General features: G+C 41.0%; 1 protein-coding gene across 4 annotated transcripts; it reads right to left on the reverse strand.

Annotated features, from left to right (window-relative positions):
• Positions 1–7,680: 7,680 nt before the first annotated feature.
• Positions 7,681–52,899, reverse strand: rfx4 (regulatory factor X4). 4 transcript variants are annotated; one of them, XM_031898691.1, is made up of 18 exons: positions 52,531–52,899; positions 39,655–39,741; positions 39,300–39,357; positions 36,627–36,750; positions 29,555–29,616; positions 28,222–28,435; positions 28,013–28,090; positions 27,612–27,775; positions 27,136–27,236; positions 24,244–24,302; positions 23,316–23,460; positions 21,937–22,031; positions 21,420–21,537; positions 20,417–20,536; positions 19,122–19,280; positions 13,735–13,891; positions 13,315–13,453; positions 7,681–10,439 (listed from the first exon to the last, which is right to left on the reverse strand). In XM_031898691.1, exons 1-18 carry the CDS (start codon positions 52,571–52,573, stop codon positions 10,170–10,172), a joined length of 2,193 nt encoding a protein of 730 aa, XP_031754551.1. In that variant the 5' UTR covers positions 52,574–52,899; the 3' UTR covers positions 7,681–10,169. The 4 variants fall into 4 exon arrangements, with proteins under 4 accessions (XP_031754551.1, XP_031754552.1, XP_031754553.1 ...); XM_031898692.1 differs by having other exon boundaries at positions 23,316–23,418; positions 39,300–39,360; XM_031898693.1 differs by having other exon boundaries at positions 13,735–13,843; positions 39,300–39,360.
• Positions 52,900–56,123: the final 3,224 nt, after the last annotated feature.

A 56,123-nucleotide genomic window follows, 5' to 3' on the forward strand; every position in this document is an offset into this window, starting at 1 on the left:
TTACACCCCTGGGTTCTCCCAACCTCAATGTAGCATATATTCTTTTTCATTTTTTTTATTTATGCATTTATAACATATAACAACATGAAACATTGACATTGGTTCTACAAGCGTGTTTGTTCAGGACATATACGGTACATTGGTTTAGGTAGTCAGTGGTGTCCTACTCGAGGTAATGTTCAACTTCTGTTAAAGACGGGGAGGATTTGGGATTACCGGTGAGGGTTCAAGTTCCCCGGGAGGATCCTGTGGAATTATTCCATGGCTTCAACCCATGTTCCCCATACCTTGTCGTATTTTTGGGGGCATCCCCTTGCTATATAGGTGAGTTGTATCAGTGGCAGAAGAGCTTTGAGTAGATTGAGCCAGCTGGCAATTGTCGGGGGAGATTGTGCCATCCATTGAAGAAGGATACTTTTCCTAGCATAAAACAGTAATGTTCTATAGAGGATGCGGGGTGTTGATTGGGGAATAATATCATCCACAATGCCGAGTAGGCAAACCTTGGGATTGAGTATTTTAGGTAGGGATGTTGTGTTTTGGATGTGATCTAGGACCTGATTCCAAAAGTGATGTATTTGTGGGCATGACCACATTAAATGGAAGTAGTTGGACTCAGGGGCACCACATTTAGGGCAATGGGATGAGTTGCGGATTGTGTATGATTTTGAACTGGATTAACCTGTCTCTTGTAGAGATCAGATAGTCATAAGCTCTGTCTGTCGCTTCCTCCCAATCTTCCCTGTCTAGCTCCGGTATGTCTTGGTGCCAGGCTTTTTGAGCTGTGAGAAAGGGAGACTGGAGGGTAGATAGAAGCAGGGAGTATAATGTGGTGATCAGTTTTTTGGAAGAGGGGTTTCGAAGGGTAGTTTCAAGCTTCGTAAGCACAAAAGGGACTATGGTTCTCTGGAACTGGTGTCGGAAGGCTTGTTGGAGTTGTAGGTATGAGAACCAGGGTAGCAACTCTCCTGTGTCTGTATGTTTGATCTGGTCCCTAGGTAACAGGGCCCCGGCATTGGTCACATCTCCCAATGTACGTATGCCTCAGTGAGGCCACACTCGGTATGGGGCAATTTGTTGAAAGTTGGGTAAGTAGGAGTTTCCCCACAATGGCAGGCCCAGGGACAGGATTGGGGGCTTCAGTTTGTATAGGTGTAGTATCTTTTGCCATGCTTTGTATGGTGTCACAATGACTGGGTGATTGGTTTGGATATCTGATAGTTTACGGAATGGGATATATTTCAATGACTCTATTGAGCTAGCTAGGGTTGCCTGTAGTGGAACATTGGGATTGGTAAGATCAGGAGAGAACCACCACTGGACATAGTAAGCCTGTGCGGCTAGGGAGTAAAATTGCCAGTGTGGGAGGCCTAGGGCTCCCTCTGTAGTTGGTGCTCTAAGTTTGGCTCTGGAGAATCTGGGAGGTTTGTTGGCCCATAAGAAGGCAGTCTGTGTTTTATCTAGAGAGGTGAAAAATTTGAGATGAAGATAGGTGAGTTATGGAAAATGTAGAGAAATTTAGGGAGGAATATCATCTTTAGCAGGTTGAATGGTTAAGAGGTTGGAGGAGTGTTTAAACTAGACAAGGGGGGGGTGGGTGAGCTAGAATTCCATGGGAAAATTAGTGTAGACGGGGTAGGGGGACTAGCAAAGGGTTGTGGGGGAGGAGTGAGGGGGGCATATAGTTTATCAGATAAGGAGCTTCCGTTACAAGGAAAGCAGTCTCATAATTGCCTTAGCTCTAATTCTCCCTTAGCTAATGTAAACATCAGAGGGAGAAGTAATAATCTCCGCTGCATGCTGGCTAATGCGCGTAGCTTGTCGGGTAAATTAGGGGAGCTGCAAGCTATTGCATGTATTGAAAATTATGATTTAATAGGTATCACTGAGACCTGGTGGGATGATAAATGCGACTGGGCTGTGAATTTAAATGGTTATACACTTTTTAGGAGGGACAGAGAGATTAAAAAGGGTGGAGGGGTTTGTCTTTACGTAAAGTCAGACTTAAAGCCATGTAATAAAGACATTACCAATGAAAACGTCGAATCTCTTTGGGTAGAAATTTCAGTAGGGCTGAAGGTCACAAAGAAAATGATCATTGGTGTATGTTATAAACCACCCCGTATAGATGAGGGGGATGAGGCCCAGCTATTGTTGCAAATGGAGGAGGCTTCAAAACTGGGTCAAGTTGTTGTTATGGGGGACTTTAATTATCCGGACATTGACTGGAGTAATGGGGTGGCTAAGTCAGAAAAAGCTAGTAGGTTTGTAAATATGCTAAATGACAACTTTTTATTTCAGGCAGTTCAAGAACCCACTAGGAATGACGCTATTTTGGACCTGGTGATTTCTAATAATAATGAACTTATCTCTAACATTTGTGTGGGTGAGCATTTGGGGAACAGTGATCACAACATGGTCTCCTTTGAGATAATGCTGCAGAGACAGCGCTATAAGGGAGTAACTAAAACACTCAATTTTAGACGTGCAGACTTTGCCAGTATAAGGGCATCTCTGCAATGTGTCAACTGGGAAAGGCTTTTCATGGGGTTAGACACAGAAGGAAAATGGAACATCTTTAAAACATTGCTTTGTAGGTATACACAACAGTATATCCCCCTAGTAAGCAAGGAGAGGCATCGCAAAGCAAAACCTTTATGGCTGAATAAAAGTGTTATTGTCGAGGTTGGTAAGAAAAAACGTGCTTTTAGGGCATTCAAGTTAGCTGGGACAGCGGAAACTTTCATCAGGTACAAGGAAGCAAATAAAGCATGCAAAAAAGCTATCAGGCAAGCTAAAATAGAGATGGAAAGGGATATTGCAGCTAGGAGTAAAAAGAATCCAAAATTATTTTTTAATTATGTGAATAGTAAAAAAAATGAAGCAAGAAGGGGTGGGAACTTTATTATCACGGGGGGGTACGTTGGTTGATGAAAACGGGGAAAAAGCTGAAATTTTGAACTCTTATTTTTCATCTGTCTATACATCTGAGGAGCCAGATAATGAAGGCTTCCCTTGTAATATGCCCAGTTCTAGTAATTTAGCTACTGACGCATGGGTCACTCGGGAGGAAATTCAAAAGAGACTTGAACATGTAAAGGTAAACAAAGGTCCAGGGCAGGATGGGATTCATCCCAGGGTATTAAATGAGCTGAGCGCTGTGATTGCCAAACCTCTTCACTTAATTTTTCAGGATTCATTGAGGTCTGGCATGGTGCCAAGAGACTGGCGGATTGCTAATGTGGTGCCGTTATTTAAAAAGGGATCCCATTCTCAGCCTGAAAACTATAGGCCTGTTAGTCTGACATCAGTAGTAGGAAAACTTTTGGAAGGGGTAATAAGGGATAGGGTACTTGAATACATTGCAGTTCACAATACTATTAGTTTGTGCCAGCATGGGTTTATGCGTAACAGATCTTGCCAGACTAATTTAGTTGCCTTTTATGAGGAGGTGAGTAGGAACCTTGATGCTGGAATGGCAGTTGATGTCATCTACTTGGACTTTGCTAAAGCGTTTGATACAGTACCTCACAGAAGGTTAATGATCAAATTAAGGAATATTGGCCTAGAACATAATATTTGTAATTGGATAGAGAACTGGCTGAAGGATAGAGTACAAAGAGTGGTTGTAAATGGAACATTTTCTAATTGGACCAGTGTGGTTAGTGGAGTACCGCAGGGGTCAGTCCTTGGGCCTTTGCTGTTTAACTTGTTTATTAATGACCTGGAGGTGGGCATAGACAGTATTGTTTCTATTTTTGCTGATGACACTAAATTGTGCAAAACTATAAGTTCCATGCAGGATGCTGCCGCTTTGCAGAGCGATTTGACAAAATTAGATAACTGGGCAGCAAACTGGAAAATGAGGTTCAATGTTGATAAGTGCAAAGTTATGCACTTTGGTAGAAATAATATAAACACAAACTATCTACTGAATGGTAGTGTGTTGGGGGTATCCTTAATGGAGAAGGATCTAGGGGTTTTTGTTGATAACAAGTTGTCTAATGCCAGGCAGTGTCATTCTGTGGCTACTAAAGCAAATAAAGTGCTGTCTTGTATAAAAAAGGGCATTGACTCAAGGGATGAGAACATAATTTTGCCCCTTTATAGGTCCCTGGTAAGGCCTCACCTTGAGTATGCAGTGCAGTTTTGGGCTCCAGTCCTTAAGAAGGATATTAATGAGCTGGAGAAAGTGCAGAGACGTGCAACTAAACTGGTTAAGGGGATGGAAGATTTAAACTATGAGGTTAGACTGTCGAGGTTGGGGTTGTTTTCTCTGGAAAAGAGGCGCTTGCGAGGGGACATGATTACTCTGTACAAGTACATTAGAGGGGATTATAGGCAGTTGGGGGATGTTCTTTTTTCCCATAAAAACAATCAACGCACCAGAGGTCACCCCTTTAGATTAGAGGAAAGGAGTTTCCATTTGAAGCAGCGTAGGTGGTTTTTCACGGTGAGGGCAGTGAGGTTATGGAATGCCCTTCCTAGTGATGTGGTAATGGCAGATTCTGTTAATGCCTTTAAGAGGGGCCTGGATGAGTTCTTGATCAATCAGAATATCCAAGGCTATTGTGATACTAATATCTACAGTTAGTACTAGTGGTTGTATTTATAGTTTATGTATGTGAGTGTATAGATTGGTAGGTGTGGGTTAGGTGTGCTGGGTTTACTTGGATGGGTTGAACTTGATGGACACAGGTCTTTTTTCAACCCTATGTAACTATGATTCTGCCCCAGATAGATAGGGGGAGATTGGCCCATATCAACAGTTTCTCTTTCATGGTTTTAAGAATAGGTTCTAAATTATTGGGAATAAAGTCGCTCAGCTCTCTTCGTACTTGAATGCCCAGGTATTTAAATGCATCAACCCATTGTAGGGGGGTAGGAGGGAACATGCTGGAATCCATATTTGGGTCTATGGGGAATATGCTAGATTTGTCCCAATTAATTTTCAAACCAGAGAAGTACCCAAAGTGTTTCACTATGCGTAAGACTGTCTGTAGTGAAGCCCCAGGAGAGTCCAGATACAGTAAGACATCATCAGCATATAGAGATATACGTTCCTCCACAGCCCCCAATTTGAGACCTGTTATGGCTGGAGAGTGTTGGATCAGAATGGCAAGGGGCTCTATTGCTAGAGCAAATAGGAGAGGTGACAATGGGCAGCCTTGTCGTGTACCTCTGGATAGAGAAAACTCTGGGGATAGACATCTGTTTACATTAACTCTAGCTGTTGATGCTTCATACAGCATTCCCACCCATTTAATAAACTGTACGCCAAGGCCAAACCTCTCAAGAAGGAGGTAGGGCCATTCGACAGAGTTGAAGGCTTTGGCTGCGTCAAGTGAGACTATTGTGCGTGAACCTTTATTAGTATGGTTGGTATGAATATTGGTAAATAGCCTGCGAATATTTATATTATTGGATCTGTTTGGCATAAAGCCTGTTTGATCGGGCTCAATTAGTTCTTTGATTACTGATTTGAGTCTGTTAGATAGGATTTTCGCAAAGATTTTTGCATCCACATTGAGGAGGGAGATGGGTCTATAGGAGCCGCACTCCAGTGGACCTTTGCCCTCTTTAGGGATGACTACAATGAGGGCAGTGTTAAAAGAGCGAGGGAGTTTGTTCTTCTCTGTCGCATCCAGCAAAGTTTTGTGTAGCCAGGGGGAAATAAGTTCTGTAGATGCCTTATACCAGTCAGCAGGTAATCCATCTGGGCCTGGTGTTTTGTTAGGTTGGAGTGAGGTTATTGCCTCTTGTACCTCCTCTAGTGTGATGGGACTGTTGAGTTGGGCCCTAAGTAGAGGGGATAATCGGGGGATTGGAATAGTATCCAGATAGTTAGATAATTGCAGTGGGGTATAGTCAGCTTTAGTAGTGTAAAGCTGTTGATAGTATTGGGCAAAAATGTTGGTTATGTGAGCTGCTTTAGTGACTATGTCCCCATTCATGGAGGTGATCTTATTGATGGTGTTAGAGGGGGCTTGGGCCTTGGAGAGATAAGCAAGGATCTTACCATTTTTTTCCCCCTGATCAAATGTTCTCTGTGTAGCATAAAGCAGCTTTTTCTGTGTTAGTTTAATCCTAGTTTCTTCTAGTGCGGTTTGTGCCGCCCTAAAAGTACGTAGGGTGTCTGGGCCTGTATGGGTAGTGAATTATTTCTCTGCTTCCATTAATTTATTTTGTTTCTCCTCTAATTCCTCTTTTGCCTTTTTTCTGACCCCTTTAATTGCAGAGGTGAGAGCACCCCTAAGGGTGGCTTTCCCAGCCTCCCATACTACATCTGTTGGGGCAGTTCCAGGGTTTAACTCACAGAATTCTGTAAGGGCACTATCATTGGCTTCTTTAATACTTCCATGCGTTAGCCACAGGGGGCTAAGTCGCCATAGTGATTTTACTGGGTCTTGTAGGAGATTTAATTGTATCATGAGTGGAGAGTGATCTGAGATCGCCCAAGGTAAGTATTCCACTGAGGTCACCCTGGGGAGGAGGTCAGAGGAGGCTAAGGCTATGTCGATACGGGACAGGGTGTTATGTGTAGCTGAGAAACAGGAGAATACCTTTTGGTCTGGATATTTCCAGCGCCAGAGGTCGGTAAGGTTCATAGCCTGTGCCCATAACGGAAATTTGGGTGTAGGTTGGGGACCTGGAGTCAATCTGTCTAAAGCAGGGTCTAGGATAGCATTGTAGTCTCCCATGAGGAGCATGGGGGCTGGTGGGAAGGTCATCAATTTACTCATTATATTATCTAACAAGTCTTGGTTGAATGGCGGAGGCACGTATACACTGGCTAAAGTAAGGGGTTGATTAAATAGGACTGGCACTCAAAGCTGCAAAAAAGGGACAAGCCCTATAAAAATCTTTAATGCGGAGGTGCAACGTTTCGGGGCACAACAACCCCTTTATCAAGCATCATGCTTGATAAAGGGGTTGTTGTGCCCCGAAACGTTGCACCTCCGCATTAAAGATTTTTATAGGGCTTGTCCCTTTTTTGCAGCTTTGAGTGCCAGTGCTTTTTTGTGGCTATTGGAATTGGGAGGGTGCCGATCCCTCCAAGCAGTGTGCACCGAGCGAAAAATTTTTGGAGAGCTAGGGTGTGCGGGTAGGATCTTTTGTTTTTCGTTGATTAAATAGGACACATGAGATCAGTATAAATCGCCCATAGTGATCGGTTGTTAGGTCTAGTATCTCCATTGGGATACCCTTATTCTTTTTCATTTTTACAAATATTTGAACACTTATAACATCTTTACGGCACACTGTCCGGGCACATTTTTAAGAAGTCAGACGAACCGGAAAAACTGGAATGTAAGGAACTTTACTTTCTTTATACAAAATTCTTTCCTTGTATTGTTCCCTGCATTGGGAGAATTGCTGTTTCCATCAAACATATTCAGAAAACAATGCAATGGCAAGACAGTGGAAGCCCTAAGATAAACTATGTGCCAAGGATATGTATTATTTATGTCCTAGGGGGCGTGGCCTAATAACATCAAATAACCAGGCAGAGCAGATTGCAGGAAAAAAATTATATTGCTCAACTGAAAGGTGAATTCACTCCCTTTATTGTGACAGAGATCACTCACTGAGCTGGGTGTGCACCTACCTTTGTCTAAGTTTTCTTTCTTCCAGCATCTTTTGCGGCTAATCATGTTACATATGCATAAAGCCAACAAGTTTCAGCTGATTTTTTTTATTGACGCAATTCACAACTGTACAAATAATATGAATCTTCCATTTTACAAGTTTATCATAATGGATACTAGGAAAGGGAATATTTACAAAGAGAAATACTTTATTAATATCTTACCCATAGGGTAATAAGTCAGCTTTTATTTCCTCAGTGTGTCGCACAATACACAGAGTACATTCATGTTAATGGGTTGTACTAAAAATTCACAGGGCTACACATAAGGGTCAAATGCAAAATTTGCAGGGCCAGTTTTTGGGCAAGTCAGAGAGGGCATTTGGCATGGGATTCCCTATGGGGGGGGGGCACACATTGGGCCTCATTTACTAAAAGCGGGCAAAGCTATGTGCAAAAATGTTTCAAATGGTAGTCACCATTCTCAGTGTGCCTTCTGCCATGGTCACAATTAACCAGTGCTGAAAAAGTCCATTTGGTACTACAATCTTGATGTTAAATGCTATAGTGGCATTAGTGGAATGCTTTTACTATGCCATGAGTACATTTTTGTGCCCACTGTTGTGCCTTATACTTTGCACCTTGATAATAATGAGGCCCACTATGTTGTTAGAAATATTAAGTGTTTTCTCTCTGGCCCTTTTCTTTCCCACACATCTATCTCTGGCCTTGCAAATTTTTTTTACCACAACTACAGCACATTGTTATCCACAAACACACAAGTGTAGTTTTCTGAGCACAAGTATATTGTATGCGGATGGCAGCATGCATTTGTCGCTCCCCCAGAATGGTTAGCATTTGCATTCATTTTTTTTCACATTTTTAATTTTCCTTGTAGTCAAATTTTAAACAAACAATACTTCATTCAGGCATGAATATCAACTATAGGCAACCTGTGTTAGTTCAGCTTCCTTGGCCTTGGCGTTCAGTATTGAAGCCCACTTCGATTACTATGCACCCTGAGTGCATAATAAAATCAGTGGACACTTTCCCACACGCAGGTAAATAAAATGACCCTTTCAAAATCCATCTGTCCCCTGTCAGACAGACTGTTGGTACAGGTATGGGATCAGTTATTCGGAAACCCATTACCCAGAAAGTTCTGAATTACAGGATGGCCATCTCCCATAAACTCCATTTAAATCAAATAATTTAACTTTTTAAGACATTTTTATAATAGGTCCCTTACCTGTACAACTGGTGTTGTGAATGCATTGCTGTTTTTTGCTTTCCCCCATACAGTAGGGGGTCGTTTATCAACAAGGCACAAACGCATTTGGACAGTAACACATAGCAAACCAATCAGTGATTAGCTTTTTTTCAGCCAGCTGCAGGTCGAACACGTAAAGCAAATTTGGCCACTGTTCCTAAATGAGCCTCATTTGGCTATTGGATTGGATTGGCCATGGTGTTTGCATTGAGCAATCTGGAAGGCAGAACATCTATTATATTATTGTGAGGCCCTGTTTAAAATTAAAAAGTGCCACATTTTTGGCACCCCCAGTGATCAAAATCGCTACCTTTTTACCCAGGCCACTGCACATCACTGCACCATAAATGGGCCAAGGTACTTTTGCAATTTTTCATGCTAAATTGTAGCTTGGGTTGAGTTCATGCATGTTATAGCAGCCAGTGACATCCGAGAGTGCAGGTAAAATAGCTCTGCCCCACTCTCCAGCAAACTACCTCAGTCCAGGGTAAAATCTAAGCTATTTAGTCACTGGGTGTTACCTAATGCGTTGCCACCTACCTGAATTTTTTACTTTCCTTGTCTTTTAAAAGGCTGTATTACAATAGTGTATTTCATGCTGAGCTGAAGCATTTTCCATAGTACTAAACCATCAGTAGGGGTGCTGTTCAGTGGTTTTCTATGGACAAATTATAAACTTAGGTTAATAATATGGCAACTGCCACTGACATTAGTAGTTGTCATCACACACACAGTTATGTCCTCATACTTAACTATCAGATGGAAGAAATGTGGAACATAAGCCTACCTATATGCCCTATAAGGTTTTTCTTTAAGACAGTGTCGTCCTAGAGATTTTTATGGCCCCAGCCTACCAAAGGTCTCCATAGACCTCTTTGTATGGCCCTGATGGGCCACTCACAACCCAGTCTGACCCTGGGCCCACAGCACTGCTTTAGGGGCCCTCCTCTATTAGGAAGGAAGCAAGACAAACTGTTGTGTGCAAATATAATGTTAGGACTCTGCATATCAATCCATTATAATAAATACAAACCATTTAACCCAATGATCCTCCGCAGAAACTACAGTCTGTGACAACTGTTAAAATGAAATAGAATGTCCTGTCCCAAACCGGTACCAGATACAGTAATTATTAACATTAAAAAAGGCACAGCCTGGCCCATATAGTGCTCTACATAAGCAATAAAATCTCTTTTGCTACAATGGCATTGCCACATTTCTCTGTACAAAACTCCCAGTCTTTCTGCCACCTTTAACTTCTTTTTCATAGTTCAAAAATTGCAGTGCTGGCAAAGTCCAGTGGCACTGTATTTATTTTGCCCATCCTGCGCTGGCCTCTCCATTGATGTAGGCGAAGCCTGGAAAATGCTGCATGTGTTCATAATCAGAGTTTCTCCGCGGTGCCAGCGAGGTGTACATGTCGCTTGTGTTTGCATATCTGGCAGAGTGCATGGTAGGGCTTGTGAAACAGGTGTTGGTTGAGGTGACATCGGGCCACCGGGGCGCCACCTGGCTGGGATGGAGTCTTGTTGCGCCAGTCATGAGGCAGGGCTCCATTCGCGTTTGGCTGTTAAATGGGTACTGCAATAAAATACACGCAAACACAGATAAATTATTGGAGGAGAACATTTAAAAGTAGCCAAAACAATGCCTAACTGGAGTCTTGCCCATTAAATTTTGGATGGAGCCTGAGTCAAGTGTACCAAGAAGCGCTCATTCCAACTAGGAACATTTCTACATTCCACCTGTATAACACTCAGATGCAGCAAAGAATAGGAAAAACTGTGATTGGTAACAAACCAATTTCCGAACTGGAAATCTGTGGATTCTGGCAAATACCAGAGTGGCTGTTATAAGGTGCCATAGATAGTTACTATTTATTGGGCATGTGGGGGCTGTTTGGGCCTCTGTGCTTTAAAACACCAGGACTTAACATAAACCTCCTCCAATTTTTTAATCCCATGCCCAAGCAACCCCTCTGGTGACATCACAGGGTCATAATTACTGCAACAGGGTAGGTCAACAACAATGGAGTGGCTGAGACACCATCACTGTTGTGGATAGAGGAAGGCCCTCCCCCCACCACAACCCATTACAGGGGTTTCCCAAAATGGAAAGCAAGGAGCTGCAAGGGGGGCTGTGGACAATACATGAGCATTTAAATCATGTGCAAGAAAGGGAGGGCAAAACTGTGCACAGTTCAGGAGTCCTGTGCTGACTGCCTGCCTATGGCTTAAGGTTTAAAGTACTGATATGCGGGTCGGATTGAAACCCATGGGTTGACCTGAGGGTTGGGCTGGTTCAGGCTGCCACCCACACAAAATGTGTGGGTAGCAGAGGGGTTCAGGCTCTTCCTTTTGTCCTGTCTGCAACCATGCGCATCTGCTCTGCCCCAACCTGGGGCAGGTTTGAGTGGTCAACTTTCCGACTTTTTGTCTCCTGCACATCACTAGTTTTAAAGCATTCTCTACATGGTTCTTTAGGCTTATGGCCCACAGGGAGATTAGTCGCCTGTGGTTACTCTGTGCTACTGCCGGTGACTTATCTCCCCGAAATGGTAAATCGCCAGTGGAAAAGGATCGTTTTCCAAAGTCATGCAAAGTTGCCTGCGGGAGGAATCTTCTCACGACTGTGTAAAAGCCAATGGAAAGGCATTCCGTGGTAGGAGAGATTTAACCACAGGCAACTAATCTCCCCGTCGGACATCAGCCTTAGGAGTGCAATTTTGTGCCCCATAGTGCTCCAGCACTTGCACCCCTGATATTTGTGTTATCCAAAACATATTATAAATGTGTATATAAGTATATATTGACTTTATTAGATTGCACCCAGGTCATTTGTATTGCTGTTATGGTGTGCTGAAACTCTATGGACTGTATATAAATACAGTATATAAAGAGAGAGGGAGACAGACTAAAAAATGCCTGTATGTTTTCATGGAAATCACGTAATACATAATTTGCTGCACAAATGTTGACAGTGTACATTTGAGAAAATATTAACCCCCAGAAAATGTATCTAGATGATTGATGGTTAAATTATCTCAAAAATTATTTCCAAAAGCTTTCCATTTACCAGCAGGAAATGTGCTTTAAAAAAGGGGGCACACAGTTTGTTTTTTTCCTGCTCGCCGCCTGCAGCTGTGTCTTCGAAAGTTTACAGGGAGAGCAACAATCTATAAATATTACAGCACGTTAGTGTGTTCTATTGTACCGCGCATTCTATTTTGACTGAAAACATGGAAAATGTTACCATCCTAGGTCAGCTAATTGAAAATGAGTCATTATTTTGGAGCATTACAATGAAGGGACCATTGAGGGGCCAATGTTTTGAAAGGATTCGCTTGGCATATGCCGGACCTCTCTCCAGTCAGCTCTTCTATTCAGCCCTTGTTACAGTTTCCAGCCTTGGCCATCTGCACAGATGCAACTTGTTGCTCGCTTCATTCACCTCTCATACTCGGCATCCGGTTCAGTGAAGAGTACTTCAACACTTGGACTCAGACTGCCGGGTCCCTCTAATCTTTCCCGGGCATAAAGGGACTGTTTGTTGTGGGTCGCTTAACAGGAAATTACCATTTTCTGGGTCAACGAATGCCTACTTTTGTTTATTCCACATTAAACATTTTAACCACATTGCTTCAATGGTTCAGGTTTTATTTCCAAAGAGGGGACACCTAACTCTTACATGGTCACTTTAAATATGTACAGGTATGGGATCTGTTATCCAGAAACGCTTTATCCAGAAATCTCTGAATTAAGGGAGAGCCATAGACTCCATTTTAATCCAACATTTTAAAAAATATCTCTTACTCTGTACCTTGTACTTGATCCACACTAAAATATAATTAATCTCTCTTATTGGCAAAACAATCCTATTTAATATTGAAATCATTTTTTAGTAGACATAAAGTATGGAGATTCAAATTACGTAAAGATCCCTTATCCGTGAAACCCAAACATTCTGAAAAAGCAAGTCCCATACCAGTATTATATGTTTGTATATATTTTTCAGAGAGTGCTAAATATATAGTAAGGTGTAAGCTTCTCACAATGGAACATTTATGAAAATATCATGGGCACAATCCTCTATGTTTTTCCACTTTGCACTAAATTAATTACTACAGGTCTCTGGGTTCTGTTTTGGGGTTACAAAGGCCTGCAGCTGCCCCTAAAACTACAATGCTGCTTGTGTTTGTAAATGCCTTATTCATGAGGGCTGGGCACATAGGTAAGGACAGGGCTGCCCTGGGTCAGCACCTGCTGTACTCGAAATTTTCACCCAGATTTAAGATTACACAACTGCCACTGTTGCAAGTTAAGGATAAATGAGCACTATCGTTCCTCGACTTGCATCTGGGGCAGTTGTAAATAAGCACTATTTGATTCAGATATGTTATTTTTTATAACACCAGCCAATCATGAACCATGCATTTAACTGGTTGGCTGCTACCCACCTGAGAGCTGCTTCTGTGATAGGCAGTGTAATGTAGAGGTCCAGAGAGCCCAGACTCGTGCGGTAATGACGTATACTGAGATGCTATTGGGTGGTGTCCTTGGTTACTGTACGTCCCATAGTTATAGCTTCCTGTGTACCTAAAACAATAACACAGTGTCAGAATTTACATATAAATAATGTAACATGAGGGGATTGTAGGCTGCTGGATGTAAATTTTAATCAGCCTGGCCAGTTGGCATATGCCCCTAGTACATACAGAGGTATCAATCTCCAGGGAATTAAACCAGGTGATTTTTTTTTTGCTAGCCTCCATTATACCTCATTACACCCCACCATGTATTTAGCTCTAACTCTCATGGGGGTACACATACAAGGGACACTTGTAGGGTTGGCAGGTATATAAATATAAGTATCTTACCCATCTTCCCTATGTGGATATACAGGTATCCTGTGTGTGACTGATGGCGCCATGTGTGGACTCCTCATACATGGGACTTGCTGACCGTTTTCTCCGGGGCCATTAGCAGCTGTAGTGACAGTGTAAGTTAGAGACCATGTGTATGACTGCATGGTACCTAGAAAGCAGAATGTAAATACTCGGTGAATCTCTATGCTGGCGCCAGAAAGATATCTCTCTCAGACTGGCACAAACATGGTATAGTGCATTTTTTTGTCCACACTGGCAAATCATTGCACCACATGGACAGGACCACTATCTGTGAATTCTGGCAAATGTCAGAGGGGTCGTTGTAAGATGCCATATGTAGGGGGGCTGTTTATGTACTTGAAATGCCAGGGCCTAAATTGAATCCCAGTCCAGACCTAGCACAGGGGGGCCATAAAAAAGCATTTTTACAGTTCCCCAAACTTTTAGAAACATGACATGTTTTGAAAAATTATAAACATCTCAGAGAAAGTTCCTAGTGACTTATAATATCCTTAGATAATTAACCTTTAATATTGTACAGTGGTGTAACAATAGAGGAAGCAGCCCCCGTGGGGGAGGGCAGACCACGGGGTCTGCTTCCTCCATTTTACATATAAATCTCTGATCCCTTTATATGGTCACAGAACCCCTCAGTGACTTCTAATATCCTTATAATTTACAGTAGGGGGTACATTATCCCTTATAATACATGAATGATACTCAGAGTTCCCTTTATAACTCAGCCTGCAGCCTTGTCCCTTTATATGGTCACAGAACCCCTCAGTGACTTCTAATATCCTTATCATTTACAGTAGGGGGGTACATTATCCCTTATAATACATGAGTGATACTCCGAGTTCCCTGTACAACTCAACCTGCAGCCTTGTACCTTTATGTGGTCACAGATCCCCTCAGTGACTGCTAATATCCTTATCATTTACAGTAGGGGGTACATTATCCCTTATAATACATGAATGATACTCAGAGTTCCCTGTATAACTCAGCCTGCAGCCTTGTGCCTTTATATGGTCACAGAACCCCTCAGTGACTTCTAATATTCTTATAATTTAGAGTAGGGGATATAATATCCCTTATAATACATAAGAGCTATAAATATCATTTAAATTCCATTAAACAAGTTAGACTGCCAGATTGTTTTCTAGAATCACCAAAAAAATCACCAAATCACTAATAAGTTAAGAAACCTTTTGTACTTCAGATTTCGGATTTAGGACCACCCAACTAGACTACAGCATCAGTATTTGCTTATGTAGATGGCTGAAGAAGAAACATAAAAAAGCTGTCCAACAATGGGTGCAATAAGAGCAAAAATTAGCATTTCTATAGCCGCCACCTCAAAGAGCATGCAAACAGCTTCTTCAGCAACGAGCCACATCCCATCAGGCTGCACGGGTGTGCATGGCAGCTCTGCAAATTAAAGAGGGCAGAACAAATATTCCCAGCCCATCACAGCTGGGTAAGCAGAGCAGAGATGAGATAAAAGCACAGAGTTTTAGCCAATAAAAACTACTCATTGAGTGACAGTGTTGGACTTAGCTTCCTAGGGCCCACAAGAGAACCCAGAACCCTGGGTGCAGACCTCATGCTGAACACTGCAAATGACAGTGAAGAGAATCACCTGGTTGCATCCGCAAAGACGCCGGAATCTAGGAGAAGACAGTACATTGTGGGAATAAAAACATGGTGATTGCACTTTGCTAACTGCACCTCAGTAAATGCACCCTAAGCTCTTTGATATCCAACATGTTTATAGTACATTTCCTTATTGTTTATTGCTAATAAGCACTGGCCTTCATTGTCTATTTTTCCTAATAACAACACTGGCACCAGTAGAATTAAGACCCACAAGGTGTTATCTCTACCCACCCTTAAGATGCTGAAAATATGAGGCAAGTGGCTGACTCAGGCACATGTCCTTCAAGGGTAATAGCACCTGATTCAAAGCATTTTGTCAGTTGTAATTCTATGGTTGAGGGCAAAACACTTAAAACTGCACGCCTGTTTACTTCTTTGGCAATTGTTCAGCTGTTAGAAACATACTTTGGAAAGTCTGACTATATTGGCTATTGTGGCAGTGCAGTTCTGTGCTGCCCTTATCTAATCTGAGAGTAAAACTTGGGGCTCAGTACTTTGTTTAATGGCTCCTCATCAATATGAGATGTACAAGCACAATTCAACCTCTATTCAAGGCTAGGATGACATCAACACTGACTCCTATGCCGAGCCCTTGCTTGTTCAATGAACCATTTGCAAGTTTTAAGCATCGGTTCATCTAGATTCTAAAGCAAGGCTGTCCAACTGGAGGCCCGTTGACTCGATGTGGCCCTCTAGGGATTATTATGCCCCCTAGTCTGCTCTAGGTCTCTGCAGACTTCACTGTATCACATCAACATTTTAATTTAATGTGGTCCTTGAACATTGCATATGAGAAATAATCAGCCCACTACAAGTTGGACAGCACTGATCTAGAGCAGGGGTTTGCAATCATTTCTGGTCAAACCCCCCTTTGAGACCCAATATTTTGCCTTGGCCCCTTAGCTCATACAAAGGTTACAGTCATATATAGACTTTTCTGTATTAGCCATTCAGTCATAGTTTAATAAATATCTAGGATGGCAAACACCTTCTCACCCCCTGGCAGGCCCATGCGCAGACAGTGATGTAATGTTCTCACTTTTTTAATGCATGTGCACTGACCGGGTATGCTGAGGTCTGGTGCTTAAGGTAAATCTCATCCCATTGGCTTTTATAGACGTTAACTCACCCATATTTTGCATGAGTCACCCTACTCACAGTAACAGGTCTGTCACCCACTTTTAGTAATTTGTACCAAATACCTAACTTACCTAATCCATTGAAATGTATAAAATTGATATCCAAAGTCCTCGGAGCAGGGAGCAGGACAGGGGTGCAGGGACAGAGCAGGGCTAGATTTAAAGAAATTGAGGCCCCATGCTGTATGGCCTGAGCCTTTGTAGCCTGTCCACAATGCCTGGATTGGCCAGAGTAAAACAGGCAGAACAGCAGGGCAAGCACTTCCAAGATGTGTTTGGATCACTTTGAATCTGGGTTGGCATTTCTGTTAAGACCTCCTGGGGGACCAGTACTAAAGGGTATTTCTTGTTCTCAGGGCAAGAGCCCTAAGGAGTGCAAGAACACACTCCTTAAAACTCATTTGGCCAGAGGGAGGATGCCTACATGCCTCCCCTCCGCCTGCCTTTCTAGAATCAAGTGCTGCCTAACGTAGGTGGTAAAATCTGCAGGAATGCAGAGGCCTGAAGCTTTTTGTACAATGCCCCGCGCAATGAGCAAAGTGCAAAAATATGGCTAATGGCATGGTCTTTTTCTGCCCACTGCATGACGCACTGCAAATGAGGCCCCCAAAGTCTGGGAATCACGGCATTAGCACAAAGTGACAGAAGTCGCCCATATAGCCTATCCCATAATGCTATTTTGACGAGCCTGGACCTAATTAAGGAAGTATCTAGATAAACATGAAGCAGCCTTCTCCATGCAAGCAGAAAACAGAATTCCATAGTCCGATTTTTCCAAATGGAGAAAGTAAATTACCAGCCAAGACTGGGGCTCTGGTATTACAAATTTACCAGCTATGTACTTGCTGGTAAATTTGTAATAGCTACTCAAATCAGCCCCAGCTCCAATCTGCCCCCAACCCACCCATTTTCCTTCCTCTATACTCCCTAAATCCTCTTAGTACCATCCTTCACAATGCAACTCAGTCCCCTTCACTTTTAGACTCTGGCCGTGATGTCATGGCCATGCCTGCTTTGGTCATGATCCACCCCTTGTCAATCCACTCAGCCCCTTTGCCCCTCCACCTGGCCCCTTTGCTCAATTTCCTTGGTATTTCCCTCTCTCCCCAGAAATAATTCTTAAGTAAAATGTCATTTAAAAAAGTCCCTATGAGTTACCTGAACCACAAAAGTGCTGGTCAAAGTACTGCTCAGTAACTTCTAACATTCTTATACTTTACAGTATGACAAACATAACTCAAATATTAAAACCAATGTAATTTTGGTGGTGGCATCCCACAGTGAGTGAAAGTTTCCATACAGTAGGGTGCAATGGGTGAATAGCTACCCATTGTGAGAATATCAGAGGGAATGTAAGCAATAAAGTGCAGGATTCCTTGGACCCCAAGATGGAATGTGCCCAACAATGAGTGGTCATTAGTTTCCAGCCAGCCATTAACCAGAAAAGCATACATTAGCCTGGCCCATAAACTGCTAACAGGGCAATAAAGACATCACTGGAATTTCAAACAGAATCCTTTCACTCGAAGAGGAAAATCCCTTGGGGGTTTATGCTACAAACGCTCCCACATTCCAGAAGGGCCGTTTAACAACAGCTATGTACTAAAAAGCATCACGGCTAATGGGCAGGGGAAGTGGCCTAGCAGAACAACATGGCTGCCTACACGTAGGGGTAGTAAGAATCCTATTGTATGTGTATTTTAGTTTGATGTGCAATGGAAAGCTGAGCAGTGCACTGGTAGTGCTATGTGGAAGGTTAATATACCCTTTAAGTGGCAGACAGAGAGAGCTTAAGAAATCATTTAAAGAAGGGCAAACAAAACCACAGTACTTTGAAAATATCATCAATATTATAAAATCAGTATACCTTATGATCTGGTATTATTAGTTACATAGCCACAATCCTGGCACCCAGTAAATCCCATGCAGAACTTTCCATGGCATTATACACACAGTTCTCTGTTAAACCCTTTGGAGAGTATAATGTCACCTGAAACAAGGATCTCATTATAGAGGGTGTATAATTAATGATAGGCCTCGTTATAAATATCATGCCACAGTGACCCAGGCCTCTGATCCTATTACTCACCTGAGTAACAAAAGGCATTGATGTCACTGCATTGGTGAAAAAAGATAGTGTAGTAATGAGAAAAGCAAAGGGGAAGACACATGATCACACAGCTAACATGCAAAGCCCAGTGCCACAATGCATGTGGGATAATGAACTCACACTATACCCTTGCTATACATTACAAGGGGTTTCTGTAACCATATAAAGGAATTAGGCTGCAGGCTGAGTTATACAGAGAACACTGAGTATCACGCAAGTATTGTAAGGGATATTGTATCTCCTTACTGTAAATTATAAGGATTGAGGAGTTATGTATATAAAGACAAAAGGCTGCAGGCTGAGTTATACAGTATTATAAGGGATAATGTAATCCCAACTGTAAATTAGAAAGATATTAGAAGCCATTGAGGACTTCTGTGACCACAAGGCTGCAGGTTGTGTTTTCCACAAATAGTGTTTGTTTACAACAGTCTATTAAGTAAACAGACTGCTTCCTGTTCAATGTACCTTACCTGTTGTGGCTGCCACTACACCAACTTCTGGGGACTGGTTGCTGACAGGTGAGGTTGCAGATGGCATTTCAACTGAGGAAGAGGAAGCAGCCGGTGAGAAAGGAACTGGTGAAGGTGTGGAAATTGCAGGATCACCCAATATTATTTCTTCTCTGATCTCTGTTGAAAAATTTAATTATTTTACTAATACATATAATATATATATATATATGGTTCTCATATTTACAATTCCAACAGGCCTTCCGACACCAATTCCAAAGAACTATAGTCCCCTTCGTGCTCACTAGACTTGAATCTACCCTCCGAAATCCCTCCTCCAAAAAGCTGATCACCACACTATATTCCCTGCTCCTCTCCACCCTCCAGTCTCCCTTCCATACAGCCCAAAAAGCCTGGCACCAAGACATACCGGACCTAAACAGTGAAGATTGGGAGGAAGCGACAGATAGGGCCTATGACTATCTGATCTCCACAAGAGACAGATTAATCCAGTTCAAAATTATACATAAACTCCATCTGACCCCGTTACGACTATATCGAATGGGAATCCGTGACTCGTCTCAGTGCCCCAAATGTAATGCCCCAGAGGCCAATTACTTTCACTTAATGTGGTCATGCCCACAAATAAATCACTTTTGGAACCAGGTCCTAGACCACATCCAAAACACAACATCTCTACCTAAAATAATCAACCCCAAGGTTTGCCTGCTTGGCATTGTGGATGACACTATTCCCACAATAGCACCACGCATCCTCTATAGAACACTGCTGTTTTATGCCAGGAAAACCATCCTCTCTCAATGGATGGCACACTCTCCCCCAACAATTGCTCACTGGCTCAATTTACTAAAAACCCTCCTGCCGTTGATACAACTCACCTACATAGCAAGAGGATGCCCTCAAAAGTATGACAAGGTATGGGGAACATGGGCTGAAACCATGGAATGATGTCGCAGGGTCACCCTAGGGAACCTGAACCCCCACCGGCAATCCCAACCCTTCCCTCCTGTAATAGGAAATTGAACACTATTCCGAGTAGGACATCATTGATTATCTAACCTAATGTAACACTGTATCCTGGCATGTAAAGAACGCATCTGTAGAACCAATGTCAATGTTTTATGATGTTTTATGTTGTTCTATGTTATAAATGCATAAATAAACACCTTTGAAAAAAATGCAGAGTTTGGCTCATATAATAAATGTGATTATTAAGAAATGAAAAAATCCTTTCATGGTGCAGAGCTTGCCTATTACTCACAGTTAAACTCCAGGCAAAAAAAGTAAGAGCTTACCCCCATGTGCCTCTCCCTTCATTGCCCTCATGAGTTCATTGGCTCTCTCCTGGCAGTGTAATGATTCCAGCAGGTAAAGCACATAGTCATCAAACATTAAGTGAATTAAATGGAATGATCCTGAAAACAAGGAGAAAATAAATTGAAATACAAATTGTAATAAATCAGGGTTGTCTCTGGTCTATGTCACAGCTCCACTATCACAATGGGAAAATAAAAATACAGTTCCCAGTAAGGTCCATGAAGCTGCCAGCTGTCCAAGCACAAGATGGAGACATGGTTGGCATCCTGTAGTGCGGTTTCATTAAAGCAACACATAATATAACTTTTAAAGGCCTAGTCCTTCTGTTTAGAGGTATATAAAGAAATAGGAAACAACAGTACTTGACCCTATATGTCCCTGTGAGTCAAAAAAACAATATCCAAATGCACAAACCCTGTATTGTGGGTGAAAAAAGGACCAGTAACACCAAACATCAAAAATAAGAACTTAAACCAGTGGTTCTCAACCTTCCTAATGCCGCGACCCTTTAATACAGTTACTCATGTTGTGGTGACCCCCAACCATAAAGTTATTCCCAAGACCATTGGAAATATGTGTTTTATGATGGTTGAGAACCGCTGACTTAAACTGATATACCAATATTTGTGTCCTGTACATAGTAATAGAACCCCCCACCACCACCAGTATAACTTCACTGGGCCCAATTGCAAAAACATTTTAGAGCCAATCAAGCTTTGAGGAGATTACAGTCCTCTTTCACTATTACAAGTCTCATCTCCTTCCCTCTGTCTCCCTCACCACTTACACATTCACTACCTTTTACTTATTCTTTATTATTTACTCATTCTTTCTTACTCCATTTGAGGAGCTACAGTCAATGCTGTAGGGTAGATATCAATTTGTTCCTCTATGACACACTACCAGTTGACCAAACTGTGGAGCCTTACATAATACATGACATTATGTTTGTGGTCTACTGTACCATAAGGAGGACCATACCAAAGCTGGGAGCGCTGTGCAACGTCATATCCCGAATGACTCTTGTACCGAAGCAGGACCAGATTAATAGGAATTGCTGGGCTACTTTCTTCAAAGACCCTTGTTTTTTTGAGGCTACCTGCAATAATAAAGAACAGTGGGTTAAGTTTAAAAAGAACCCCCATGTTCTAATGTATCTTAGGCGCCTCCACTGCTCTTTGTGCCATGAGGCAAAAAGCCACAAGAGGATTCTATTCTACATTTTCTAGAATTAAAGTAGAAAGTAAACAATTCTAACCCCCATATGTAATAAAAACACACTAATTTGCCCAGGAGCAGTAACTAATAGCAACCAATAAGATGAATGCTTTTAAACAGGTTACCAGTAAATGCTTCCTGCTGATTGGTTGCTATGTGTTGTGTGCCTTTTATTACATGACCCCCCTCAGATATAATATAAATGACTTTGTAGTTATGTAGTTACTGTATTTAATAAGCTTGTAGATTTTAGCAAATGAGGAAATGTCTGGGAACTCACGTTTACCACGCAGCGGTCTACCATGGAATCCAGCCAGTCAATGTAAGATTCAATTGGAGATTGCTCTTCCAGCAAGTGGTCAAACTCCAGATATACTACAAAGTGGAATGTACAAATCAACTGTTTAATATATATATATATATATATATATATATATACAAGAGCAAAACGGAGCACACCCTATAGAAAATGTTTATTGAAAAAGATCCAACGTTTCGAGCACTAACGGTGCTCTTCCTCAGGGACAAACCAGTAAACCAATATATATAATTTTGAACACTATATAGTAAATAAGGGAATCTCTGAATTAGTAGAGATGTTTATACATGATGCCATTGTGTTATGAAGAATGAAAGACCATATGGGCATTAAAGTTATGGTTTTCATGATACTTATGTCCAAGGAATGACTGGAACAGATATCTTTGTACCATGGATATGAGCCATAGAGGGTTAAAAATTTCAGTGGGTTTAGCTCAAACAAACAATGATATTGATCATGTACAGCCAAAAATGGACATATTGACCAACTCACTAAAAAGTGTGCAGTTTTTAACCTATATTTTCCTGATGATGACAAATATATATAAATATATATCTGCCCCCAGATGTTTGTAAGCCTTTGCAATATACTGTATCTATGTCATTGTTTGCCTCCTGAGGCAGAAGCTTAGCTTTAAACATATAGCATGTCTGGGAAACTGAATACTGCACTGTGCAACCAGTAATCTGATAATGCCATCATGTATGCCCTCTGACGCACTTGTACGTAAGTCAAATAGCAAAAAAAGTATTTGGATTAACAGGATGCAAGAAAGAATTATATGAAAGCTAGAAATATCTAGCAAAAAAATTAGATTTATCTGGAATTAAATATGATTGTTGCTGAAGTATGGTTACCATAAAGTGCTAGCATAAATGCATAATCCAGTAACCCATATTTGCACACTTTACTGCTGATGAATGTAGCTGGTTTGTACAAGTGAGATTCCCTACTCATCCTGCTGAATGCATTTGTGCTGTTGATTTTTAGGACACTAAGTTTTTCTTTAGTTGCCCCCCTGGACACCATAATATCCATTCTAAACTGATTCCATAGTGCTTTGGATTATTTTACATGCATGTTTGTGCTTTATAAATACGTCAATAACAATTATACCTTCCCTAATTGAAAAATTTAGGCCATGCCCCTGAACTGCACCAGGCATACCCAGTTAGACCACACCCCTAAACCACTAACCCCCAGTTGGACACACCCAATTTGTTGGACAAATCTTATATGATCTGTTTAAAATTTCAAGGTATGTTACTGGTCACAAGTATTTCGTCACAGCAATAGGAGATTTAATAGTTTACAAAAATAAAATGATTCCTTCTTACATTGGATGATAAGTTTTCTGTGTTCCTCTCTAGAGTCTTCTATTGTATAGAGACTTTGCTTGGTAATGCTGTTTAGGTCAACGTTTCTCCAGTCCTCCAGCATCTGAAACGTAATATCGGCACTGTGTATTACGGTTCTGGATGCCTGCAAATTCAGGTAAGTACATACAGTGTGTTTAGTCGTAAGCAATAACATTGAATTTGTGCTATTTTGTCAATATTCAATATTTATCTTTTTTATTTAGCTTTCAGAGAGGAACTGCAGGAATCTTGTGCCCCATTCTATGCTGAACAACCTGCGACCTTCAAGTTACAACAGTTGTAGTTTAACAACCTGCAGATGGGACATTGCTGAGGTATATATAGTGTAAATATCTAACACTTGGTTAAATTATACATATGCCCTACCCTTAAATTGGCCATGCCTTTATGTTCCTTTTAAAAGACCTGAAAAGATGCGAAAGAATTATTGGTAGTATTTTGATGCTACACCTTATATTTGGAGCCAACCCAGCCCTTTTGCAGGAAAGATCTGCACCTCTGTTGATGCCCTCAGTAGATTACCATGTTCTTTTCTGCTGATTCCCAGCAGTTTATACATGGCAGAAAACAGGTAGAAATCAGTGCATTCTGCATTGGAATTCATTAATAATTAGCCATGTAGCATCAGCTTCTATAACAGACAGAACCTCACTTTCTACTCAGCATTGCTTCTCCACAACAAAACACACTGAGCATGTCCAGTGCCACTGACACACAAAAGATAGCCTAACAAGGTCCAAGATGCTGTGAGCACCTATGAAGGCCTGGATCATTACTATTAGGCCAGTAAGTTCAGTATCTAAAATGCAGCGTTTCTAGTCTTTTCTGTATAGGGGTTTAGTTCTTCTTTAAGGTACCCCATATGTAATTGCCAGTTAGTACTTACCTGACAGAGATGGTTCAGTGACGTTTGCCTTCTCAGTATTTGTGAAAACCTTTTTGATACTGGGGAGGATACAGGAAATGCATTATTATTTAGAGACAGACTAAATGCTTGGTGATAGCAAACTTTATGTGAACCCTTGCCTCATGGCAAAACATAGAAAAAGGTAAGCATAAGGATGGGGGACATAAATCACACATTTGAGCATATCAGTTTGTTTAAGAATAGTTCAACAACTATAGCTCAAGGTGAATTTACACTTTATTATTCAGGCTACAGCTGGGACCCCTTTGTTGTGGCAAGTAAATTAAATGCAATTTTCAAATCCTTTGGTTGCGGGGTATTTTGTCTTGCAAATTAAAAAACAGAAATGCATAGAATTATGTTGAAACCCACAGGTACAATGCAGCTCTGCCTCCTACTCCTGATTCATCATTAATCCTTTTCTTTTAATTAATGTGCAATAGTTTTGAGTTGCTTCTGAAAGAGAAAAAGACCGAATGCACGTAAATGAAAAGGATTTATACACAGATGATGGACCGGTGGGGGTCTGCAGGGTATCATAAAGCAGGGCTCAATCATAATGGCCGGCATGCTGAGTTCAGATATTCGATATTTACAGTGGTATAACAATACACTCATTTATGCAGATTATTTAAGTGTGGTAACCTTAGTATAAATCTATGGCACCCTAGCACTATAGGGGGGCAAACATAATACTGGAGCTTAATTAGACTGAAAAAAGAATAAAGAAGACTTTGCACAAGGGTTACAATGAGAATGTGGGGATATAATTTTCAGTTGAAAATTTGTAAAAAATAATGGGAGGCCCCTTTGTGCCCCTAGTTCTCCAGGAATTTTTTCCCCTCTGCGGCAAATTAGAGAGGCTTCAGATGGGGTTTTTGCCTTCCTCTGGATCAACTAGCAGTTAGGCAGGTTATATATAGGCATTATGGTTGAACGTGATGGACGTATGTCTTTTTTCAACCCAACTTACTATGTTACTATGTTACTATATGTATTAAAGGAATACTGTCATGTGAAAACTTATTGTTTTCAAAACACATCAGTTAATTGAGCTTCTCCAGCAGAATCATGCTTTGAAATCTGTTTTTAAAAAAACACAAACAGATTTTTTTTATATTTCATTTTGAAATTTCACATGGGGCTAGCCATATTCTTCATTTCCCAGGATGCCACAGCCATGTGACCTGTGCTCTGATAAACTTCAGTCACACTTTACTGCTGCGCTGCAAGTTGGAGTGCTATTATACCGCCTCCCAGCAGCCAATCAGCAGAACAATGGGAAGGGAGCAAGATAGCAGCTCGTAGTAGATATAAGAATAGCAACTCAATAGTAAGAAATCCAAGTCCGGCTTACATGGGAGTAAGAGAAGCAATAGGTTAGCTGAAAGCAGTTCTAATGTGTAGCACTGGCTCCTTCTGAAAGCTCAGACTCAGGCACAATGCATTGAGATGGCGCCTACACACCAATATTACAACTAAAAAAAATACATTTGTTGGTTCAAAAATTTTAAATGGTAGAGTGAATTATTTGCTATGTATACAGTGTAATTTAGAAATAAAAAGTATACCATAAAAATCATGACAATATCCCTGTAAATGTTCTCAGTTCCAACCACATGAGCAAAGAACAAGAAGCCGGATGTACAGAAAGCAGGCAGGATTCTCACTGGAGGATCTTCTTGCATACATGTAAGGATGTAGTTTACAGTAGGCTGCATTGTAAAATGCCCGTACTGTAGATTATAAATCAGTTCTGGCTGCATGCTGCTTGATTTACATCAATCAGAGCTATCTTTAGGGAATTCTAACAAGGCTCACACCTGATGGGCATGTGCAGAGCTGCTACTCTAAGTAAAAAGAATGGGAGATAGTAGGTAGATAGTAGGGCAGGATTGTGACATTAGATCAATTTGGTGACAGTTGGACAAGATGGCAAACAATTTCAGTTTTTCCCAACTTGATGCATTTTGGTTGTTGTTAAAGTCCTCCAAGCACCAACTCTGTAAACTGTATTACATATAGTACAGACAGAGTATGAAGTACAGTTTACAGAGTGGGTGCTGGAAGGACTTCAACAACAACCAAAAACTCTGGGGGACCATTATTTATAAAGTTCGATTTACAGCTTCCACATTATTAAAGTGGCTATACATATATATAGTGGCTATACAAATAATGTGGAAGCTGTATATCAAACTTTATATAAATAATGGTCCCCCAAAGTTTTTGTTGCTTTGGACCCCACCACAATTAAAAACAGCCATTCCACGAATATTGCCGTGAACAGCCAAAAGACACTACAATTTAACATAAAATTGGTCTGCTTGGGACCAACAGAGAATCCCACTCCCTTGACATAATCTTAAAGCTCTTACATGTAGATAGTTGGGATGCACCGAATCCACTATTATGGGATTTGGCCATACCCCGAATACTTTGTGAAAGATTCTGCCAAATACCAAACAGAATCCTAATTCCATATGCAAGTTATAGTAACCATGCACGCAGCAAAACATTTTTAACTTCCCTGTTTATGTGATGAAAAGTCACATGATTTTAAGGATTCTAATTCAGTTCTGCCAGGACCATGGATTCGGCTGAATCCGAATCCTGCTATAAAAGGCCAAATCTTGGCTGTATCCGGAACTTAATCCTGGATCCGGTGCATCCCTGGTAGATAGATCCAAATGGTTTTTATGTAGGGTGTATGGTGGAAATAATAATGACCTGGTGGGAATTCTCCTAGGGTGGGCCCACTGGGAGTTTCTCTGCTACTCTGGTAGGCCAGTCCAACCCTGTTACATGGTGCACTGAATGCTATATTTAATTATTCATGTTAGAACATTTAGAAATGTAATCAATACCTACGCTCGAATTTGATGTTCCGCAAGTTTTCTGGAAGATCATGAAGAGCGACTTTGAGCCATTCGTCCAGTTGTTTTGCAAATTTCCTTATTACTTGGGTCAAGCTGGAATGAGAAGGTGGTCCATCATATAGCTGATATGTTCTTACAAAGGCTTATTCCCTCACAAGACAAATCCCTTTAACTGCAAAGGGGTATATATCTTCCCATGCCTCTACTATTTGCACCAAAGAGTAGGTCCTGTCTACTAGCATTATGTCAGCCATCTTGCTGTTAAAAAACATAGTAAGATTACTGTGCAATATTGTCTCATTTATGTAATCCTGGGAGGACACACTGAATGTAACACTGATGTTTTTGAGCTACAGTAACATGCCCTTAATTTGTACAACTATTCTGAGATTTGCACCACTGGCTAGTTTATGACCCTAGATAGCGGGAATTCGCTTCTCTTTAATAGTATTTAAGAAAGGTACTTACCTGTCAGGCAGAGCTTGCAACACAGTTGGCATTAAGACTCCTGAGATTGCTTTGTAGAGGATTGAGTCACACACCCCGACAATATTTACCACAGTGGATGAGCCCAACACGGGAAGCATGTGCGGTGGCATTCCTTGCCAAAAGTGCAGTAGGAAACTCTGAACCTAAAGAGAAGGGAAAACTTGGGATAAATATCAATCAAACTCTTATTTGGAGATCAAGCTAAGTGTTGCCAAGCTTAAATGACTAATTTATAATAACCTGTAAAGTTCATTCTTATAAATGGTGCTTAATAATGTCATCAGTTATAACAGGTGCTTAATAATCCATGATGCACTGTTTTTAGGTTTTAGAATATTGTTCTTTTAAAATGAATAGTAGATTGAAAAATTTAATTGTACCTCGTCAAAGTTGGCTCGGATGACAGTGTCCAATATCCTCTGACAATGGGTTCGATACATCATAATAAAGGTAGAAATCTGCGAATCAGGAATAAAGGGGCCTGTTAGAGCTACGTATTTAGCTACATGGCTGGAAGCGTAATGTTCTTTAGGTGCTCCTTGGATACAATCAAGCAAGGAATGGTGGAACTAATTTGTATTATGGGTACCTTTTCTTCTGGAAGGCTGCTTGGCAGATTTAGATCTTTGACATTTGGAAACTCTGGCAGTAAAGTCCCGAGCTTGGACCGGGGTGAATATGCTACTGTCTGCTTGGTGACTTCTTTTTTCCCTGTTTCGTTGACCCAAGCTGCTCCTTTCTTTGAATACATTACATCGTAATATTGTGAGCTCTCCTTCACCGCTATCCCATAATAATGGTACCTAGGGCACAGAGAATATCCTTGTCAATTTACATTGAACCATAATCAGCCTCACATGGTTAAGCTCTATAAAGAAGCCTGAAGGGTTGTATACATCCTAAATCCACTTTGCAGTGCACAGCTAGAGTACAAGTACAACTGTTCTGAAGTTGCAGATGTATTTGTGCACCTATGCAACTGTTGTGCATGGCTAAATGGAATTGTACAGTGCAGCTGTATTTGTGCACCTATGCAACTGTTGTGAATGGCTAAATGGAATGTACAGTGCAGCTTCTTTGTAACTGCTTATCTCTGCAGAACGGAATGTATAGTGCCGCTCAGACTCGGACTGGGATTCAAAATAGGCCCTGGCATTCCAAGTACAGAGAGGCCCAAACAGCCCCCCACCAGCTCAAAAAATAGTGACTGTCTATGGCATCTTACAACGGCCCCTCTGGAATTTGCCAGAATCGCCAGATTGCCAGTACAAGCCTACTGCAAATGCGTTTGTGCACCTCTAGTGCTACTTTTTCAGGCCAAATGAAATATACAGTGCAACTGTGCATCTCCGTAACTGCTTAAATCTGCAGAATGGATAATACAGTCCTAGGGTTGCCACTTTTTTTTTAACAATTAGTAGTAATAGAGTGGGCAGTGTATAGGTGGGTCTGGCCTTATAAGGGGTAATCCTCAGCAGAGAGGGTCAGGGAAGGAAGGGATTTGTAGGGTATATGCAGCTGTGCACCCCATAACATTTTTTTTTCAGAATGTATAGTGCACCCGCTGCTGCCCATCTCTATAACTTCTCTATAGATAATAAATAAAAAGCAGTACAGGTATCGGATTCGTTATCCAGAAACCCATTATCCACAAAGCTCCAAAATCACAGGAAGGCTATCTCCCATAGACTCCATTAAGCAAATAATTGGAATTTTTGAAAATGATTCCTTTTTCTCTGTAATAATACAAAAAAGTAGCTTATACATGATCCCAACTAAGATATAATTAATCTTTATTGGAAGCAAAACAATCCTAAGGTATGGAGACCCAAATTATGGAAAGATCCTTTATGTGGAAAACCCCAAGTCCTGAGCATTTTGGATAACAGGTCCCATACATGTAAAATTATTATTTTGCTTACTTTGATTGGCCTCTTGTACCAAGTCTTCTTGTAGTTAACTGTGGGAACTGCTGTCTAATTATCTGTAAGGTGAAACAAAAAATCACACACAGTGCAATGAGCTGCCTCCGTTTTTTCAGAGGTCAAAATCACAATATATGGTTATTATCCTATATATATATTCCACAATATTTTGCCAATTGTTGTTCTATACACAGGTTGTACACAGGGTTGTATACTGATAGTGGAAATATCTCATCTGTAAAAAAAAAAGCAATAAAGTAAGTAACCTTTATTTTATAGTACAGTCATTTATTATGTTGCCACAAATAAAGAATTAAAGGGCCCGTTCACTTTTATATTAACTATAGTCTCTTGAACCAACGCAGCAGAAGTCCATCCTCCTCCTCAATTATGTACTGCTTCAGGTGTCAGAACCAGCAGTGTAGACAACATATACAGCCAGACAGACACTGATTTCAATAGCAATTACCTGTACCAATAACTTTAAAACCACTGACATTTAAAATCAACAGATATTAGAGTTAGCAGTTTACTGTATTAGGTTAGAACCTTTTCACATTAAGAATTTGTGCTTTGAGAGCTGTAGAAAATACTAGCTTTCTTTCCTGCATGAATAGTTTTTGCATTGCTAGAACCTGGTGACTAAATGGATTTTTGAGGAGATAGGGAATGTAAGGGAGTATCTCCTAATAGCTGGATAATGATAGCATGGCAGGTCTGCTCTACATATGAAAAGTCAAGGCTATGAGGAAGAGAAAATTAGGTTTAATTCCAGTGTCACCTGCCTGTGACCTTGGAAATGTGATTTAGAGGTCAATTTAAAGGGGTTGTTGCCCTTTAAAGTAACTTTTAGGGCTCTGGTACACGGGGAGATTAGTCGCCCGCGGCAAAACTCCCTGTTCGCGGGCGACTAATCTCCCCGAGTTGCCTTCCCCCTGCCATCCCACCGGCAAACATGTAAGTTGCCGGCGGGACGGCAGACGCGGCGGCGTGATTTCGCGCAAATCGCCGAAAAAGACTCGCGAGGCTTTTTCGGCGATTTCCCGAAATCGCCCCGCCGCGTCTGCCATCCCGCCGGCGACTTACATGTTCGCCGGTGGGATGGCAGGGGGAAGGCAACTCGGTGAGATTAGTCGGCCGCGAGCAGGGAGTTTTGCCGCGGGCGACAAATCTCCCCGTGTACCAGAGCCCTTAGGGCTCTGGCACACGGGGGAGATTAATCGCCCGCGATTAACTCCCTGTTCGCGGGCGACTAATCTCCCCGAGTTGCCTTCCCCCTGCCATCCCACCGGCGAACATGTAAGTCGCCGGCGGGATGGCAGACGCGGCGGAAATCGCCGAAAAAGACTCGCGAGTCTTTTTCGGCGATTTGCGCGAAATCGCCCCGCCGCGTCTGCCATCCCGCCGGCGACTTACATGTTCGCCGGTGGGATGGCAGGGGTAGGCAACTCGTGGAGATTAGTCGCCCGCGAACAGGGAGTTAATCGCGGGCGACTAATCTCCCCCGTGTGCCAGAGCCCTTAGGGTGAAGAACTCAGAGCTACTTAGTAGCAGCTACTTGTCACAGCTATGAAATCCCAGAAAACACCCTGCCATAGAAAATACTGAGAATTGCCTTTACTAAAACACTCATAGAGACAATTATCAGTAAATTATCAGCATTGTTTATTTCTCTAGCCAAGTAGCTGCTCCGTAGTAGCTCCGTGTGTCTTCACCCTTAGGGCTCTGGTACACGGGGAGATTAGTCGCCCGCGGCAAAACTCCCTGCTCGCGGGCGACTAATCTCCCCGAGTTGCCTTCCCTCTGCCATCCCACCGGCGAACATGTAAGTCGCCGGCGGGATGGCAGACGCGGCAGCGCGATTTCGCGCAAATCGCCGAAAAAGACTCGCGAGGCTTTTTCGCCGATTTCCCGAAATCGCCCCGCCGCGTCTGCCATCCCGCCGGCGACTTACATGTTCGCCGGTGGGATGGCAGAGGGAAGGCAACTCGGGGAGATTAGTCGCCCGCGAGCAGGGAGTTTTGCCGCGGGCGACTAATCTCCCCGTGTACCAGAGCCCTTAGGGCTCTGGTACACGGGGAGATTAGTCACCCGCGACAAATCTCCTTGTTCGCGGGCAACTAATCTCCCTGAAATGCCATCCCACCGGCGAAAATGTAAATCGCCGGTGGGATGGCATACGTGGCCCGCGAACAGGGAGATTTGTCGCGGGCGACTAATCTCCCCGTGTGCCAGAGCCCTTAGGGTTCTTTAAAAGCAATTGCAATTGCCTCTCCAGTTTGGGATTTCAGCTGCTTTCTGGTTGCTAGGTACAGCTTACCCTAGCAACCAGGCAGTGGTTTGAAAGAGAGACTGGAAGATGAATAGATGAGGGTCTGAACAGAAATATAAGGAATAAACAGTAACAATAAAATTGTAGCCTTATAGAGCAATAGCTTTTTTTGGTTACCGGGGTCAGTGACCCCATTTGAAAGCTGAAAAGAGGCAGAGAAAAGGAAAAAAAATAAAAGATAAAGACTAACTGAAAAGTTTCTAACAATAGAACATTCTATAAAATAATAAAAGATTCACCTACATTTAATGAGACAGAAAAGTATGTCCTCCAATTAATCTACTCCTATTACCCATCAGGGATAAGGGTTGGGGATTCTTCAATGTAGCCTGGGATCTTTCCCTTCTCTTTAGACCAGGGAACCCCAACCTTTCTTACTCGTGAGCCACAGTCAAAGGTAAAAAGACTTGGAGAGCAACACAAGCATCAACATGTTGCCCCCAAGCCACTGGTTTGGGATCACTGCTGAAGACACTAAATAAAAAGCATCTTCCAATCAGGATCCCACCCAAGACTCCATTCCCCCTAGAACCTTTGCATAACATAGCTCTGCTTTTAAAGGAACAGTAACACCAAAAAATGAAAGTGTTTTAAAGTAATTGAAATATAATGTACTGTTGCCATGCACTGGTAAAACTGGGGTGTTTGCTTCAGGAACACTACTATAGTTTATATAAATTAGCTCCTGTGTAGCCATGGGGGCAGCCATTCAAGCTGGAAAAAAGGAGAAAAGGCACAGGTTACATAGCAGATAACAGATAATACACCATTGTATTCTACAGGGTTTATCTGTTTGCTGCTATATAACCTGTGCCTTTTCTTCTTTTGAATGGCTGCCCCCATGGCTACACACCAGGGTTTATATTAACTCTAGTAATGTTTCTGAAGCAAACACAAAACTTTTACCAGTGCAGGGCAGCAGTACATTATAGTTTAATTTCTTTGAAATATATACATTTTTTGGTGTTACTGTTCCTGTAACAAGCAAGGATAGACACTTCCTAATCCAACCACACCCCCTTCTGGTAAACCCCACCCTTTTTGTGTTTAAGTAAAACATGACTATCTCTACATCAGCAAATCATTGAGGAGGCATGAAAATATGTTAAGGTAGAAATCCTGATTTGGCAGTAAAGCTATGGAAGCCCTGGGTTCAGTGGTAACTAGATATTACCAGTATAGGATCTACATAGTTGAAAGTTAGAATACAGGACAATTTAGGCCCAGCCCAGTTACAAACTGGTCCATTCAAACCACAACCTATTTTTCACTAAGCCACAACCCCATTTGGGGCACTGTCGTCAGAGCTGGGACAAGAGGTACTTGTGCCCTTGCCAAGAACGTCTAAATGACCTGTCTCCCTGCTCACCCCCTTTCTGCTTACCATTCCCTGCCCACGTGCTTCCAGCCCAGCAAAAGCCATGTGCCTAGGCTCCTTATACCCCCTTGCCAGTTTTGCCCTATAAACATGCCTTTACCGCTTACCCCTAGTTCCTTGCCATTGAGTGATATGAACCCACTTTTAGACAAGATCCTCCATCGGGAGCAACCCAACTGAGGTGCATTATGATAGAGCTTGTAGTAATGCCCATTTGTTAACCAATGTCTTTTCAGTGGTGTTGATTTTGTTATGACAAAGGCACTAAGGGCTCTGTGATCACATTGGGCCCCACAAAGAAAGTTAAAAGATAAAAAAAAACACAAGCAGGGATTATATTCCACTTTAAGACATTTAACAGGTTTCATTGTTACTGATGAGTTTCCAAGACTATTCAGCCTGGGCATTGGGCATTGCCTTTATTTTGATTACAGAAAGTCATTACCATTTGCCCAATTATTTTATGGGGCCACTGCACCAAGTTCTGTTATATGGGGTCCCTTGCTTATTAAGGCAGCGTGGCATTGGCGTTCTATGGAGCAGGACTCCTGAAGGGCTGCGAAAACCTCACTGCAATGTTTGATAAATGAGCACACAAGCAAGGAGCAGGGCTTTCATATTTTTGTATAGACTCAGTGAAGCCTGTCCTAAATACACCCCATGCTGATTCGGCTACTGATCTAACATTCTACTACAGTGCCACCCAAACTCCTTTTAACCCCTTCACTCCTGGAAGAACCTGCCTGGGACTACAGAGGGTTCATTTACCTTTGATGGGCCAGGTTGCAAATTGCAAAAACACAGACATAAGCTGGAATGTTTTCTGCACTTTGCACCCTGCCCCACTTATAGCACCCACCACAGCAGGTCCTTGCACTGCAGAGAACTGAGTGCAACATATATGCTCTTCCCTCATGAACACATTGCTGCCTTGTTTCTGAAGAAGAGGGAAGAGGCATTATATTCAAGAGGGGCGGCTGGGAGGAGGCATGTATCTTGCCTATCAATCAGATACACAAGTTAGGGGGCACTGGCAGGCGAGTGGGAGTAGGAGTGGATAAGCAAGCAGACGGAATGGGGTCTCATTTGGGGGGTTTGGTGATGCGAGCAGAAAGGGGTGCTGTTGTGTGCATGAGAGTAGGTGGAGGTTTGCTTTGGCAGAAGTAACTTTGATGCACTGGCCCCAAATTAAGGACCAAACCTTGGAGCATGGCCACAACTATAGGGAAATATGCAGCATTATGGATAAAAGGTACAGCGTTATGGGTACAAAGCACAGCGTTGAGTCGGAATTGCGTGAATAAATTGAAAATTGTGTCCAAATTGCTTAAATGAAACCTTAATCAAAGCTGTATAACCATTAAGAAAATCCCAATTAAAACATACAACTTTAACTAAATAATAATATAATTACTGACCCTAAAACCTTTTGGAGGCAACATAAACACTAACCACTAAAGCCCCTCACTTGGCCAAATATTCAACCCAAAACAGTAACCCTAAAACACAGCAGGAAAACTTTAAATACTTAACCACCACTAACCCTAAGCCCTTCGGGAAACTCCCTAAACACTTTGTGTAAAAGTATATACTGTAATGATAGTATGACAAAGGCTCTTGTGTCCTTAAATGCTGGATAAACTGTTTCCATATAGAAACCCGTGTGTTTTAGTGGTAGTCTCTAATTCACCTCTAAATTACAAAATTACTAGTTTTACCCTATTTTTGAGCTGGACTTCCTCAATGGGAAACTCTGCTCTTAAAGTAGGTATACACTGCAAGTTACTGTAAAACATGGGGCACAGGTTGGTTCTTATATATTGCAATAGGTCAACTGGGGCATAATTCAGAAGCAAAGTCAGACCCATTGACATCAGTGGTTATGTGCAAGTTAGTTTGTGTGAAAGAGGGTCCAGGCTCATTCCATAGGGAAGATTGTTCAGCGGACAGTGGACCCTATTACTAAGCTACTTTTGCTCTATACAAGGAGGTCCCTGAGATAATGCAGAAAGTTTAAGGCCCCAATTTAAAGGGCAAATCAGCATGAATCTGGGTTGGGAAACTTTGGCTTTTAGGGAGATTACTCTGCTGACTGAAGGTCAATGCAGGGTTTATATAAGGGCAATCTGGGCAGCTGCCTGGAGCTTGGAATTCCAAGAGGGCCCATGTCCAGGTAAAGGGTAGGCGGATTGGGGTGAGGCAAATTGTGGTTGAGGTTGAGACACAAACTGTGGCTGAAAGATTAATTCATCTTCCCTTGCTGGGGATATATTCTGCCCAAGGTTGCCTCACTGCCCATGAAAAACCATTTTAAAAATATACCATTTATTTTACCAAGCTGAACTGAAAAGTGGGGGGCCTAGTAGGAGACCCTGTGCATCAGGTCCCTCTGAAGATTTCTCTTTGGAGGGAGGGGGCTGGCACAGACTAGTTACGCCACAGTAAAATGTCAATATCTGCCCCTTTTAACAGGATTAAAAGTAAGCAAATGCTGAATCTAGTCACTTAACACAACTATTTAAAGGAGAACTAAACCCTAAAAATGAATATGGCTAGAAATGCTATATTTTATATACTAAACTGACTGCAATAGCCAAAAGTTTCAGCATCTCTATATTAGTAATGATATAGGTCTTTACAGTTGTCACAGGAGCTTCTCATCTTGGATTCTGTTAGAACTGTCCGGAACAGTGCACATGCTCAGTGGGCTCTAAGCAGCAGCGGTTGAGATGCTGAGCTTAGGGGTCATTACAAATTATCAAGCTGAAAATGAGGCTGGCCTATCATATAAACTGAAGCTACAGGGCTGATTATTAAATTCTGATGCTCATTGCACTGGTTGATGAGTGCTAAGGGACAGGCTTCCCTTCTTCTTCAGTGAAGGTAGTATTTTGGATCACACATCATTTGCAAAAACTCTGGGGAATTACAGCCCCAACCAATAACATTTTGGGATCCCTTGGTTTCCTAGGGCAAATCACATGTGCAGCATGCTGCCCAAGGGTATCTATTCCAGTTGAAACTATGAAGAATTTCTAGTAATCCAAAGCCACCAATCAGTATAATTAAACAAACACCTCTGGCCTTAGCCGTATCACTGATGTTGTACTGCAGAGACCTTATCCGCACACCCTAGTACTCCAAAATTATATGCCCGGTGCACACTGCTGGAGGGATCGGCACCCTCCAAAACCAGTACAACCACAAAAAAAGCAAATGGCACTCAGGGCTATAAACAAGGGAAAAACCCTTAAAATTTTATTGCGGAGGTGCAACGTTTCGGGGCGACGTGACCCCTTTATCAAGCATACCAATGAGAAGCACACATGCATCCAGTATGGTCACTATATTTAACCTACCTTCCCAAAGCTGGCGGCGTTCACTGGCTGCGTATCATTCTTCTCGCAGAAATCCAGGTAATGCATATAGAGGGCGCTTCTTGGAATACAGACTCCTTCTGCAATCTCATAGTTTTCCTCAAGCCTTAAAATGAACATTGATATTTATTTTTTTATAAAATAGAGGCAAATATCTCTACTTTTCTGTAATGGCACTGGGCTACAGCTCCCAGCAAGCTTTAAGCTTAGATAGGGTTGAATTGACCTGCCATTGTATCAGTGGGTCCAATTCTAATGGACCTCAACCAAAAATAACTCCTCAGGGCCCTTCTGCCCACTGCCTACATTTAACTGTTGTGAGTGGACCCTAAATATCAGGCTCTGTGGTAGGCAATGAATGTCAGGTACTCTGGTGGGCACTTATAATATGTTGGAGTATGATGCGTGTTGTCCAACAACATTTAGTAAAGCAACAAGTGCATTTTTTTACATGGCCACCAAATAATTATGTTTGCTTCAGTGGAGCTTATCCTTAGGTTAATGTTTTTGGAACATACTTTGCCAGGGCAAGCAGTATTACAGCTTTCTCCCCACTTCCAGCCCAAAAAGTAAGAGGGTGCCTAAAGCACAAGTCAAGCCCCTTGATGCCCACTTGATCATGGCATCTACCTGCAGCACCATTGCAGCACTCTTCCCCCTGGCACTAGACTATTCACCAAGAAACCCCCACTCACCTGCTCATTGATGGCTGGAACACAAAAAGGATTGAACTAGCAGTAGACAGAAAGACAAGGTATATATAAGGTATATATTCTGATCCTGACTGACAGGTTAATTTTGTGGGCTTGGTCACACCTCTAATCAACCAAAGTCATAGCCCATTATGCCAAAACCCCACAAGCATAGTCCCCTTGAATTGCACCTTTGCATCTCTTGGGGTTCCTGACTTGAACACCCCCTGGTTTCCCCTTATGGAATCCCTGCACAAATGTATACAGTAAAAAAAACCTTCATTTTCATGTTTATACATCCCCTTTCATTTGGTGTCTAATCATTTTAATTTCGTTGTGAATAAATGTAGATGCTTTCCAGGGTATCGTGACTTCAGAATTCCTTGGCTTTAATCAGAAGTCAGAAGAGGGCGAGAATGTGATCTCTGCCAATTAGGTGGCACCTCTCTCCCATCAAGGAACAAATGGAGCTGCTAATTATTCCTTCTTGTCGATAATGACTTTATCTCTTCTGCTTCTTTCTTTCAGTAGCCATCATTAGCCCGGCAGCCCACAAAACACTATTAAACCTGAAGGTCCTAATGATCAAAGGCCGCCCCCCCCCCCGCACTCCTTTCATTGCTATGTCCATTCCAAGACAATTCTGATACCAAATATAACTTGCGGGGGTCTATATGGCAGCTCTTTTGCTGTACATACACCATTTTCATTTGTCGGGGGCTACACGATTGGTCTGACTTCATTTATTCTGCAAGGAGTGGAATTTTAATTGAGTAAAACTTCCAATGGATCTTTTTTCCTGTATTTACTGGTTCTTTAGTTGCCAGGGTGCTGACGTTTCAGCAGTTTGGCTATGCAGATATAATTGGATGGAACTGAACAGTAGTAATGTCATAGATCAAAAAGAATAATAGAAAATAGGTGATGTTTTATTGGTATACAGTGCCACTTTCCTGATACAAATACATTTAAAGGGTCAATATACCTTTCGTTTTGTATTATTTCCTAATGGAAAGATTAAAATCTGCTGTAAAGTGCCACAGAATAAATATATTAAGCATAATAATAATACAAATAAATATTAATAATAATAATACATATTTGCTGTATGTATCCTGTGAAGGTATTATTGCCTCACCCTGCAATTTAAGCCTTGCCAAAAACTTGAATTTGATTAATTAGAGAAGATACAGCTCTAAAAGGTTAGTTCCAAACAAGGTATTCAACTACTCGTACATCCTCTGTAGACTAATTGTCTGGTCTTATTCAGAAGGAGCCGAGATATCAATATTATATAACAGTGAAGGCTGCTGCCATCAACACTAGGAATAGTGGAACTGTAAAACCCCACTTAAAGTTACTGATACCATAGCACTTTGGATATCCCATAGATTGCGGATGTAAAAGTCCATGCAGGGTTACAAAGGCAGAGGTGAACATGCAGTTGCAAGAGAGACGGACAGACATGCACCATTGGCTGCCAAGCCCTAGAGCCACCGTGGCCTGCCAGCTAGCAATGTCCAGTTCTGAAAAGCCCACCAAAATTGTCCCAGCCCTGGGCATCCAAATATCATAGAGGCAACAGCTAACTTCAAGCATGTGTTTACAGAATAGCCTATTAACTGAACTTCAAATTTCTGTTCATTGGGTCAAGCAAATGGAACCAGACCATAACTACTCATCAGTCAACATCTGGATCTTAACTTCAATGATAACAGCCTATACACGGAGTTCTGTGCCAGTCAATAAACAATATTTGGGGGTCATTTATCAACACAAATTTAATCTGGAAAGTAAAACCAATAGCAACCAATTAGATGCTTTCTTCAATTGTTCTACTTGCAGCAGGCCGAGAAAAGCTAATCACTGATTGGTTGCTATGTGTTACTGCCTAGGTGCAAATTTGCCCAGTGTTTAAAAATAACCCCCAATGTTACAATCCCAGTGTATAAAGAGCATTTACCATTGCAAAGTTGCCGGAGTAGAATGAGGCTTCGATGCTCGGTTTTCCTTTTCTTCATCTGCTGGAGGATATATAATAAAAGGGACAGACATTATCTCTTACTGAATGACACAATGTATTATAGTCCCTATATTTATTCAGAGACTGTAATAAACAAACACTAGGATGCTGATTAACAAACATACAACAAAGAAGCTAAATTGTACCACTGTTATTACCCATAGCAGCCAATCAGCAAATGTTCCATTGATTTCTATGGGCAACTGTGGTGATGGCAATGATCGGACACTGACCCATTTGCGCCCACTCGCATAGCTTTCTTACTAAGGGGCACCAAATAGGAACAAATACTTACTTTCATCATTAGAAATGTTTCCGAGGGACGTGTGGCTGGAGTACCGTTTGTTTTCGCTTTCACTTAGGCACCGCTCAATCCAACTTTCTGCAGAAAAATTCAAACGGCACGCTATAAGAACATTTCTACGTTCATCCCGGTTGGTTTAGTAATTCTATGAACTGTCCTGTGTCATTCAATCTGCCTCAGCCAAATATTCTCTTACCCAAACATTATGACAGATGCAAAAGTATTTTCTAATGAGAAGCCTGCCTTTCAGCACTGTGTCCGCCATCTTACTGCTATCTAAAGGTGTCCATACACTGTAAGATCCGCTCGTTTGGCAAGGGTGCCAAGCGAGCAGATCTTCTCCTAATATGCCCACCTACAGTTGGGCAGTATCGGGCTAATTCAATCGTTTGGCCCTAGCAGATAAGCTGCCGACTCGGTCTAAAGGACCGATATCAGCAGGTGAAATCGGCCTGTGTATGGCCACCTTAACAAAAGGAGATTGCTGTGCAATCAGTAAGACAGTATCCATCCCATGTTGCTTGACTACAGCACCAGACATGCTGTAATCCAAAATTCTTTTGTTGAAGGTGGAAATTGTATTCCAACAAAATGAGGGCAAGCCCAGGTTAAGCAGTACCAATAAGTTGACCCCCGCTGTCCAAAGTGACCCACCTCCAATCCAGTATGAATAATACTTTACAACTTACATCCCCTCACTGCTCAGTATGTGTTGCCCACTTTGCTTGTCCATTTAGTGTCCGTCTTTCATACATTCAATGAAAAATAATTGTGTCAACCTGCTTACACCGCCACATCTAATCTCTAAAACCTTCCCAAACACAGGTGGGTGAGAAAATACTGTGCCCAAGGCTAGGAAGCCAGCTTGTCTGCCCTTCTACCACCATGCTCACCACTGAACCACTACATATCGTAGCCAGTCACAAAACCCCACTACTAAACTCCTTCCATTGGTGCTCACTCAGCCGCTCCTGCCCTGGGTTGTACAGTGCTGCTTCTGTCTGGGCACACACAGGGCCACAGTTAGAGAAGACAGCAGCTGCATGTGCCAAGACCCTAGCTTCCTGCTAGTTGTGCCCTAGGCACCTACCTGCTACCTACCACTAGTTCCAGCCCTGTCCCAAAGTGAACAGCACCTACTATATCACTATAGAAAGGAGTCATTTAGAGAGATCCCAGATGCAAGTTCAAGAGTACTAAGAACACAACTGAGTGCTTATTCTAAAAGCAATTGTGTCTGAGGTCTGGCTCTCTCTACACTGGCGGTGGTGCAGAGCACAAAGTACAGGGCTCTGTCACAGCCTGCATCTGCTGGTGCACCCTAACTTGCACACAGTTTAGACACACAAGTTTGGCACTGTTAAGGGGGCAGGAATGCTTATGTGCCGCTCTGCACCCTGCCTCTCATGCATACAGTGCAGGTGCTGCTGTATTCATAAGGAGAACAGGACAATGTGTTCTGTCTTAAAGGCAGGGGTGCTGCTGCCATGAGGCGAGTGAATAGCTCTCTTTCCACTAGCGATCTGACCTGTGTCACAGCTCCTCTTGGCGGCCCACCTTAGGGTGGCCAGGGGCACAGAATTACCGCTGTTTAGAGTGCAGGGTCCTGCAGCGGTTTTTCAAGGCGTGGGGAGCAAGTGCAAAAAACATAACGGATAGTGGCCATTCTTTGCACCCTGCCCTGCACTTTATTTCACTTTTATTTTTGCTGTGTTCTTCGCATGGAAAAATTTAGATGTTGTTGGTTTTGTTTGTGACTTTCAATTTAGAAAAAATGGCTGGAACTGGCAAGGAAAATGGGCTTTATTTACTGCATAATACTCCAGCCAAATGTCATATAAATGGGCACTTAAGCAAGGGACATTGTTTCAGATACTCTGTTCTGCTCCTTTTTGTTTTATGATTTATTGCATTTCTTTATCCATTCCATTATGATGTGTGCAGCTCACAGTGACTCACCCAGCGCTTTTATCTGGTTCCCTATAAAAAGTAGCGGCAAGGTTAGCTAAGGAGAGAAACATCCGCTCAGAAGAAAAATTATAAAAACGTTGGTTTCTGATTTGGTTTTCTTTATAGGGGTTTAAAAGGATGTTATTGTTTAAATATATTTCTGTTTTGTGCACATTAAATCAATTATATATAATCTTCATCAATACTGTATTTTAAAACTATTGCAGTGTTGCTTCATTTGCCTTGCTTAGCTTTCCTATTTTATTATTTAATACTGGAAAAAGTTAAAAACCTACAAGTTTCACGTAGGGTCTGTGGTGTGCATGCTCTATTATAAAGATAACCAGAATCTCAGCTGTAAAGCAGGGCAGGGCAGGGCTGCTGCTTACAATGGTGGGTATCAGATAAGATTTGCTCTGTTCTACAGATAGCTAGAATCTCAGCCATAAACTAGGGCAGGACAGCTGCTCACAATGGGTATCAGATAGGATCTGGGCCACTGTTTCAGAATGCTCTAAGATAGCTAGAATCTCAGAATCAATGCTGGGCCTGCTTTTTGTAACAAACGAAGGGAAATGAGTATTGTACTAGTGTATTTAATGAGAATACTATCATTGTTTCCAATGATATGATTTATTCCCTTCCAATGGTAGTCTGCATTTGAAAAAAGTTATTTTAGCGGTATGTAATATATGTTTTGTTTAGCCATATCAAGGCTGTATAGTTTATCTAACAAACTATTCAGGCTCCCTTTCTCACAATATGGCATCAGTAGTTGTGGGCAACTAGAGGAAGTGCCAGAACCTAGCCAAGTAGTATTGATTACCAAAAAAATGTCACCTGAAAGCCCCACCAGCTCGCTCACCCTCCTGACCGCCACTTTCATGCTAAACACCAGTCCACATAGTCGCCCATTTACTCCCATTATTGGTCTCTGCTTAGTTTCTCTCCCTCCATTTGTGCCCCACATAAGTTGCATATAAGCCACATGCCTCTCCGCCCCCCCCCCCCCCCCAGTTCAACTGTAACATAATAGAAGGCCAACCGCAGATTATAGGTAACCTAAAACCTTGTGGAAGTCTTGTCTGAAGGAAAGCTGACTACTGCTACATTGTTTCAGTGGTACATGTAGTTAGGACTAAAGGTCCCCATACACGGGCCAATTCTAGCTGCCAATATCGGTCCCTTAGAGCTTAAATCGGCCAGATCTCGATCGGGCAGGTTAGAAAATCTAGACGGATTGGGGACGGCATTGGCTCGTTGATGCGGTCCCCGGACCGAATTTTCCTATGCCCGTTTTCTGATGTTTGATCAACCAGTCAAAAAATCATACAGGAAACTACCTATGTTAAATATTAACAAGACAGAATCCTGCCTACATTGAAGTGCAAGGGGCTCAATGGCCAAGTTTTATTATAATAAAAATACTTTTTCTGTCCCCACCATGTCTCTATCTAATAGTGAGGACTTGAAAATAATATTTTTAATGCCCCAGTGTAACTCTCCCTATGCTTAACAATGACATAAATCAATATAACTAGAGGCAAACAAAATTATTTACAAAATACCAACTTGCATAGAAGTTGGGTATTGCTGATCCAGCAGCAACGCCATGGCATAGGCATTAATGTTTTATCCCCCAGAAAAGCCATTAACAAATGGCGTGAGACATTAAGATGTATCTGTATTGCATAAAATACAGTAATTCCAGTGTAGGTAGGTACTGTGGTCAGGTATGTACATTTAAATTTGTGTAGACCTATACATTTAAATAAGACATTCATAGAACAGATGGGGGAGCAACAGAATATGGCTGATACAGTATATAGCTTTAAGAAGGGTATGGATGGCTTTTTAGCAAGTGAGGAAATACATGGTTATGGGAGATAGCTCTTAGTACAAGTTGATCCAGAGACTGGCCATCTTGGAGTCAGGAAGGAATTTTTTCACCCTCTGCAGCAAATTAGAGAGGCTTAAGATGAGGTTTTTTTGCCTTCCTCTGGATCAAGCAGTTAGGCAGGTTATATATAGGCATTATGGTTGAACATGATGGACGTATGTCTTTTTTTCAACCTAACTTACTATGTTACTATGTAGAATATGAATACAGAAATACAGTTGCATTCAAGGTTAAGATATTAGGAGACAAGAGGAAGGATGTACCTGTCCTATAGAACTTATAATCTAAACACTAAGGGGCACATTTACTAATCCACGAATCCGAATCATGAATGGGAAAAAATCGTATTGGAAACGAAAATTTGGTAAGATCGCAAATATCACGAAAATGCTTACGAAAAAATCGTATTAATCACGATAATATCGTATTGGCGATCCGAAAGTGCGCTCGTGCGTTTGTGCTTTTGTAAATGTGCCCCTAAGCCTTTAGTAATCTATAACATTAGCTGCTGAAGTTTTATGTCCCATTGAGCAAAATATACTTCCATAACAATATTGCTCAACCATAAATTACTCAAACATTTCTAAATTACAACTACTGTATGTTAGGGATGATTTCATGAAGCGACATTAGAGGGGTTATAAACCCAACAGTACCACTGTCCCACTGTGCCCTCTAGTTTTCTATGGAAGTTGCCTAATTCAGCTAACCAAAAACTTAATTATAAATGCAAAGTAATTAACCAATGAGAATTCTAATTCCCAGCATACATACAGAGATTATTGTGCCATTTTGGGGTCATTATATTACACTAGAATCAAACATGGGGACAGACTTGGTCAGTGCTAGGAAACTGTGCTAAATTCTTCCAAGTCCAAATGCAGGAACAAAGAACATGGAGCCAGATTTCCACAGATCAGATGAGATTCTCATTGGAGGATTATTTTGCATTTTAATGCAGCCAACTGCCCTAGAGAGCTTTATTGAGCAATATTGCTTTAAAAATGTAGAACTACAGCTCCTAGAATGCCTTATCCTTGATAATATGTTAAAGCATGCTGGGATTTGTAGCCCAACAACAACTGAGTAACCATTATGTATGCCCTTTGATGTTTGATTACAGTGTAATATTAACAAAGCAAATAATTGCACAGGAATCTCCCTATTTTAGATTGCTGCTCTTATTGGAAAATCCCAAACAGCATAGATACTGGCACAGTAAGGGAATAATAAACAGGTAAAACCTGCACGTATATATTTAGTGCAACACAGTAACGTTTCGGGGTGAACCCCTTCGTCAGACCCTTTACCTTATTGGAAAATCCACATTTTGATGTAATTAGGCTTTGGGCTGTCTTTGTGGAAGAGCTTAGAAATACAAAAGGGGAGCGTATATGGAGGGTTCATGTATAATTTAAAGTTGGGTTCTAATTATTGTAGATAGTGCTTTGTGCCTCTGAGATGGCTGGGTTAAATGATAAGGATTTCATTAGAAACTAATACACAAAATAACCATGTGGTGACCCTCAAACCCAGTGCAAGGAAGACTCTTGTAGTTGTACGCAGTAGTGAGGGGCAAGAGAAACACTGAGACTGCACTGAGAGGTTGCCCCTATAAAAGCCTATACAATGAACAGTAAGTGGCAGAGGAGAGTCTGGTTTTAATTGAGTGAAGAAGCCTACAGAGAGGGGAAGGTGAGCCATCAAGTACAACTTGAGAATATGAAGAGGGTATGGATAAAAGGGAAGAAGTGGTATAAGTGGAACCAGGGAATACTGCCTGGATCGTCCCGGTCAAGTACAGAATAAATGCAGCCAAAAATGTATTACTCAATATATTCACATTTAACATTTTAATACAGTTGAAATTTTGCTCAGTCTTAGCCAAAAAATCAATATGGCAGCTCCCATTTATGCATATAGATGCAAATAGCTATATGGATAATTTTTTTGTCTGGCCCTACAGCTTCAGTGTTCTGGATACTTTGGTTAGAATGTCTTCAACTGTCCCTAAACAAGGTCTTAATGCAAAAGCCAGGGCAAAATGTTCCAGTTCTAGTAACCCATAGCTACTATTCGGAAAGCAGAATACGTTGGTTTGCTGTTTAGTTGCTATGGGTTACTAGATGTGGAGAATACTTTGTTCCTAAATTTACATTACTATAAAGGATATATACCTTCCATAACAGTGTTGCTCAAGCATTGGTTGTCCAAATATTGCTAGGCACACCCAGCACACTCTAAAGTATTACTTTGTTATTGGGGACAAAAACTTTACAAACAATCTAAGGTCAGGTAATCTTTGGACCCAAAGAGATACAAATGCAATGATCCTTAAAGGGACAGATAATAAAGACCCCCAACATACTTGTTTGCAGCCTCAAACAATAGCAGTTATTGGTAGGAGTAAAGAGGCATAGCAGGGCAACATAGCAGCACTTGAGTAAGATGCTAACAGTAGGGTAACATGGCACAGTAGGAAGAGATGGATACAGTAGGGAAAAAGGGCACAGTAAGGAGAGATAGATACAGTAGGGCAACAGGGCACAGTAGGGAGAGATGGATACAGTAGGGCAACAGGGCACAGTAGGGAGAGATGGATACAGTAGGGCAACAGAGCACAGTAGGAAGAGATGGATACAGTAGGGCAACAGGGCACAGTAGGGAGAGATGGATACAGTAGGGCAACAGGGCACAGTATGGAGAGATGGATACAGTAGGGCAACAGGGCACAGTAGGGAGAGATGGATACAGTAGGGCAACAGGGCACAGTAGTGAGAGATGGATACAGTAGGGCAACAGGGCACAGTAGGGAGAGATGGATACAGTAGGGCAACAGGGACAAGTAGTTTAAAAAGATGGCATGGGTATGTAAAAATGCCAAGAGTAGGCAAAGATAGCAACATTGTGGTAAGTGGGCAAAAGTAGGGCAACATGGTGACAGTAAGGGAAGATGGACACAGCAGGGCAATATAGCAACCATATGGAAAGATGGCAAGGGTAAGTCAAACAGCAACAGTAAACAGCAAAATGGTAACAGTAGGGCAAGATTGGGACAGCAAAAGGTGTGTGTGTAGAGATGACAAGAGTAAGGCAAGATGGCAAGGACAGGGCAAGACAGCATGGTAAGCAACTCAGATTGTAAGCTCTATGGGGCAGGGACCTCCTTCCTACTGTGTCTCATACCACATGGCACTTATATATATATATATATGTATTTATTGTATTTATTTATTATATCACTTGTCCTCCCTGTGTGTAATTTTGTATTCTGTAAGACTGTACAGCGCTGCGTACCCTTGTGGCGCTTTATAGATAAAGTTATACATACATATATACATACATACATGGTAAGATGACAAGAGCAGGGCAAGACAGCAAGAGTAGGGCCCTATGGGGATAGTAAGACAAGATGACAAGAGTAGGGCAAGGCAACAACATTATGGTGCTATGGTGACAGTAGGACAAGATGGCATGGGTAAAGCAAGATAAAGACAGCAAGTTAAGATGGCAACAGTATACAAAGATGGCAAGTATAGGGCAAGACAGTGACAGTAGGGCAAGATGGCAGCAGTGGAGGAAGGTAATGATGGTTAGACAAGATGGTGACAGTAGAGCAAGATGGCAATAGTAACACTTTATATCAATACTGCAAAGCATACAATCTCTAACTCTTACAGAGTTACTATGAGTTGTAGTTCAGCAACAGGTGAAGGACCACAACTTGTACCTCCTACTCCATACAAATAATGGCGACTGAAAAGTCAGTTTTACCCTGGGCCTCACCATCACCAATGGCAGACAGAAACTGAACTACAAAGTAACAAACTTGGGGCTAATGGAATGAACATAAAATGTTCTGAACCAGAGCTCAGGAATTAGTGGAATTTGAACCATTAAAATCTAACAAAGAAATCAGTAAGGGGCGGGAATGGAGGAGGTGATGAACTGCCAATTGCAAGGTCGGGAGAAATAAAAAGAGAGAATAAGGGGCGAGAGAGGGTGGAGAGCACTGTGGGTGGATTTTGGAATTAACTCCAGATATAAAACTCTGTAGGAAGTCACAAGGCTGCACATCTGAGGGGCAGTAAATCTAGTGCTGAGTGAATGGCTGACCTGAGTTTGCTTTTGTCCTCCGTGCTTTTATTGAATATATCAGCATTTTACCCTTTAAATCCAACAACCAGTATCATTAACCCACTTACTATACTGATTCTACTCCCAGGATTTGTTCTGCTAATGTATTGCACACAAACCCCACACACGGTGCCCTGAACGGCAAAGCTTGTGCCACCTTGTGCAGTCATAGCACACCCTATTGGGTTTATTTAATGTTTATATGATTTTTAGTAGAGTTAAGATATGGAGATCCAAATTACGGAAAGATCCCTTACCCGGAAAACCCCAGGTCCCGAGCATTCTGGATAACAGGTCCCAAACCTGTATCTCTATGTACAGGCTATAAGCAAACTTAGGGGGCTGTTCCTGCTGAATTGTGCTTAGTACAGGGGAATCCCTATGCTGCCATAGTTTTATGGTATCTCTCTATACAGGCTATGAGCAAACTTAGGGGGCTGTTCCTGCTAAATTGTGCTTAGTACAGGGAAATCCCTATGCTGCCATAGTTTTATGGTATCTCTCTGTACAGGCTATGCGCAAACTTAAGAGACAGTTTCTGCTGATTTGTGCTTGTACAAGGGATGCTGGGAAAGTATTTTGGCATCTTTCTGTACAGTTTATAAGTGGCTGACCCTGCTATAGTGTATTTTCTTCCTGGCCACTGTTCAACAGTTTACTGAGCAAATTACATCAAAACATGGCCCCTGGATTTCGTATGATTTTCGGACCATGTGTGGGCTCCAAATTATCACGCTGATAATTTTCATACCATGGCGATTGGTCAATTAGTCGATTGGACAGGTTAGTAAATTTCGGTCAGATAGCAATAAAATCTGTGCATGTATTGTGTCTGCCGATATTTTTGGGGGACTTACAATGAAAGTCACTTTCGTATGATGCCAACTATTTCATGTTCAAAACATCCTCTAATTTATTTTTTATTTTAATTATGTAGGACTTTATCCTACAGTTTCAGTCTAAATGTTAGTTTTAGATTGTTGCAGGTGCAGGTGCTTGTATATAAATATTGCCCTGCAATCAGTGGTTAGTATCTATGTACGTCAGTTTGAATTTTTTTTTAAAACTAAAGTCTCCCAGATATTGCTGGACTACAACTCCCAAATTCTTCACCATATAACCAAGTATGTTTTGAGTCAAAGTACAGCAACATCTGGGGACTCTGGGTTAAGAAACTGGGAGTTAGAAAGTTACTGCTAAGCATCTATAAATTATTTAACAAAATTGTGACATATTTTTTGCATTAGGTATTGTTATTATTACATTTCCCATTTGTCTTCACTGGAGATCAACAGCTCAAATCCAGAACCTATTTTTCCTTTCTGACAATAAAGGCATCTATTGAAACAGGCAGCCCTCTACCTGCTATAAACAACCATATCCCAGCAATCTCCACCAGCCAGTAAATCTCTGTACACTATATAACATCTGGAGCATAAATGTAATATATAGGTCAGGAACGCCTCATCCTCCACCCCAAAATTTTTTTGGGCATAAACATTAACGCAAGATTTCCAAATCTTCAAGTTTATGTAAACATTATGTTATTGCAAATGAGAATATTTTTTCCCAAATGAAAAAAATTGAGGAAAAAAATGGTTCCCTAATTGAAAAGTCAAGTTCCATGCAATTCTTTTGTGAAAATTTGCGTTTTTTTCTGCTAGTTCAAAACACTTTGATATTAAAATGTTCGCCTGCTCTATGGTGACCAAAAATGTATCATGATTCTGAATGTAAAAGTCACCGGATATCTCTCTGTGGAAAATTAATATAAAAGTCATGTGTAGGGAAGTCTTTAAAAATTTTAACCCAGTGGAAAAAAGTGAAAAGGTTTGAGACATATTTTTAATGGAATTTAATCAATCTGCCCACTAATGAAATTCCCACTTGGAACCTTGATGAGTAAAAAAAACTGGACTGTTAAATGATAAGGTCCCTGAAGCCTCTTCAGATAAGAAGACTCAAGCATCTTACATTTTACATGAGGAAGTCCTTGCCATCTTGTTGGTGAATTTGTAGGCAAATATAAGAATTAATATTGTTTGTTCCCCATAAAATCAGCAACTTGTATTTTCTCCTTGGCCAATCTGACTAATACTTTAGTTTTTGAGAAGCCTACTTCTGGATCAGCAGAAACTGTATGTTTGGGAGGCCTAATGTATACGTATTTGACTATGTTACTATCTCCTGAGAGCACTTTGCTCCTTATGGGGAGAACCTCTATTAGAAACCTTACTGCAGTTCTGATCATGGAGAACACCAATATTGCTTAGAAAATGTATACAGCATAGCATCAGGCAGTGCTTAACATGACCATTGTGACAATTGTAATTGCAGCCCCCCGTAATCCTGCATCATGTTCGGACACGCATGCTCAATTGGATCCAGTTCTCTAACATTCAATCCCTTTTGTTGGCCTGTGATTCCTCAAAGAAACCACTCGCTTGGTGTTCTTTAGCACAAAACTGCTAACTCATAATATTTTGCTGTTGCTGATCTGTTTCCTCCACAATGGTGTCCATGGTAACATACCAAGGGCATGTTACTATGGAAACCACTCCTTCCAAACTTTAGCTCCAACTTCAAGTCAAGTCGCTTTTTGATAAAAAAAAGTGGTAAAAAACACATTCTGTGATAACGTCAACACTTCTACAGATAAGGATTTATGGGTAAAAAAATATATATTTTTATATTAAATTTATAAAATTATATTTCTATAATACAATATGTATATATATATTAAACGTATTAAATACAATATAGTCAGAGGAAGAAATGAGAGATTAAATTGCGGAGAAGAATTATGGAACTAAAAAAGATGTATTCTTATTATTTTTCTAAGTGTATAAACTGCCTTAAGATGAACAAAACATTTTTATAAAGCTGAGGTTTCTTCTTAGTGCATTTTGAGGATTTTTCAAATAACTTTTTACAATTTTAATTAAATTTGGAATATATTTCTTTCTCTTTTTGTTACATACCTGCTACTATTTGAGCAAACGTTAGATCTCAATGCATTACCATTAATTACAAGCAAGGATTAATTATACAAAGAAATATGTTAAGTGACCTTCAAATAAAGATGATCAAGATGATTATCCATCCTGCTGGGAGCTAGTCAACCAGAAGCCAAGATACTTGTTGCTCCCTTATAAATTCCAATTGTACTTTCTTTTAGAATATGATAGCTGCATAGGTAATAAATATATAGATGCACAGAGATAGATCATAAGGTCCTTTATGCACAACCACTAGGCCACTTTTTAATATGAAAAAATTATCCATGTTTAAAAAACAACGAGCAACAGGTCAAAATATCATTTGACATTTTATCTTTCATTTACTTTCTGACAGACTTGAATAAAAAAAATTAAGCCACTAATTGACAAGGAGCAGACCGAATTATAACGATAAATATTTTTAAACATATGTTAACATAGGTATTAGGATAATCCTTAGTGGATTAACAGCTAAAGCCACCATAATTAATACGTAGGCTTCAAATTTTTATCTTTCAAATCAAATTACTAGCCTGGATGTAATATTCTTCAATAAATGACAGTTAGTACCTTTTTCCAAGGAGGGATATTTAATACTGTAATACTGAAATATTTTTTTCATACGCTTCTAGGATGGGATCAATTATTTCTAATACTGCTTTAAGCTCTATACATTACCCACGGCCCATAAAAGAAAAGCCTGGAACTAATGCTTGTTGCAAATCTACTTAGTTTTAGCTCAATGGCTTAATGTGCTTAAGAACTTAAAAACAGTTCTAAAATACATTTGGTTGACACAAATTAACATGTAACTTTAAAAAAATAACTTTAAAACGTAAAAAAAAAAAAAAAAAATGAAAAGCAATATAAATATTTCTTATTTCTCTGATGCCTTTTAAATAAAAAATCTTTTATATTATAGAGCTAGGAAACTTAGAAAGATTCAAAGTAAATTCTCATAAAAATTAAGTGAAATCTAGGATTTATTATATGAGTGAGTTTTAGTATAAATTGAAGCTAGTAATGTCTTTCCCTGGATAGAAGTGTTCACTGAATTAGTATCAATTCCGAAGCAGTCCAAGTGTGCTATATCTGATTATCCCTACACCTATCCTCCTGTGAATTTCCTTTAGCCAACATAATGTCTAGACTTCATTCAACCCTTCAAGTTAAAATTACATTTATTATTGTAGTTTTTAATATAATATTCATGAACTGATATAAAAAATAAATACAGAACTTTAAAAAAATTATTTATAAACACCTGACATTTGGGGCCATTGATGTAGAGTTAGTCCTTCAAAGGAAGACCTACTATAATTTTTCTTAAGACCTACTTTTAATGCATTTGTAGAAGTTCTATCTCTAAGCATATCAGCAGTTGAGATATTTGGGAAAGTGTGGGGGGAGGCTGATATAAATCCCCAGCCTTTGATAATGATGGGATGTAAATTGGGCTAATTACATCCTAGAGAACTCCATGGGACATTTGTAAATGGATTGGGTTAAAAAACACTATGTCCACCTGCTGCCTTCTTCCCCCAGGAGAACTTATCCCTCACTGATCTCAGACTCTCTTTTTCCACCATGAGGCTTTATGTTTTATGTATAAACATATAAACTTACAGCTCTAAAATCTATCAAGAACATGTGGCTTTAAAAAATGCCAAAAAAACCCAGAAACGTGCATCTTTATATCTATTGAGAATTTAAGTAAACTGAAAGAACTTCAGGGAACTTCTTAGTATTGATGCATAATTATTTACATGCACACACATTTTGCTCTTGTCTATAGATCATTTAATACAGGGTTGGTCTCTAGGGGTACAACAACTTAAAGGAGCAACATGACATATAAGAATTGAATGCAAAAGGACTAACCTGTAGAATCCATGTCAGGCTGTTCCAGTAAGCCACAATGCATGCTCTTCCCATATGCAGTATAGGACAGCACAATCCTTAGGATGGGACACCCCCCCTTAATCTCAGCAGTGTTGTAGTGAATGGAACAAGGAGGAAAAAATGGGCACAGTAAATCCAGCAGGGCAGAGCCAGACGAGTCACAATGTTTGCGGATGTTTCATGGGAAAAAACATCATTTTATAGGAGCCCTGATGGGATACATGTCATTGATAGGCCAAGCTGACTGATGAATGGCTGCTAGTTAGATTGGGATGTGGCAAGACTCAATGTGAAGCCCATTGTGATCCTGCTTTGAATAAGAAAAGGTCTCCTCTGAAAGGGGGGGGGGGGGGGTTATATCTACGCAATCCCAGCACTTTGACCCCCCCCCCCTTTTGTATTAAAAATAACTTATTTCTTTAAATATTATTCTTTAAACTTCCAAAAGAGGAACCCTACATCCTAATGTGCTCTTTACAACTGCAAAACTGTTTCACATGCTTAAACCATTCACCAAAACCGGAGGGACTGACAGAACAAATACACTTATAATGCCCCTTAAAAAATTGAATTTTTCCCGTGTTTTCTCCTTCTTTGTCCCCCATTTTTCTTCCATTTTTTTTCTTTATTTAATCTATACACCCACACTTTTAAACTGCTGCAGAAACTGTAAACTGCTGGAAGGTAATTTACAAAAAAAAAAAAAAGGTAAAAAAAATCAGGGAATTTCTGCAGACTGATCAAACATTCCATGGGGCTAATTACAAATGCAGAACACAGACTCTTTACAAAGTTTAACACCCCCCCCCCCCCTTTGGATTTATTTTTTTCTTTTATTGTCGGAAAAAGAAACTTTTTGCACAATTAAAGAAGGAATTCTGAACGGTTTGACAATGCTGTGGAATTTAAATTTTATTTTTTGTTTTTTTTCTGCTTGGTTTGAGGTTAGAGGAATAAATGTGCCAGAGGAAGGAGCTGAGCTTTGGACTATAAAAAAAAAACGTGGCTGTATTTTTTGGGGAAGGAAAAGCTTCTGTGATTAGAATATGAATGGGTCTCCAACAGAGTCAGAGAAAGAGGATTACAGCTGAATTTCTTTGAGCATGGATAGAGGCAAGTCTCCCTTCTCCACAAACAGCTACTATAATCAGCGCAGCAGAGGAAGCTGGGCATTTCTTACTTTACATCCATCTAATGCTTTTATACAACTAATATATATATGTATTTCATAGCATTATACTACATATCATGCTGTCATTTATTTTTGTAGGTATTTATTTTTGCACTTCCATACACATATACATGTTAATATAAAACATATTATGGCCTATGGTGTAAATCACGACTGTCCTGCGTGTAGCTGCAATGTGGCTTGTTGCCTTACAAGCAATATATACAGTGAGGAACATAAGTATTTGAACACCCTGTGATTTTGCAAGTTCTCCCACTTAGAAATCATGGAGGGGTCTGAAATTCACATTGTAGGTGCATTCCCACTGTGAGAGACAGCATTTAAAAAAAAATCAGGAAATCTCATATGTATGATTTTTAAAGAATGTATTTGTATTGCACTGCTGCACATAAGTATTTGAACACCTTAGAAAATCAGTGTTAATATTTGGTACAGAAGCCTTTGTTTGCAATTACAGAGGTCAAACGTTACCTGTAGTTCTTGACCAGGTTTTCACACACTGCAACAGGGATTTTGGCTCACTCCTCCACACAGATCTCCTCTAGATCTGTCAGGTTTCGGGGCTGTCACTGAGCAACACAGAGTTTCAGCTCCCTCCAAAGATTTTCTATTAGATTTAGGTCTGGAGACAGGCTAGGCCACTCCAGAACCTTGATATGCCTCTTACAGAGCCACTCCTTGGTTATCCTGGAAGACCCAGCCACGACCCATCTTCAATGCTCTGAAGGAAGGAGGTTGTTGCTCAAAATCTTACAATACATGGCCCCATTCATCCTCTCCTTAATACAGTGCAGTCATCCTGTCCCCTGTGCAGAAAGGCACCCCCAAAGCATGATGTTACCGCCCCCATGCTTCACAGTAGGGATGGTGTTCTTGGGATGCAACTCATCCCTATTTTTTCTCCAGTGGAGTAGAGGTGGACTTTTTAAAGGCAGAGTAACAGGTCTTTGAGAGACAGAATTCTTGCTGATTGCCAGGTGTTCAAATACTTATGTGCAGCAGTGCAATACAAATACATTCTTTAAAAATCATACAATGTGATTTCCTGATTTTTTTTTTTTAAATCCTGTCTCTTACAGTGGAAATGCAATGTGAATTTCAGACCCCTCCATGATTTCTAAGTGGGAGAACTTGCAAAATCGCAGGGTGTTCAAATACTTATGTTCCTCACTGTATATACACACACACAAAAAGTTGCAAGCACCATAGCTACAAAACCATAATGTTACAGTCTGCTTGTGTTCTGTATCAGTTGCCCAATAAAAAAACAGGTTGAGTCCATCAATCAATCAATCCAGTCAGACAGCTATTATCCAACATCCATCTATCTCTCTGGCAATCGGTCTATCATACATAAGGCTCAAGGCACATTTTTAAATATAGCAGTCACCTTGGTGAGAACCAGAGCTGGCTACAACCCTAACGCTATCATGTAATAAGGAACCACCTGCCAATATCATAAGCAGCACGTCCAAGGGGGGGGGGGGGGGATCTTGCTTTTGCATTCCTGAGCAATCTGTGTAATTGGTACCTGTTCTATTTGAATGTATGCAGGCAGGCAAGACTTATTTTTGCCAATGCAGTTCTTCCCAATAGGACCACAGAAATCAAAATTCTACATCTGCCATGCGTCCAAAGCTAGGTGTACATATTAAGATCCTCGAGTTTTGTGACATTGCTAAATGAGCAGATCTTAAATATATTTGGCCACCAAAACGCTGGATCAAATTGTGGTGTTGCTATCCTTTGGCCCCAACAATCGGATCATAATGGGGGGGCCTACAGCAACCCATTGGGAGAGGTTCACATCAGCTTGTGCATGTTGTCCATTTTCTCTGTAATAATAAAACAGTACCTGTACTTGATCCCAACTAAGATATAATTACCCCTTATTGGGGGCAGAACAATCCTATTGGGTTTATTTCATGTTTAAATGATTCCATTTTCTCTGTAATAATAAAACAGTACCTGTACTTGATCCCAACTAAGATATAATTACCCCTTATTGAGGGCAGAACAATCCTATTGGGTTTAATTAATGTTTTATTGATTTCTTAGTAGATTTAAGGTATGAAGATCCAAATTACGGAAAGACCCCTTATCCGGAATACCCTTGGCCCCAAGCATTCTGGATAACAGGTCCTATACCTGTATTATAATGTTGGAAAAAGTCAATAAAACATTTAAGTTTAAAAAAAAATATCATTGGGGCAGTCTGTCAGAAGGGCATCTTACAAGGGCCAATAAGCCCCAAATCTCCTACATTCATAAACCCCTTTTCAAAACAAGCATTGCGGGTGCTAGAAGAATTTTCAATCCTTGGTCATCTGGCTGTTATCTAACATAGGGAGGCTGCTGTGCAGTCTTGGGTTGGTGATAT

Source organism: Xenopus tropicalis, chromosome 3 (genome assembly GCF_000004195.4).
Source record: "Xenopus tropicalis strain Nigerian chromosome 3, UCB_Xtro_10.0, whole genome shotgun sequence".
Classification (NCBI taxonomy): domain Eukaryota; kingdom Metazoa; phylum Chordata; class Amphibia; order Anura; family Pipidae; genus Xenopus; species Xenopus tropicalis.

Excerpts from the sequence above, each read along its gene's own strand:
- rfx4 (XM_031898690.1), bottom strand. The coding sequence starts at position 52,573 with ATGCATTGTGGCTTACTGGAACAGCCTGACATGGATTCTACAG. Across the intron at positions 39,742-52,530 it reads GCCTGACATGGATTCTACAG|AAAGTTGGATTGAGCGGTGC; the intron begins GTTAGTCCTTTT and ends ATTTTTCTGCAG. Across the intron at positions 21,538-21,936 it reads TAGACCGCTGCGTGGTAAAC|GTAGCCTCAAAAAAACAAGG; the intron begins GTGAGTTCCCAG and ends TTATTATTGCAG.